This window comes from Battus philenor, unplaced genomic scaffold, assembly GCF_028537555.1.
Source record: "Battus philenor isolate CCGP_79_NKW_IND1 unplaced genomic scaffold, ilBatPhil1.0.hap1 SCAF_15, whole genome shotgun sequence".
In the NCBI taxonomy this organism is placed as follows: domain Eukaryota; kingdom Metazoa; phylum Arthropoda; class Insecta; order Lepidoptera; family Papilionidae; genus Battus; species Battus philenor.
Genome location: NW_027181677.1, coordinates 11,281,124 through 11,353,212, shown reverse-complemented (window position 1 = coordinate 11,353,212; position 72,089 = coordinate 11,281,124). Strand labels below are relative to the sequence as shown.

The window sequence follows — 72,089 nt, the reverse complement described above, 5'->3', positions numbered from 1 at the left end:
GTTTGATAATACTGAAATAATTACTTAGAAGATCACTGGTGCAGACGATAGAAATGATTGTAGATTTAAGGAAGATGTGACTTAACTTTTAACAAACTTAATTTTGGCTTGGCACGATCGAAATATTGATTCGTATTCAAAGTAGTTAAAATTGAAAGGGTGTATAAAAGAGTAGATAGTTTTGATATACCTAATGAAATGCCTGGTTTTAGTATTAAAAATTTTATCTCCACTACATTATTTTTCTTCGTTATTTAAACCAAATCATTAAATATGATTCATATTGTATTGTGTGTAAGTAAATATTTTGTAAAACAACAAAATCTGTTTATTTTAAAAGACTATAGAACACTATATGTGTCAGTAAGAAAAGCAATGTCTTGATGCATTAAGCACCGCTTGTTATTGATCGCTATGTCAAATTTTCCAGAGTACCACCATGATTTACAACAGCTGTTATTAACATAAAGATTGAAGTAAGACGCAAGTTACTTTGGCAAAGGTTTTTTTTTTATTTATTCTCCAGGATAGGATAGTTATCAAAATTAATGAAACATTTTAAGTGTTATATTTATTGCACCACCAACACTATCATTAATATACAATATCACCATTATCTGTTGGTCAGTAAATTTTATTAATTTATTCATGTCAGCCCATTAAAGTCTACTGCAAGGAACAGGTATACTCTTAAAGATCGCCACAATGACCGAGTCATGCCCTGTCTGTATCCAGCTACCTTCCGCGACCTGGACCTTGAGTGATTTCATCGGTTCACCTAGTGGAAAATCTACTCACGCTACATTTACCGGCTCGTGGTCGCTACTTTTGCAAACTTGTTTATTAAAGGTAAGTAAAGGATCAATATTTAGCCACTTCCGCACATGCAGTAGTAGTTGTGCAACAAAGTGCACCGCCCGCCAGCCCGCTGATGAATGCGTATGCGGCAAACAATGCGAATTACACAACTGCCACCGTCAAATCACTCAACACGTGTTTCACCCCTCCACGGGGCATCTTCAGGAGTTATGTTACACCGATTAGTGCCAAACACAGAGTCCGCTTATCGGCACTTATCGGTGTAATTGAGTTCAATAATATTTTTAATAAAGAATTTTCTCTTCTAGATTTAATATAGGAGATAGAGATTGATTACGCCGTTAAAAAGTTTAACTTAATTGATTACTCAAATTAGAAGTTTCAACTAAATTAAGATTATGAGATTAGACTGGAGTAGCGATTTGTGTAAAACTGAATAATTAAGTCTAGACTTTTCTAGATTCAGTTCGTCTATTATATTACAGATATTTTCCATTGTTTATTTTTAATACATTTTGACACCAAGATCACTTATTTACCCTTATAAGTATAATATAACAATTTAAAGCTGATATTGTTAAGAATTACAATGTAAGACACTCGAAGGACACCTACGAGAAGTAATACAGATTACCTGATAACATAGTGGAGATATCTTTTAGACCAGACTTATTTATATTTTCAACAACATTGAAACGTTAATATTAACTAATTAAATGGTCCCTGAGGAATCGAAATTAATATACACAAAGACCACAATTACGTTAATAAGGAAGGTAGGACACAGTAAGGGAAATAATCAGGAATATTTTAGAAAGTTAAATTTTTCGCAAAGGTGAGAGAGGTATACCAGAGAATACTTCAAGGTTAATCCATTAGGGTAAACCCTCTTTATATCTCTGCAGAAGAACTTAAGTTTGTCAGAAGAAAATCATCTTATATCTGAACGGGCATTTAGAGCAGGATTAGTATAAGCATTTAGTTAGATAGAGAGATAAATTTGGTTGTTAAAGTTAAACGTCAATATGTATAAAATCCATGAGGAAATGATGGTTATGTCTTCTAGAACGCGCCTGTTGATATACTTTAAGAAACAAATTTACTCAAAGACACAGATAATGTGAACAAGTACTATATATAACTACGAATCAATTCACAATGATTTTGTATTCGGTAGACGTAGAAGTAGGAGATATTTTTTCAATAGCCTTCTGAAGAATTTTGGCTAGTTAAGAGCTAGCATCAGTTTGTTCATCAGCTTATTTCAGAAAACGGCTTTCAAATTAACATCGGTAGAATCATTAAAATATAGTTAAGTGGATCGAGGAAGAAAAGGACCGATATTTAGCCACTTCCGCACATGCAGTGGTAGTCGTGCCACAAAGTGCACCGCCCGCCAGCCCGCTGATAAATGCGCATGCGGCAAACAATGCGAATTACACAACTGCCATCGTCAAATCACTCAACACGTGTTTCACTCCTCCACGGGGCATCTTCAGGAGTTATGTTACATCGATTAGTGCCAAACACAGAGTCAGTGGATAGAGGAGTCTGGTCAAAAATGGTGAACGCCAAGGCATTGCAAGGAGGTTTCCATAAACCCGCTACGTGAGTCGTCAGCCCTGAGCCGTTTCCGACCTCTCGTCCTAAATCGCAATGAAACCAGCATCCGAACAATTATTAATTCATGGCATGCTGAGAAGTTACGTCTCTGTTAGTTCATTAGTTTTAAACTCAATGTGCTGGAACATTGGTTAAGTATTTGGTGAAGAAAAAATAAGAATATTTAAATTTGGCCTCGTCGGTGTTTATAAAATCTATTGACCTGAGGAGTTCAATGATACACAGTAAATTGGAATAGATTGCCTTCAAGTCGTCACGTATGGGTCGTATTGAAATAGAACCTATCCACGTTCAAGGGTCGAATAAGTGTCTTACTTGTTTATAAAGACTTATTATTGAAATCTTTGGTCAAGAATCAGTTATAAAATTCCTTAGATATTAATTAAAATTAATTTAAATCATTCTGTGTTTTGTTTTTTGGAATTTTTCACTAGAATGTTGGTATTAATGCCGACGTAACAGCGAATCTCATAATTATTTGAAAATTTATTATTGTAAAGTTCTCATATTTGGTTAAATTCTTAAAAAATATATGATGAGATTGGATGTATATAAAAGAGTCCTCCTAAGAGTTATATTATAAAAGATGTATTTTATTTGTAAGAGTTATATGCTGTAGAGATGTAATAAAAAATCTCCGAAATTGTTTTGTGGAAGTGTGCTATTGGTGATCACAACCCACACATAATTTTGTGATAACACCAAAGCTGATAACGTTGGAATAATTTCTTTATTCATTTTTTAGACTTAAATATTTTTTTGTATTGACCTTTTTTATCATGGAGTGGTGGTTGCTCAATAGTTAAGGACTTCCGGTTGTAGTTCGCGGGTTCAATTCCCGGAAAGTTATATAATTTACACTTTTTGTATATATTACATACGATTGCCACTGCTCACAAATAAGTTTTCAGAGGATGGGCGGCATCGTACTCTTCATAATACCACATTGCGATCTCAACCCGCCTACCAGCCGTGGCGATTTTGGTATAGATTTAGGGGTGGTCTACGCCTTACAATTGGCGTTTGTGGGCTGAAGTGACCTTTCGTATCATACAATCCATCACTTAAATTTTACTTAAAGATCAATTTAAAAAAGTCAGAAGCATAAACAAATCTTAATACATTATTTAACTTTATTTCAAAAGAATTGTTATTCACCGCGCATTTATCATTATAATAATTATTTTGATGATATTCGCCTCCCCGACGGACTCATGGATTATTCAAGCTTCGTAAATCGGTGAATTTCTTGTATGCCGACTTCAAATAATATAATATTTGTTAAAGCATACAATTCGCTTATTCCTAAACGATTTATTTCAAATATTTATAATTATATAACTTTATAATTACATGGAAAATACTCTGTACATATATGTATTCTTTAGATATACATATATGTAGTGTTTATTTGTCTGATTATTGATTTTAAATTTGTTTAATGAAATCTAAAATTTTTAACGCCTTTCTATAGAATAGAATGCTCCTAAGCGTACGTTCGAATTTTGAAAAATTTGCGTGTAGATAAAAAGTTTTTATGTAAGTATTTTATTGATAATTTTATGTAATCTTGTTTACGATGAACAACCGTAAATCCTGATAGGACTTCTACTTTTCGTTACCGTTTTTTTTTCGATAGCAAAATATTTTACTTTTTATTTTGAAGATAGAACGTTACACAGATATCGTAAATCCTATTAAAAAAGCTTTTTTTTTAAATTATGTTAAACGTACTGATCGCGGTTTTAAAATTAAAGACCCTGTCATAATAAAATAGTGTTTGCTATGTTAGTAAAAAAATGGGATAACCAAATTCATTAAAGAATTTTAATTTATATGTGTTATCGTAGTGAACATTTGCCCAATGGTATTCCAATAGATTTGTTATAATCTTAAAATAAGAACTTTTATTAATTTTCATTTAGAAAATAAAAAGCCTGTAAAACAATTATTGTTGAATTAGTCCTTTTAACAATTTATACTTAATCTTAGATTAGGTACAACCACAAAAGTAGTACAATTCAATATTTTATATGTCAACAAGAATAACACAGTACTATTATGGGTAAAGTATTGTTAAAAGGGTAAGAAAATTTCTCTACTGGCAATCAAAGTTTCACGGAGACTGCTATATTTTGTATGGGTATAATGAAACAAGAATCTTTCTTTACGTACCTTTAAAAAAGATCAATCAAGTAAAGCGTGGATATCATGCTAGATCTCGAAAGAACGGTTAATAAAATCCTTTCAGGAATTAAAGGATTAGTGCTCGAGTCAGAACTCTGAAGCCATTTCCATTTAATACAGGTAATAGAACTGAAAAAGTACCAATTTATAATAGATTGTAGGACCTTAATATCTGACACAAATTCATTAAAATATTGACATTTATTTGATATAGGTTCACCTGTCTTGTATACAATACAATAGTATCAATTCCTATAAGTTTATTCCCTTAATAATGGATGGGTCGATACACGTGTACTGTTTTCGTAATAAATGTCTGATACATTTCAATTGAAGCTTTTTAGTCGGAAATAGCCATCAAATTGGTATCAGAAATGATTCAAATTTATTCAATCAAATGATAATTTTGTTATTGAATAGAAAGGCAACGTAATTGACAGATAAATGCTCGGTTGTAATTTGTGAGATGTCTCTCACAAATTCAATGTTGTCACATTACTTAAAAGAGATATAACAAATATAGAATATATGTAAAGCCTTAGTAGTGATTTATAAAAGGGAGATATCTGATTATCCGTCATCACTCGAATTTTATGTATTCGAGAACACTGTCATTACAACACAGTTTCGGAGAAACTTCACATGTTCAACTAACACCATAACAATGTTCATCATATAAATTGTTCACCAATGTACGAATTACAAGCATTCATGTGGCTTCGTATACAATGTGTTTACACCACAATGATCAATCTTTAACAATTACTACAACAATACAATAGAAATAATATTACTCGACGATATAAGGTATTATAAAATTTCCAAAACCCAAAGGTTGAAACTGAAACGTGTTCTTCCATTTCGAGCCTCATTCGCAAGTCTCCGGTCATTAAACGAACCATTGAAAGGGCGAGAGACCTATGCTTGGCATTTTGAAGGAGATATAATCAGGTATGAGGAGATCCGTAAATGAATGTATATAGTCAACATAGAGGATTGGCATGCTAAAGTCACAACAGGCAGATAGGCCACATAGCACATAAAAAGTCAGAAAGCTACCAACAAGTTGCAGTACCTAGCAAGGGAGCTGCTAATCAGGTCTAACCCACTCTGGATATTACAGTAGTCGAAGCAATACACACCGCCGAAGACTGGCACACATCTTCAGTAGTGACGGATATGAGGGAAGGAAGAGGATACCTTAGAAAGCCATGGATTGGAACCGTCTTATGCAAACACGGCACTGCAATAAAGTATTGATAGTAACCCGATACAAGCCTTGGGACCTTCCCAAGGTTGTCCTGAAAGTTACCTATATTTAAAACGAGGTTTGGGCTAAGTGTCATCTGCTTTCTTCAGTTTAAGTGTCATTTTCTGTCTTTTGGGTAGCAATGTTAGTTACAATAAAAAATATTACATTTTCAACATGTAACAATGTAAACACCATTTGCGACTCGACAACAAAGTCAACTAAATTAACTATTTACTGTGATGATATTTGTCAAAATCATTAAAATTGTATTTCGGTTAAAACCGTTCTGCATTTAGAAGTATAATTGCTGAGCTATCAATAAGTGCTAATCAAATCCCGAAGGATTAAACGCAAAGCAGTAAAAATATTTGAAAAATTTGAATTTTTGTGTGTAAATTACTTAAAGAGTATTGGTTCCATTTTTAAGAAATAATTACATTATTGTTTAACATATGTGTTATGTGGTTAAACTATTTGTAATAATTATTTTTATGCTCAGAAAAGTTATCGATCGTGAATTTTGCTAATATAGTACTTGTGGCTAAAGTCTCGGCAGTGCAGCCATTGTAACATGCACGAACTGGAAAACAGACTTTGAACTAAAAAAAAACTACTATTAGATTTGCGTAACGTTGGCAATCTTGATAGTGACTCAATTATTAAAGATGGCTTATTAGAGACGTCGTCGTGTACTTATCACGCGGAAATATTTAAAACGAAATATAATCATATTCGAAATAAATAATTAATATAAATAGCAATATTTAAAATAAATAGTTTTACACATTTTCTATGTATTTATTCATATCATTATAATAGTATTCATTAATCGTATATTAAATATAACTGTATTTTGCGCTCTGTATTTAGAACAAAGTTTATTTTAAGGCCTTTCAAAACTTGTTATCGTGGCGATCTTAGGTATACGTCAATGCCTTGTCGTGGACGTCTAACGGATGATGTTATTATGATAATAATGATTATTTTTTTTCCAATAAAATGTAGCACCTTAGCACAGAGCTATGCTTTCATATTCAATTGTTTTATGTTTATGTGTAAATATGATATAAATAAAATTGTAAATATAGTAAAATAAATATAGTGTGCATATAGCAAATGTTCGTATACCTGTGGAAGCTATTCGCTTCGGTTTAGTGTGTTACGAAGACTACATCCGGTTTTGTAATTATAAAACGTACATAATACATACATATAAGTGTACACAAATAAAAAGGTGCAAAGAAAAATAATAATTCAATATCAAATCCAATTTGTAAACTTGATCCATTGATACCTGACGGTAATCGTGTCGATCGGTTTTCCATTTCAATAGACATTGTTGTGATTATTAATTATTTGTTAAACAAATAGGAATTGTTTTTCATTATTTGTTCACAATATGATAATTTTTATATTTTTGCGTCATTTTTTAATTCAATGGATGATAGTTGACAAAATTCGTAAGGTTGAATTGAATACATGCAGTATGATGTAGACGATATTTTGTAGAGTGATAAAATAATTTTCAAAATATCGCTGCTCCGCTGGATTTTATAATTTAAAATTTTTCATGTCACACAATCATTTTCGCTCCTGCAATTCCTTGGAGTAAAATATATTTAGAAATGATGATGTTAAGAAAATATTACAAATAAATAGAAGTCAGATTAATGTAGTGAAATTTATGAATTGGGTTTCGCAGACTTCCATTAACCCTACTTAATTTTTAAGATTAATAAAGATTTGTCTGTTGTCATATTTAAACAAAATCTTCGCGTAAGCCTTTTAAATAAAATAATACTCAAGTCGACGAAACGTAACAGCTTTCGGCTTTGAGGTTTTTGATAAAATTTCATTCATGTTTTTTTTTATGATACTTTAAAATTTCTTAGTTGACTTAAAAGCAAATCTTCATTTAGAATTTGTATATAATAAATTTAAGTTTGGAAAATTATTGTGATAAAAATATTACAAAACAATCATCCTTACTAACTCTTTGGTCTTTAGGTAAATGACTCTATAAAAGTTTACACGAATTATATATTTTTTTCCTAAAGCTTCTTTCCATTTGTAGCTCCCAGTTGATTTTGAATATTAGGCAGAAGAGCTTATGGCGAAGAATGATTAGGTTCACTTTCATAGAGCCTCGTATTTATCGCACAGTGTTTCGGCGGCTTGAAAATTTTAATATAAATATAACGCTTAAAAAAATGAACATAACTTAATTTCTGGATCTTTATTCCGATGTGCCTAATCATATGCCGGGTCCTAAATCGAAGGTTGTCAGACAGCATTGCATATTACTTTTTGTCCGGTCAATTGTTCTGTATTAAAACAATCAAGACTTTACTTTACTTTCGTACTTTCAACGACGGATCTCTATTAAAAACATTTTTATTTTTATATTTTTCAGAAGCCAGGATTTATTATGTTCATGGACATGACACGCACGTAACTATCCGCCGTTTATATGTAGACAATTTTTCTTTAATTATCTCTTTATATTTATATAGATAAAGTATGTGATTTAAAATGTTTTATATATCTTCTTAACGCTGTCAAGTTATTAGTATATAATTGTATTAAGCCGGTAGAATTTTGTAGAATTTTTGATTCGTTCACTTAATTATCTTATAAATCTTCTTTTTATTTTTTTTTCTATTTTTTCATGTTTTTGTTTACACGTACTTACTCCAATAATTCTATGAATCCATTGTATAATAAACTATATCAATGTTAGAGATTCTTAAGTAAATAAATAAATAAAATATGTAGTCGAAATTCTATTTATATTAGTTTTCATTTTGATGTATTTCTTAACATATCTATTTTAAGTTCGATGAAAATTGATAATGATCAGAATTATTATATAAATGAGCCTTTCGAATCCATACAAACAAAATGTACCTTGTTCATTTTCTCTGAACTCATAAAATGCCTTCACCATCAATTCAGCCAAATGAAGTCCATTGAACATAGGTATAGAGTTCCAATATATTTCCTCAGCTGGTCTATCATCGGGAACTTTTTAAAAAAATCTAAATTGTACAACATCAAAAGCTCAATGAGTAGCAATCTCCATTTTCAGTTATAAAACGGAAATTGGTTTATTTTAGGAACGATGAAATATTTCGACCAATTTGAATATACGTGACTATAATATTATGTGAAAACATTTCACATTACGCCGACATATCGTATTCGTGGGTCGCACTAAGTTAAATACTACTATATGACCCAGTATATTTATATACTATAATATACTGTTATATACAGCTGTTTAACAGTATTATTTTAATAATAAAAGGATAAAATATAGTAGACAAGATTGTGTATTCATGCTTCATTCGTAATAGCCGATAAGCGCCCACTGTAAAACCAGCTCTGGATTCGACGAAGTTGTAACAGCCTTGCCACAAATTCGATATTCGGAATAAAGAGAAGGAGGAGATTGTAGTCACGGCTCGTCCCCCGACTTTAGGTCACCGCTCTAGAATCTTTTGGCCCAATTACTGTCGGCTGCACGAGCTATTTTACTAATTATTTACTCATTGCCATATTTTAACTCGGTTTTTTAATTATCTCATCATACTTATATATATTATTACACTAAACTGCCCTCTTCTTCATGTCTTTCATCTCCATCCAAAAGTTGCCTGGTAGAAATTGCTTTGGGCGATAAGACTGCCTTTTGAACCTGCAAATAAATTGTTTCTTTTTTTCTCAAGTTATTTTCTATGGTGTACAAAAAAGTGGAAATTATAAATAAATCGATAAATACAATAAAAAATAGGAAAATATTGATCATTTTTTTATTTTATACTCAATATCCTAAATACCATTAGATGTAATAATCAACGTTTGTCACCATAGCAACATGCAAGTACCTTTATCCAATCATATAATATATGGCTGTCATTTTGTCGCGGTCGTAATGATATCCAAATCGTTTGCTGTATATTGAGTTAACGGTAATTAAGTCGTAAGTAATATAGAGATAGCATTTATTAAATTTTCTTTCTATTAATTGTGTATGGATGTTTTAATATTTCCAATTAGCTCCTATAGATTTCACTCATTTAGGAAACAAAGAACTAATTTTTATCGTTCTTCACGAATAATCTTAGACCATTTACATTTATAAATTCAAAGGATGGTAGAGCGTGATTTTGAACTGTAATTTTATTGTGCATAAATGTTTACACACACATATATATATACATATAGTTCTATATATAGGTAGAGATATTTCTATTGACAAATAGAAATTAATAGAGCTGGGAAAGCGTTCATTATTTTCGCGAACAGCGGGTGGGTGACAGTCAACATATATCTGTGTCACGCTATAACTTGAGAACAACTTCACCGATTATGTATATTTTTAATAAAAATCCCTATATTATGTAATAAGCAAAAAAAATTGAAAAATGCGCAAGATCTTCAAGAGATAATGTGTATTGAAATTTTTCGGTTTAGACAGTTCGCTATGAACTTCAGGCGTGGGATAATTTGAATTGAACCTGCAAATTTATGCTACCTTTTAACAGTTGCATCGGTAAGTGTTTATCGATTACTAAATGTATTTATTTAGTTTATATTTAATTCATAAATAAAGTGATCAATCTGAGAATTGTCGCTTTATTTTTCAGATAGTTCGACCATAATCAACTTTACACGACATCAATGCTCATGCCCTGCGATGCCAAAGATAGGAACTGATAGTGCATAATGAAAATGAATATTACTTCGCTTCTAGAATACCATAACATTTAGCAATGAGGAGAATGACGCGAGGAGGAGAATTGGGTTAAGTGAAACACGATTATTTTAAACTAAGACTCGATTTCTTAAACGAAGACAAATTCACGCACAAGGTCCAATTAGCTTTCGGCTTTAGAAATGTTTTATAACGGACAATAGGTTTTTTAAGAAAGCAATTCTTTACTCATAAGTGTATTTAACATTATTGTTGTCACGATATATATGATTTTATTTATGATATGAAAATGTCATGTTATAAAAGAAATATTCTGATGTAATTTCTGTAATACAAAACATTAACTTTATTTATTATTATTAACAGTTGTTTTACTACAATGACTAGAATTTAGTTTCTCGTTCAAAAATTCTTACCTGGTTGAAAAAAAATCACATTTAAATATTTAAATTCAATATTAAAATGTGATTTTTAAATTCAATATTTCTCCCATCGTTTCGCGTTTTCCTGTTAACGTGAAAGATACAGTGAATCTTGAAAATAATGGACTCGTAAAAATTCCTTTCACATTAATTCCGGAAGTAATATATGCGCATATATGAAAATAAAGAAACCTTTATTACTTCTTTCATTACGCACATATTATCTGAACGATTTATGTTTTAAATTAAAAAATATTGCAACGCGAGGGTTTTCATTTAAGAGGATATCGTCATCATCATATCAGCCGATATATATCGTCACTCTAGCATTGCCCACGTTTAGCAACTTCCTGCATCTTCTTGACGTCATCGGTCCGTCAAAGGGAGAGGGCTACCCAAGCTGTGGTTACCGGCTAGTAGTCCATCCTCGAGAACCTCTCGGCCCAATAGCCTCATTTGTACAGATGAGTACTTCTTCGAGCTACGTCGGTGACTTTGGGTTTTGCGAATCTCCACATTTCTGACCAAGATGTCATAATTGACTACGACGATCGATCTTATGTAAAGATTTTCAATAATTAACACATAAAATATGACTTGTAAATGTATTTATTTATTCCTCTTACATTAAATTTATGTACAATAACTTAATTTTTCATAAAAATATAACGAATAGAGATAAGTAAAGACAATTATATTTACAAGTTACCATAATTCGAATTATAGTTTAAAGCCACGTTGTGCTATCTACATGTGTTTGTGTGTGCTCTTAATAATTAAATTTTATCAAAACATACAAGTATTATATTTATAACATATATTTCAATTTCAATCACATAACAAATTAGAATTATCGGAAAGAATTAATACAAGCAAATATAAAAATTATTCCATGTTTACAGACACACTGTTTAACTCAAAAAAAAAAAAATATTCGAGAGGTATGATGACAGTACATTCTTAATAATTTTGGTACAAAAGGTGGTTCAATCGCTCAAATCGGAAAGAGATTACGTGATTCGGAAAACCCGGCAAAAATACTTTCCATCGAGATTTATTTTAATTTTTTGACCGAAAAGACGATAATAAAAAAATACACAAATGCGAAAAAAAATAATCTTTCTACTTCTTAAATTGATACAATTACCTGTCTCCCTCACTCACAGTGTTGAGATTGAGAGAGATATTAAATGGAAATAATGTGAAGTATTAATTCTCTCCGAACTTAAATTATTGTCCTCGCAAATGACCGCCGTTTTGCTGACACCATTTCGCAACAAACTAGAATTGTAATTTGCGGGGATGACAATTACGTATATGACTTAAAATCTATATATTTACAATGTAACTAAACGACTAAAACAAAAATACGCCAATAAGTTGGTAATTGTACATGTTTTTACATTTAAATTTACAATAATGTTTAAAAATATTTCATATTTATTTTAAGGAATAGCATTGGCTAATTTGTTTAAATGAATAAAAAAATATTTCTTAAACTACTTAAACGAAAAAAAATTTCTCAATATCGAATTTAAATTTATGTATTTCAATGTTAAACTAAAATATATATACATCGATATAAAACATTTCTTAATAATTTCATAAAGCTAGGCATCTAGGAAGATGTAACATTTAATCAGTGGATACTTCTCGAATATCTCTGAACGTGAATAATATTTGAAATATCTTGTGAAATAATGACGAATTTTAACACAGTATACAGATTTGAAAATAACTACAAGTTATGTTATTTATCCCTAAAGATATTATAGAAATGATGATATTTAATTTTTATGTACCTCGCAGGAATGTTATGCCGGCAGAAACGAATTGTGAATTTGAAAAGTTTTTAAAGTTAAACCTGATCCTGTTCTGTTGTTATCGGAAAAGTTTACTATAATTTTTGAACTATAAGACGTACTGAAACATAAGAAGCGTCTATTAAAAGGTGACTTTCAAAAAAAAATTAATTTTCTTGTTTAATTTACTACGATTTCCTTACTCTCTTTAGTGTAGTTCCATTTCGTTGAGTTTATGGAAAAAAGTTATTTTGATGTTACTTTCAAATTCTACACCAAGACCTGATTTGATTTTTCTATGTAAAAAGGTTTGTAGTTTAGTTCACAATAATCTGACATAGAGAAGGTTGTGTGTTAAAGTGGTAATGGTAATAACATATAGCGCATACAATGAATGCCCTCAATATCTGCCAGTTCAACCTCAATGAGAATATAAATGCCCACCAGCAAAGATAATATCTCAAAAACTAAAATCGCAACCGCGTCGCTTACAAGCGTCGTATCTCTCTTTACTGATAACTGTCATCCTTTTTGGAAAGTTTTTCTTCGATGTATTGATTCGGCTACTGTTGTATTGAACACGGTACAAAAATACAGTAGAAAAAAATGGTAGTTTTGTAATTAAAACACTACTGTTTTAAAGTAATTTAGAACTGACTGCTGTAATTTGAGTTACTACTACTACTACTCCGCTAGCTCAGTGACCCAAAGTGGGTCTTAGCCTCCGAAGCGAGAGACTTCCACTTTCCTCTATCTTGCGCCATCGTCTGCCATTGGTTGACATTCAATTCGCGCAAGTCTGCCTCAACGCGATCGATCCAGCGATACCTGGGTCTACCGACTGGTCTTCGACCCCTCGGTTTTTCCAGGTACGTTACCTTCACGCTCCGATCCGATCCCATTCGCTCCAAGTGACCAAGCCAGCGGATTCGTTGAGGTTTATATTCGCCAATGATATTTGTAATGTAATTTGAGTTGGGATGCGTTAAATGGAATTTTGAATGATCATTTAACGGTAGGTGCCGTCAAGAGGCAAATAAAAACTCTCCGTACTACTGATATCTTTGCCGTCCAGCCTCGTCTCCGCGTGTTTGATGCCGCTGTCTGACTCACAGCATTTCGGGAACGGCGCCATACTATTTGCTCTGAACACTAGACACTTGCTATAGTTCTCCTTAGTGCGTTCCGTGTTATTGTTGGCCGCGTATCGCGAACCCGTGTTCCTTCCTCAGAGCTTCGACGAACCGTTGTTTAGCAGACGAATGCTGCTTTCCCGTCCCACGCTTGTTCTGATAAACATAGTAAAATAAACATATTAATATCTTAATAAAAAAGAAAAGAGATATGTCTTTGATCATTATTTTTTTTGCTATTTTTTTCTGGCACTCGTGAATATTAGAGTGAACGTGCAAGAATAAAGTAGACCATCCTACTTTATTGTTGATCATTGCTTTAGAAGAAAACACTAGATGAATAAATGACATAAATCAAGTCGCAGGGTAATACGCAAGGAATTACTTGACTTAAACTAAACAATACATTATACCATTTGAACTCTTAAAAGAGATTTACCCTGACATATGCGTACTTACAAAGGTTTAGTAATGATAATATTTATTATGTTCTGAACATTACAATTCAAATTTTAAAGGTAAATTGGGCCGCAATTGTTTATCAAAATGGAAAACTCATCGAGGAACTAAAAAGGCACAACGTATTAATTAAAAATACCCTCTTATACAAATAAAAAAAATACAAATAAATTACGATTAATATGATTTTTGTATTTTTGGTCATCAAATATTTTCTAACATATTAGTCTAGAATTGATCATTTTTACTCCATTAAATAGTAGAAAAAGTAAGAAAGAGTCAAACACCGGGAACTCTTCTTGTGAATATACTTTATGATTGAGCAGTGGTAGCCCAGTGGTGAATGACTGAGATTTGCGATAGTAGCTCACGGATTCGATTCCCGAGATACAATACACACTTTTTGCATTATTTATATGGGAATCCCCTCTGCTCGCATGTTTGCAGGGTACAGGCGTGCTCTATCATAATATCATACTGCCATCGCCAACTAGCCTACCAAGCGTGGCGATTATGGTATATCCCCTCAGATATCTTTAGAAGAAGCCTACGTCTTGTAAAGAGCGTATAGAGAAGAAAAGCAAATCTTGGTAAATGTCATATTATACCTGTTGTTGTATGCCACCTTTGGCCTATGCCTTGCAGTGGGCTTATACGGCCTAAAACGAGGACCTTATTTGGTTATATTTGGCACGAATGTACTAATTGAATTGTGCTTTGTATGGCTAATTATTGTCATCTTTAGCATGGTCAGCGTGCAATGTGGACAGATGACATTATTAAAGTCGTCGGAAGACGCTATATATAGTTGTATGAAAAGGAACAATATCTAGCCACTTCCGCACATGCAATAGCAATCGTGCAACAAAGTGCACCGCCCGCCAGCCCGCTGATAAATGCGTATGCGGCAAACAATGCGAATCACACAACCGCCACCGCCATATCACTCAACACGTGTTTCACCCCTCCACGGGGCATCTTCAGAATTGTTACACCGGTTAGTGCTAAACACAGAGTCTCTCTTAGGATGGACTTCCGCAAGATAACGCCTGATTCCATTAAATATTTAAGATAGAGTTGCTTCCAACTAGTTATATTAGAAACCAACGCGGAAAGCCTTTGTTCAGCAATCGACGTTCTGTGGGTGAAATAATGATGTTAAATTATTGCCAAATATATTAAAAAATTAAAACAAGTTACGTTTAATTTTTTTTGTAATAAAATAGTACTACGTAGAAAATTTGAAATAGGAATGAAAGTAATTTTAATAACGTTAATTTTGTTTTTAAACAGTTTTATTTAGTTCGACCCGTACGGAATTTATTTGTTTATTTGGGTCAAAATTAGAAATTGAAATTTAAGCACCTTCTCGTTGTCAGATTGATCTGAAATTTGGTACACACATTTAATTTAAATGACAATACAATATATTAAAATCAATAACATTATAAATCTGAGATGGCCGCCGATACAAAATGGCGGATTACATATTTTTCCTTAACCCCCTCAATATGGGTATGAAATGAAAGGGCTACTAATAAAACGCGATGATTATGTCAAAATTTAAAATTTAAGATGGACGCCGTTCCAATATAGCGGACTAGGTACATATTTTTCCACAACCACCACAATATGGGTATCAAATAAAACCGTTTAAAAAACTGTTTAACTTAAAAGTTTTTCACTGATTTTTATCAAAAAGTATTGATTAAAATAAAGTTTGTTATTTAGCTAATCTCGTATCTGATATATTGTAATTTACAATACTTCAAATATATCACAAATGCTTTGTGAGGAGCCATGTACTTTTATCCAAAAGACTTCATCGTAGGCGAACGAGACCGACTCCGGAAGTCATTTTACAATTTAAATGCATCTATTGTGAATGACAATACCTTTTTCTCCGTAAGTTTTCACTTTTTCTTTCTCAGGATATACGTTTTTTTACATTTGTGCCTTTGATTTTTTTTTGTCATTTAATGACGCGTGTAAATATATGTGACTGGTGTACATTTTAACGTAATGAAAGCAAAAATGTTAATTTTAACTGAGCAAACATTTGATACCAAATGATCCGAATAACATTCGAGGAAACGACAAAGGAAAAATGTTCCAATTTCAAATTACAGCACAGAGCGATATATTTTGGTTCTTTTCAGTTAAATGTTAAAAACATAACGAGGATTATTGATCTCTGTTTGAAGAGTAAATGTATGTTCATTGTTCTGTATTTGTACGTTTCAATGTGTTTTAATTTCGCTTGTTTTGGAAATAATAATTTGGAAGAGTTTCATATATTTGCGTATGAATAAGGTAAACTATGTTTATAAAAAAAACAAGGTTTATTTGTGAAATATTTCATTAAATTAATTTTCAGTGGTTTTTCGTTAAGTTTTATTATAGCTACATAACTCTAATAAATAAATGTTATTTTTTCTGATTAAAGAAATTTATTTTAGATTTATATTTGAAATTCACGTAATTAAAAAAATATTACAACCTTGTATAGGCTACTTTAAAATGTAATTTTAAAGGTCTAGAGTGGAGATCACGGACTGGTAAGCGCAGCGTATGAGTTTCACCCAGGTGGTGTCCTTCCACTTTGTAGGTGGACCACCAACTTGTAGGTAGACCTCCACCTTGTGGGTGGACCTCCACCATATTAAGGTCATCAGAAGATGCTCGTCGTAAGCCTCTTCCAACTCGTCCTATTGAAAATCAACGGGGAAGACCTTTCTCCAGCAAGTAATGTTCTAAAATGATGGTGATGATATTACTTACGTCCTTGGCACCATGCTTATATTTGTCTTCCTGCTGGAGTGTAACCTCCTTGAAGTAGAGAGAGATAAGGACCCTCTTGCCCCGTGCGCCGATCCAGAACGGCAGAGGAGATACCTGATTAAAAAAATGTTAATGATTTCTTTTAAAATTCTATATAATGTGTGTTAGTGGCGCCCAAGAACGCCAACGGTTAAGATCTGTCCGCATAGCAAAGAAGCCGTTTTCAACAATCGATATTTTCTAGTGGTAGTTGAAATCTCTGATTTATGTAGTACATAAAAATTCGCAATCAAGTAGGGAAATAGACCATATATCGGACAAAAAAATCAATTTAAAAAAATATTGTAATTTATCTAAAAAACTAAGACAGGAAGGAACTGAAAATAAGATAGTATAAGGTTTTTGTTTAGTTAGGGTATTTAGCCACTAATAATAATAAAAATAAAAACATTTATATATGTACATGTTAATCCGATCCGCTACCACTTTTATTTCCACACAATGGTTGTCTGGAAGAAATTTTCTGAACTGTCGTACGAACGCCTATTGCATATTTTTCTTAATTATTGTACAATGTGTACAATTAACAGTATTGATTTGAATAATCCTATTAAATGATTCCATGTAACAGGAAAAAGTTCTGGATTGTGAAATAGAAAATCCTTTACAATAACCAGATTTTGCTTGTTGATTTAAATAAATAATAGCCAAAATATACTTCGTACCAACAAAACCTAGTTATCTGCCTGAAGCAGTCCGATAGAAGTAATAAATAAATGGAACGAATTTTGGGGTTGGTCTAGTAATATAGAAAACTTTAATTATCAAAATTTGTCTCAATAATAATCAACGATATTTCTATCATTATTGATATAGTATAGTGTATATGGATCAATATATACATAGGTATATATAAAATTTAACATAAGATAAGAAAAATGTTTATTACGCTCTACAATAATACACAATAATACATGCAAAATAACTAAAAAAAAAAGATAAAACTAAAGACAAAAACCGACACCAATGGCAGAATACGAAAAAAAAGTTTTATTTAAAAAAAAAGAATATTTTAGTCAATATAATTGATGTGTGTTGTAGTAGTGTGAATTAGTAATGTTTCAGTAACAAGAATGATTCTATGGGTGAAACACAATTCCAATAATGAACCTGCAGAGCGTCACAGGCTAATCAATAGAAACATTTATAGGATACACTTTTATTAGGTTTTTGCCATGACTTACCTATTAAAATGTTTTCTGAAGATTCCACTGGTGCAGTAGAGTGCAATTGGGTTCACACAGCTGTTTAGGAATGACAAGCAGAATCCCACGATGCGTAACGCGTGCCACCAGCCGTTGTAGTCGTCCTGGGCGGTAGGACTGGACATTCAAGAAGATTATTGTAACCAAACCATGCATGTACATGATATGTTATGCATCTTGGTAAATATAGGTCTAAAAAAAAAAAAAAAACTATTTGCAGTGACAATTTTATGCTTTTTAAAAGGGCACGTGCCTTTAAAAAAAGCAATATGACTTGCCTACATTGCTTAGAAAACAATAATACAAAAAACAGATACCGCAATGAAGTCGCTGCAACAAAGTCGTCAATTATCGCACAAAGTTAACACATTTAAATCAATATAACAGGTTTACGACATAATACACTGCTTACTTAATAATTACATTTATTGATATTCGTTAATTTTTAAAAAATAATTCTCGAAAAATAAAATGATTGACTAATCATTTTTTAGAGTATAAATATTTGTTTGTTTATTTTGAATGAGTTTATATTTGATATGTTCTTAATTCTGTGATGTAGTCACATCTTTGGTTAATAAGATCAATTATTATCGTCATTTCATCGTCCACTGCTGGTCATAGACATCCTCAAGAGATTGTCAAAAAAAGTTGGGAAGCTTGCATCCAGTATAAATCGATTATTATCTGAGATAATGTTATACAAAAAGAAAGTGGATAAGAAATAAATAATCATCAATCGCTAAGATGACCGGTCTTGCGGTGCCATCATTCAGTGACTTTCTGCGACCTTGACTAAATCATCACGTATGCTAGGTGCATGCAGGTGGAGTGTATACCCCCGCCATTTCCGTCAGATCGTGGTCATCACGCGTGTAACTTCTGGTACAAAAATTTTTGTAGATTTTTATGTTGTTTTTAATTATACAATAGTACGTATTAATTAAATTCTACGAATTATAGTTCCTACTTACCAGTAATAAAACCACATCATAAAGACATGGGATGGTAGAAAACAAGCCGCGAAAACAAGCACAAAGGCGAGAACCGTGAGTGCCACCTTTCTCCGCGCTCGCATCTAAAAATAAGATTTAAAATTTAATAAGGAGTTTTCATATCCTTAAACTGGATTTTCGCTGAAGCGTGAATTAATATTTATTTTAAAGAACCGTATAAACTGTATAGAAATTTAGAACGTGAATTTCTGCATTTAACTTAGGTCTGAATGAATCTGAAATTGTCAGCTTGCCATATATAATCAAATCGTCCCTAATCTGTCGTAAATATGCCTTCTATTGTTTTGCAAACTAAGTAGAGGTTTGTGTTACAATTTAACACCGAAAAAATTACTTATACACCTAGTGCAACTTAATCCTATGGTTTAACGTATTTTAAATTATTTCATTTTGTGTCTTATTTATTCAGATTCTTTCTTGGCACGAACATAAACCCTTGTTAAAATTGTTAATCCTATTTAAATGATAAACGAAAAAAAACTGGTCACTGTAAACACAACTTTCTTATGAGCAATAGGCGAGTTATCTCAGCAGATGTTTACTGTAATCTTATACCGAAGGAACTGTAAATATTGAGTTAAGCTACCACCCAAGTTTAAGCAACGATCTTTGTATGAACATAGTATAAAAGCAGTTTAGTCATGCATGTTCCAAGTTTAAATTATTACTTAGACCCTAGCACTGCTGACAAAGTTATTATACATGATATCTCTACGATATGACTGGATGTCTGGGTCATGTATCATTCTATTTAAAGACAGATGTTTCGTGTTATTTTTAATATTAATATTGTTTTTACTCACACACAATTCTCGCCTTGTAGTCGTATAATGCATTTAGCAGAGTATTTGTGAAGTATCTTATTGACAGAAATGATCTTTCTAACTGACTTTGGAATCGCATTGGCTATATTTAGTTTATGAATATTACATAAATCATTACATTTATAATAAGTACACATTAATAATTTAATCAAGTTAAATTTACGACTGAAGATTGCACTTACTTTTTAGAATTTTAATCGTGGTTTATAACGACTTGTTCTACTATGTTGCTTACTATATGTCGCCATCGCCTCGGCCCATAAGAAAGACATGATACTCTAACAGTGAAACCGAAGATAAACAAATTGATTTTCTCAGCCGATATGAATATTTTATTTAAGTGGATAAATCCATTGTGATACTATATCAAATTTGTTTTCCAAACTGTTTTGATCAAACCCGCAATATCTATCTCACTTTTTTATGAAAATAACCAAACAGTATTTACAAATAACGTCAATTACAGCATTTAAATCCCTATTGCCAAGCATAGGCCTACCCCAAAGATATCTTTAGGGTGATATTCCATAATATTTTAAATAAACGTTAAGCAGTGATAGCCTAGCGGTGGAGGCCTAAGAGTTGCGATCGCGGGTCGCTGGTTCGATTTCCGTGATAAAATATTATATAATTCACACTTTGTGCATTAATAACATAGGATTGCCACTGCTTCCAAAAAAGTTTCCAGAGGATTAGCAGCAGCATTTTCTGCATACCATAATACCATAATGCGATTGCCAAACCATCTGCTAAGTGTGGCGATTATGGTATATCCCCCAGAGATATCTTTAGAGGAAGCCAATGTCTTTGTTTTGTAAAGAGTGTCTATGGGCTGAGACGACGACGACGACAATAAATAAAACTGCGTATAGAGAAGAGTAATAAATCTTTGTAAATTTTCATATTATACCTGTCGTTGTGTGCCCTGCATCTCACCGGGCATATTTTGTGTGCTCAGCACCAAATGCCGCGCCATCAGGATATAGAATAGTGCGATGACAGCCAGTGGTAAGGAGTAGTACACCAGGAAGCGGACCAAGACCATGGTTTTAGGATAATTCTCCCCCCACTCCGGCGGGTACGGGTAGCAGACCAAAAACTGTTGAAAAAGAATCACTGATTAATGTTCAAAATTTTTACATTTAACCTTAAAATTTAGTATTCATATCTCTTGAAGTCAATTTTTATAATGTTTGTGTTGTTGGATTTGTCTTCGTCTGTAATACTAAATATGTATTAATTAAAATAAAAATAAGTAACGAATTAAATGACATTGAAATCTTAATATAAAATGAGATTGGTACGAGTATAATATAAGCAAATAATAAAATTTCAATTTTTGATTAGTAGCTTATTCGAGCGGTATGATTAAACAGAATTGTGTTAACAAGGTCATGTAAACTATCTAATCAAATAGGATTTAGGATACAACTGGATTTCTCAACGGAGAAACGTAGATTAATCTCGTTGGAATTAACGAAACCTCAGTTCAATCATATGTAAATGATCATAAGTCAAGGGTTGCTTCAATTGACAGAAGTTTTAACTAAAATTTGAAATAAATACCTCGTCATCTTACTTGGATAATCATGTATTGTAATGGGTAATACCTTTAAGTAATAAACTTAACATGCAAGGTCGAGTAAAGCAAAAAGAAATGATGATGATGATATAAAAATTAAAATATCGCGACGAAAGAAAAGAGGCGATGTGTGAAAGGATTGTAACTAACGTAATGAGAATATAAGATTACCCGAAGGACGAAAGAAGATAGAAAAAGACGAGAGAAAGGAGCGAAATAAAAGTGTCTGCTATTTTAAGATAGGGGTAAACGGGAACTCCCCAAAGACGTGGGCCATAAAAAAACAAAAGTCACAATTTGTACGTACTGTTTATTCTACAATAAAGAAATCATTAATTAAACACGACAATACGTCTGAAGTTTACAAATACAGAAGAAATATCCAAAGATGCTCCCTTGTTAAATAAAACGGTAAATAGTTAAAGAAAATAACAAATGGCAATCAATCAAGCAATTCGGTAGTTGTACATTAATGTTTCACATCAATATTTAAATAATTAATTACAATTATTTGAAGTGTTGTAGGTATTGTTTGAATTTTCGAGACTATATGACGAGTTAAAGAGAGTATAAATGAGACAATTAATTATAGGAGAAATAACAATCATTTTCAAATTACCGTTGTTCTTAATAAAAGTGAAAAATTCTATGCAACCAGTAGCATTTCAACTCGGTTTACTATTTTGTATAAAACAATTATTTGTGGAAATTACTGTTTTGTCGAAGAGTCTAAATTAAAAAAAAAACAAGATTACTGAAAATCTTACAATGGCGTATAGGATTTTTTTAAGTGACAACAAAGTTATTAAGACATTTTAACTACTGTATAAAGGATATTATTATTAAGGGAAGGTAATCATAAAAAAGTCCCGATAGAGTTGGTTGCGGGTTCTTCTTAAATAACAGCGTGTTTTGTACACCAGTTGTAGATGAGTTGAGTTTGGTCTTTTATTTGGTCTATTGTTTTGATATTATCATCGTCTCAGACATCACTGACAGTCATCAACAATCATCCGATCTCTAATAGGTTCGATAAGAATTGATCATTTGGATCTCCTCTGTGCTTGCCCTCTTTGACCTCCACTTCAGAATATTAGGCTATATCGGTTACATTTACCCTTTAACCCTTACGATACTGTAGGTATATGTATGTCCCATCAAACATATGGACTGTTGGGACATAACGTCCCACTGAATTGTGATGAGAGACTGCTACGTGAAATTTATAAGCAGGTTGCAATAAAAATGTCATAAGTAAAATATATTTTTTTATTTCATTTACATTTTAAGGACTTATGGTACAGAAATTTACACTTCTACTAGATCAATGGTGCGTATAATCCCATATCGAATTTCAAGTTTTTTATAGAAAAATCTTAGTGAAATATTTAATGGATTCAGGCGTTACATTGCGGAAGTCCATCCTAAATAAGAAAGGACCAATATTTAGCCACTTCCGCACATGCAGTGGTTGTCGTGCATGAAAGTGCACCGCCCGCCAACCCGCTCGTAAATGCGCATGCGACAGACAATGCCAACTACACAACCGCCACCGTAAATTCACTCAATACGTGTTTCACCCCTCCACGGGGCATCTTCAGGAGCTGTTACACCGATTAGTGCTAACTCGGTGTTTAGCACTAATCGGTGTTGGCGTTGTCTGTCGCATGCGCATTTACGAGCGGGCTGGCGGGCGGTGCACTTTCATGCACGACAACCACTACATGTGCGGAAGTGGCTAAATATTGGTCCTTTCTTATCTTAGTGAAAATTATATGTTTATTACCAATTGGCACAAATAAGTACATTCACACGCCTGAAGTAAGAATTAAATATAATTTCAATTTTAGTCTTGACACACTATTGTACTGCAGTATCGAAAGGGTTAAATGCTTAACAATATGAATAAAGAAAAGTATTTTTATGTTACATCTTGTATAAATGTTACCTGAGTAGTGGGGTTGACGACAAAGGCTCGCAAGTATGAACCTATGTACGCAGGCGTTGCGAGCAACGCGGCCAGTATCCAAATTCCGATGGCGGTGGCTACTGTCAATCTCGTCGCACGCTTGCTTCCACCTGTGAAAACTATTTTTTAATTATTTACGTCAAGTTCATTGAACTTTTATTGTTACCACTGACACGTCTTTATTATAATTATCATATTAAAATTACTAGCCGAATTAGCAAACGTTGTTTTGTTACAAATTTAATGATTCGTTGCGTGTGTGTTGATGTAGTCTATGAATAGAAGGAAAGGAGCTCTTTTCTTATTTGTACTTTATTAAAAGTTTCATTGATCAAGTAAAGCATTGCACTTTCATTGTGTATCTATAGGCTAATGGCTGATGACTACGATGATGAAAAAATAAGTAAATCCAACTTTAAGGAAGAGGTCAATCATCGAATCCAACTCAGAAAGGCAAGGTTCAGTAAACTACGAAACATTTTCTCGTATAATAGTGGCTTACAAAAATGTACCATCAAAGTGTGTAACTAGTGTTGACTTGCATTGAAACGTGGTGATTGACTTAGGGTCTCATTTAGTTGTTACGGTCGCTCAATAAGCTACGGAGATGGCTATGTCTGAAATTTTTGAAGGAGATCGAATAGGCAATGTGCGGATTCATAGATGAAAGTTTGTAACACGACATAGTCCAGCGGATGAACAGGTCACACAAAGCGTTAATCAGATGACCGTGGGAGTCTTTAAGTTCCGAAGTGGAAACCACAGAATTCAAATCAAGTTGCGCGGAAGATGATAGTTTAGATCGTCGGAAAAGTCGCACGCTTATTAATTATAAATATTATTTAATAACGTCACCGTTGAATTAATGTATCATAATTTAAATTTAGAACTTTTATTTATACTGGTTTTCCTACTGGATTAATAATTTTAATTGGAACTTACTGTGGCGTATGCAACTTTTTAACACTTCAGTACTTTCGCTTTGAAGAAGTGAATAAAAAGTCGAAGGAAAATTAAAAAAATAAAATGTTGTTAATAACTTTAAATATATTCGTAGCTTGTTAATATTTTAGTTATATATTAGTCTGATGTAGTAATTAATTATTAATTTGTTGTTCCACGTTGTAATATTGATTGTCCTTTAATATGACAAAAGAAACATATGACCTGTAGTGACGTATTATAAGTATAAGTAATGTGATAGGCTTTCAGGATCTCGATACTTAACGCCTAGCCTTTTATTTTTGCGGGGCTTTTGTGTAGATACAAGATATTTTGCCCTCTAGTGGAAGGTCAAGGAACTCGCAGTTGCCCTCAGTACTATAACAAAGTACCTCATGGCTGAAATATACCCCCCCCCCCTGGTTTCCCCGCATTGCGACAGCAAAACGGGTCCACTTAGCATCGCTGTCCTTTGGTTTGCTTGGAGTGGATGATGAGGACCCCCAGCCTAAACGCCCTGCGAACTTCGACTGACATTCTGTCTTATTCTGCCATAATCCAATGTTCAGACTATACTGGTTTTATGTCCTTATGGGTAAAACTTGGTTAAACTGGAATTCTTTGCATATATGTGCCTATCACTAATAAACGAATCAATGGAAGAAAGTTATCTTTGATAAATATGTATCTTATATATATCTTTAAATATATATATATATATATATATATATATATATATATATATATATATATATATATATATATATCTTTAATATATCTTATACATATCTTTAATACATGGGTTTAATTTTTTTCTTTAATAATAACGTAAAACTAATTAAAGGAGGAAAACAATATGTTTTATTTTATACAATACTACTAAATAAATATTATAAAAGATATTATTAACAATACGCTAAAATAAAAGCGTTTTAACAGATATGATAAGCGACAAAAGATCATTCACCTACATTTCTTATGTATTGCCAGTATGACGTGAGTTTAACTGGTAATTGGAAATATTTTTTTAGTTATTAATTTATTAACACATACTCATATATAAGTACAACAAGAAAACTTTATAGGAACACTTACATAGTAAAGGAATTGGTTACGTTATTTTTTAAAGAACTTTTTTTTGTGCAAAAAACTAAAGTATTGTTTAAAAGTTGAAAATTCCTGAAAATAACGTTTTTCAATCAAACCTGTAGTGTATTTTTTATTATTTAAAAGGTCAATTGTAAGTTAGGTTGTCCTCTGAGAAACTTTAAAAAAAATATTAAAATTCAAGATATTTCGGCATCAAGTTACATCTGTGACAAATTACATTTTGTTTGCTATTTGAAAATGAAAGATCGTAGTAAATTTATTAAACCACGCTCGGAGTTTTTAAAGGATATATTTTTTAACATTACCAAATTGTTTTCTGCATATTATTTATGTGAGGTTATTTTTATTCAACTTTTATGAAAGTCGTGAAGGAGTTTAGTCTTAAAAAATGAACATCTTTATCGCCAAGACGCGTTTCGTATTTTGCTCCTTTTATTTTGTGGGCCGAGTGAAAATAAAATTAGCGTCAATAGTATAGTGCTTAAATGACTCAACTAGAATCAGCTGTTTGTGAGTTTTGACAGAACAGCACTAAGGGAAGAGAAGCGTGGTTTCTTACGTTGGATTATTCTTAAGTCTTTACTGGCATGCTCACAGTCGCTCTACGAGATCGAATCAAAAATGCGCATATTCGTAGACGAATGAAAGAAACCGATATCCAGCGGATTGGTAAGTTGAGGTGGGAGTGGGAAAGCCCCTCATAAAGTATGCTTAGGCTGAACTTGACACCTGTTGTCTTAAGTTTATTTTGGTCATGCACGTTTTGCAAGGGAAAGATGTCCTCGTTACTGAAGCCGTCGTTCCTTCTATATACTTCCTGTTCCATTCGTCGAGCGACTCCAATCTCAGTTGTCGCTTGACGAATAAAACGGGGCATCTCTACCTTAGGTTATAGGAGGTGAAAGGCGAGACGGCTTTCACAACGAGGAATTTCTCCCCTGACGCCGGGATGATCCGCCGTGTACTGCGCACGGTGAAGCTAGACGCGTATCTGGTCCAAATGTTCAAAGAGCACGGGGGATTTTCAGAGTACCTGTATAGGTTTAAGCTCAAAGGCAGACTCTCGTGCATCTGTGATCCCAGCGGTGGACCAAACCGTGGTGCACGCAATTACTTACTGTTCTGTATATAGAGGAGTGGCTTGTGAAATATAAATGTGTAAGACAATGACTTGCGACACCATCGTTTTCTTTTTGGAGGAGAAATACAACCACCACACTTTCTTGCGGTATAGCTGCAGGGTGGTGGGTGATAAAATGGAGTGTAACAAAACCATGTAACAAGAAATGCGGTGAGGGTTGGGAAGCGATGCGTGAATGTAGTATAAATGAATGCTGTGAGAATGATAAATGAGTGCTGATGAAAGAGGTAAAAAAAGAGAGAAATTTTGAAGGATGAGAGAGAAAGGGTGAAAACATGAAGGTATATAATATATCTGTCCCAAAAATAAGATGGCGAAAGAGTATTACATGAGAAAAAAAAATTACTGAAACTTTAGAGCACCACTTCGAGTCACAGTTGAATTTATTGCTCAGAACAACAACCGACTAACTGACATATAAGGCTGACCTATCTTTCTTCATGGACATCTATATTAGATGTTAATTTGCTATTTTAATGTTTTAAAATTATAATAAGTAACTATAGCCCGAAGAAAAGATGGCCGCTGGAGGCTTGAGAGTTTGAAGTGGAGGCCACGGACTGGTAAATGATGCTTAGAACCTCCACTTGCAAGGTAGAAAAATGGCTTAACTGAGGTAGTCAAAAAAAAAGGGACACAGTCCAGTGGTCTTACTGGAATTTCCGCGTAAGGCCTGTGTCTAGCAGTGATATCGATTAAGATGTTTTTCTTTCAAAATTTTGAACTTTAAACTCAATTCGAATAGAAGACGGTGTAGTAAAATTCGCAACCGCGTTTTACTGCTTAGCTATCGTACTACTTCCGTCGCAATGGTTTACGACGCTGTAAACATTGATAGAATAACTACGTCACTTTTAAATGAGATACGGCTTGAGTTATTACATAGGGTGCTGTTTTATTGGCTCGACACGTTGCGGTAAATTATCCGAACGGTACTTTTAATACTGGCTATTTATCTATACAGTTTATTGCACGTCCCATATACATGCGGTCAAATATTGCAATCTAGTAAATAGGGATGTTATTACTTATATTATTTATTTATTTTTATTTCATAAAATTGAGTTCACTTACTAACACAAACCCATTAATTTAGAATAAGTTGCAAGATTGATATATTATGAGCATAGACAAATGCAAACAGTATAAACACAAAATAAAAATAAGGTCATGAATTGAAATTGATACATCCAAGTTTATTGAAAAGTTGAAAAGGCGTGTGGTTAGTGGTCAGGGCAAATTTTATTATTATTTTACTTTATTGGAAATAAACGAAAACAAAAGGCAGTAAGAAATCACAAACATAAAAATATGAAATTAGTTACAAATTTTACCTTAAAATTATCTCACTAAGAACATTTAATGAATCAAAGTCAAACAATAATAAAACTAGACAAAAACTTTACTAAAGAGGGATCAATGATTGAGCTAATTCTGCAGAATAGATGGTAATAAAAATAGCGCGCAGAACTGGTCGCTGGGGGCTTTGGAGTGGCGACCACGGCCCGGCAAGCGTAGCGTAGAACATCCATCCATAATAGAAAGATAACTTCGCTAAGATCAGTCGAAAGCTGTTGGATGCAACCTCTTTCCGACCGGTCTTATTGGAAGTCTATGAAAGAGCAATTTCGAGCAGTGAACGTCTTACAGCTGAAACGATGATAATTATGATGATGAAATGGGCAATTCAAATGCGGGTATAAGTGTAACGTGGCAGAAGGAAGTCATGGTAATTTTTTCCAGAGAGATCTTAAGAATTAAGACGAAATTCAGTAGAGTAGACAATTTAGAATACAATACGGAACCAGCGAATACTTCCGTATTACTAACAAATTCGTTCGCTAATTTGCACATCTGCGATATTGAGTTAGAGCCAAACACGGATTTTCTACGAGCAGAGCTATAGATCTAAATCCATTTTGAAAACATTCCTTTAAACATGTTTGAAGGACATTTTAATAGCGTTATAACAATTAATTTCACGTAATAAATTATTGTTAAGATTCTTTAAGCTTTGTTCGCCAGTTAAAAGCAAATTTAATAATACTCCTAAAAATATTTAAATGTTTAACAAAAGTTAATCAGATTTTCCAATAGATGGCGTTGTAACTAATTTGCATAATCAATTACACCACTGTATTAAGATGCACATATCTAGAAACTCTCTAGTAGGGGTTTTACTCTTAATATTGTGAAACTTTTAAAGCACTGTTTTTTACTGTGGGTTACAATGTTACCATAATGGCATTAGCAGGTTCTAGATGGAAGCAGAGAGCGCTTAGTCTAAAATTTTCGTTAAAGTAACGATGTTCAAATTTCATCTGGTTGGATCTTATACTATGTTTTATAGTATACATGCAGGAATAAACGCTACAATATTTAAACACAAAGATAGATAAGGAAATAAAACGATACCAATTATGCTGTTGTTTGAGTTGTTTGTAAGATTATAAGAACCAAGGTCATCGAAAAGCTCGAAGAATTGCCCATTCGAAGTCGCAGTGGGCGGTGCGAATCGCTCGTTCAACTATTTGGGCTGAAAGTTCCCGAGTGGCGATCGCAGCGTGGGTAGGCTACCATTAGGTGAATCAACGACATTCAAGTTGGCGGAAAGTCGCTTAATACGGGCAGCGCAACGTTGGTCATCGTAGCGATCTTTCTGTCTTGTAGTTGGCGTGTGTCGGTTGAGTTTATTACCATGGTGATGTAAGACTTGGCCGACAATAATTAGGCCGACAAATGATGAGAAAATATGACGTGAAATTTGACCATTGTCGACAAATGTGGCTCAATAGATGGCATTATTTTTTAAAAAATAACGATGTTCTAAAGAATCGAAAAATACATATTTAAAATTTCATTCAACTGATAATTCGATGCTTATATGATATACGTCAAAACTGCACTGGTGTTGATACAAATTTACTTTACACGTCCAAAATACATCAACTTGGCACGGATTTACAATTGGCATGAATTTCTAGTGCATTATGTGGATGGATTCATAACAGAATGCGCGGAATTCTTTAACTCCATAAGTTTCAAACTTAAAGATACAAACAACTCGAAATATACGTATTGGGTGTTTAATTTAACTATGTCTCATTTATATTTATTTACTTACAAAGCACATCAAAAGTATTTAAGTATTATTAAAATTAAACATTTTGCACGTGTTTATTCAAGGCGTGTACAAAACTCACAATATTTATGACATTATAATCATATATATATAGATACATACAGCATTTTTTTTAATATTTAATGGAATTAGGCGTTACCTCGCGGAAGTTCATCCTAAGTAAGAAAAGGACCAATATTCAGCCACTTCCGCACATGCAGTGGTAGTCGTGCAATGAAATGCACCGCCCACCAGCCCGCTGATAAATGCGTATGCGGCAAACAATGCGAATCACACAACCGCCACCATCAAATTACTCAACACGTGTTTCACCCCTCCACGGGGCATCTCCAGGAGTTATGTTACACCGATTAGTGCTCTGTGTTTGGCACTGATCGGTGTGAATACATACAGCATGACTAACGAATTTTAAAATGCGGTAGGAAATATAAAAATATTAAACGAAATTATATAAAACGTTATAAATATAAACGGAAGTTGAATCGATTAATCGATTTACTTCAGGATAGAAATCATGCGTCGGTATAAATATTGATCGATTTGTGGTTACGAAAATTTTAATAAAAATTTATGCGTAACCGAAAATTCCGCTATAAAAAGTATTTAATTTCACGTCATATATTTTATTTTCATTGCGTGATGTATTTATTGCTTAGTAATAAAAAAATTGAGTTATATTATAACCTCTATCAAACCACAAAGGTTTATGTAATCAAAGTGTATGTCATTGTCGTCTTTTCAGCCCATGGACGCCCAATGCATAGGCAACCCTCAAAGATATCTATGGGGGATATACCATAATCGCCACAAATAACAGACGGGTTGGCGATCGCAGTGTTGTATTATGGTACGCAGTAAGGCTGCTGTTCTAGCTCTGGAGGCTGTTATCAGTGGCAATTCTACATAATTAATGCACATAGTGTGAATTATATAAGACTGTATTCCTGGGATTGAATCCGCGACATACGATCGCAAGTCTATTTCGTTTCGCTGGTCTACTGCTATAATATTTATGTAATTAACTGCATTTCAATATAGGCTACGAAGGTAGACTTATACTTTTAAAATATATCCAATGGAAATTTAACTTATTAATTATTATATAAAATACTTATAACACTAATTTTATTAATAACCAAGTTTAAAATAATTTATTAAAATGATTTATTTATTTAGGGTGAGCAATTAGTTAACATTTAAAAAATATATATAAAAAACGTTACATATGTTTTAAAATTTGCCTATTTACAGGAAATGTACAGTACCCGGCAATAAAAATTGCTATCGGCTAATTTCGCACAACTCACAGAACGTCACTTAGGTAGTGTGCGACAGAGATAACGCTCTACGAAGCCGAAATTAGCCAATTATCTCTTTCCAAAGATCGATGTGTAATTTTTATCGCCGGGTATTGTAATTTGTTGGAATATTTGTTTAAAATTATGTTATCTTAATTAGCACTATTTGGGTTTTGCACCGTTCTAAGCGAGAGAGAAAGTTTTAAAGATTCGTTAATAAACAGACCGCGAGACTGCCCTCATCTCTTCTTCAGTTGAGGTACTGTGTTTAGTCTATGAACATATACAAGTCTCTTTAAATATCTCTCCTGGGTGGTCATAGGATGTCGCCTCGTCTCGGAAATGATCATTTTCGGAAAAATTTTTTTGACCACCAGCAGGGATTGGATTCGGACAAGTGGCTTCTTGATAAATCCATGTGTTGTGATTATAGCCAGCAAATTTTACTAGAATCGGTGCCAAGAACTAATTCGTCATATTTGCTTGTGGTGCGAGATTTAAATTATAACGAATTCTTGTTTGACCTTATATATATTAGGGGGACTGGAAAGTAATGTCGCTCTTTTAAGTTAAATTCACATGACTAAATTTTTATTTCTAATCAACAATATATTCACCTTCGTTATCGACAACCACAACATATACTATACAAATTTTCAATGTCCGAGTGGTAAAAATTGATTTTTCTGTAAAATATGTCGACAGAAACGACATACTTTCCGGCGTTTCTAATATTTAAGGATACCCGCTACACAAAACGAGTACAATAAGGCAATATTTTAAAATCCTTACTGCATCTGTTATTCAATTTTATTTTATTATAAGAGAGCGCAAGATGAAAATACACTTGATATATGTTTACAAATTTTTAAATCTATATTTCATGTGTATATCTTATGTTTAATTGGATATATGTTTCAAAGATATATCATATTGATTTAGCGCAGCGTTATCCGTCAGCATAATCTTTATTTCTCAATCAGCGATGTTTACGGAAATAGATGTATCAATCCGGTGTAACATTGTAAAGAACATCTGCGCAACGCAAAGAGATATCGTAACTTTGATAGTCGGCCAAAGAAAACAGCGTTGTCGGTTGTATGCTGCGCATGGACAGTTTTATTTTCATTTTCACGATAGAAGACAACAATATTATCGACTCGTTGTTTGCGTTGAGTTAGTATCTGGTAGCTGCGATCCCGTGAGTGCGTTTATTTTAAGATTTATTGCAATAACATGAGGGCCATTGTTAACGCTCTGCTCTGTTCGTCTTTACTGGTATAATACGGTAAAGATTATATACATTATACGTACATACATTTCTTTATAACGGCGAACTTAAAGCCGAAGGCTTACTCTGCTAGTTAACCATTTGGGCGGTGCAGAGATAAATTGATAAAGGTAGGTGAAACTATTTGACTTCATAAGACACGAAAAATAAAGTAAAAAAGTAAAGTAAAATTGAAAAGGAAGAGAATTACAAACAAAGCCTTTATATAAGTATACTAATGGCTACTACGTAATATAATTAAATATAAAAACACAATAGAATATATATAAAATCTATTATCTTAAGATATTAGTAATAAAATTATATTGAAATTTATCTAAATGGCACTATATGTCTTATAAGTGTCTATCAATGACATTAACAAGGTCGTCTGTTTACATTACGTTGTGATTTCCGGTGTATGATATTTATTCCAGGACCATGAGTTTCCAGCGGAGAGTATGGGTATAGGCCGATTCAAATCGGGTTTTTTGGACATATGAGAAGGTTTATTTCTAGCAGTGAATGTCATACGGTAGAAGTGATTATGATGATATGCCAGAGAATTAGCCTCACTCTTTTAAAGAACGATATCTGAAAAGACAACATCCGCTTTGTTATTATCACTCTCTAATCACCTAGACGACAAGAAATGTGGATATGTATAATAGGTAGGGTTAAGGTTAGGTCAATATGTTATATATTTTATAATACGAGAACTCAAATTAATACTCAATACTGGTGATTTGCATATTAAGATTGCACGTAGGCTGCCTTTTTTTTAAAGATGTTTATGATGATTTTGATTTTGGTAATATGTGATAATCATTAATCGTGCAAATACAGATATAAATGCTAACTAATATTAACATTATAATATTAACATTCTAATATTAACATTCTAATATTAACATTCTAATATTAACATAAATTATATTAACATTTCTTATTTGTTAAAATTAAAGACTGCGACTAGATTTATTAGCTGAAGCAAAACATAGTTAGTTATTCTAAACACTAATTATGTTAAAGAGTGATGATACCAATGCCTATGTATGCAATAGATTTATATAAGTTTTATGTAGATTGAAAGTAATTTAGAAAATTGACACATTGCATATCTGAATTTATTAAAAGAAATATTTACCACAATTCACTTTTAGGAACGCTAACACACGTCTGCGGCTATAAATACAGTCTAAAAGCTTATCGTTGAAATAGTATTACAGGTGTTTCGTGGAATTTATTGACTTCAGTGAAAAAAAAATTCGTTGTTTCTTTTAACGGTTCTACATCCGAGTTTTAATTCTTTAAAAATTTATAAGTATTCGTTTTCCTGTAAGTGCACAAACTATGTGTCAAATTCAAAAATTCTGTCTACCGTCTGTTGATACCTAAATTTGTAATAATTTTATAAAAGGTTTTATTTTTCTTAATGGTAACACTACTCGACCCCGTCACTCTTTTGTGGCAGCTTCCAGTAAAAGGATTGAGAGTGGTAGGGTTGAAACAGGGTTTTGATTATTGAGTCGGGAGCTCGGTCACTCGTTCGATAACCATCGAAGTGATAAGTTGTCTAATGGAAACTATGCTAGTTGGCCTATAAGAGTATTAAAAGTGAAATAAAAGTATTTACTGTGCTGTGAATTGGAGTTTTTCTAATACATTGTCTATAGAAAGATTTATTTATTAATTTATTAGCACTTTTTTGTACACCATAGACAGTAAATAGAGCAGAAAAAATAAACAATTATTACGGTACAAGAAGCGGTCTTTTGTTCGAAGCGATCTCTACCAGACAACCTTTGAGATATGTTAACTCTATGAAACAGTCTTAGATAAACAAAATTTGTTTATGTTTCTAGCATTAATAAGGTATAAGTCACACAGTTCTTAAGAAAATCAGTAATGGTTTTGTAGATATGCTATATATTTTTATAAACTTTTAGAGACGTGGTAATCGAAAGTTTAAGTTCATAAATCAGCACTGAAACTCATATTCTCTTAAAATATTAGTATGTATCCTAGCAGTAACACTGTGGAAAGGCAGGGCAAAAATACAATCGCATATCGACATTGTACCGTTGTTTCACATAATATTGCGGTGAGCACTGCTTTTCACGCAAAAACTAATGCATTTCGTGTTTTAACTGAGGAGGTATTTAAAAGTTTATAACTGTGACACAAGAAGCTACATTAATCGTGCCCAAAATGACAGCACGTTTAGATTGTAGTCTTCATTCTTTAAACAAGCGTCTTCTTTGAAACGCGACTAGCCTTTATGAACGCTGCCGTGACGGACGACGTATTTCGAGAAACATCGTCGCAACAGTCGTCGCATTTCGAGGAACGCCGTCGCAACGGACAACGCTTTAACAAACGTTTCCACAACAAACAGCGTGTCTTTTTATATGCTTTGCGATTTAGAACCCTTTATAATATTCCTGCAGGTTTATAATTAACTATGTTAAATTATCAATACAAGCATCCCGTATAGAACTACTATATGTGTGTATACCCTACTCCGAAAAAATAAAATGCCAAATGTCTATGAAGATTTTGTAATATCTGTGGTTCAGCATTTTCAAAGCAGTAACCGCTTTACTTCCTTTGAGTTTATTTGGTTGCATCTATAGACATAACTTGTTTGATCGCTCTTCAAATGATCGAACACACTCGTTCTAAAAAGTATTTTTTTCTCATTTAAATTTAATTTAATGTTATATAACAATTTATGTTTACTTCATAACATCCGAAATTAATTTTTATTTATTCTTGAAGACTTTATTTAGAGAAATAGACGCTTAGTCGCTAGGCGTTATGGAAGATGGAAGAGAAAGAACTTTATTACAGTATTTTCTACATAAGTGTAAACCTTACTTAATATTAAAACGACATGTCTGTAGTCATTCAAAGTTAAGATACGTCAAAAAACATTCAAAAATCACCAAAAATGGCTACCATATATTACGACGCTTTCGATGTTTGCATGAAACAGTGTAATGTATCAGCTGTTAGTGTCATGATTTGTACAAACAAATAATTAATTAACTAAATATAAAATATTAATAAAGACTTTATACCTGTCGCATGAAGTTTTCTCAGTGGGTCCACTATAGCGAAATATCTATCGGCAGAGAGTGCAGTCAGAGTAAAGACAGAGACGCCAATGCTGACGTCTTTAGCAGCTTCTGACACCCGGCATACTGTAGAGCCCCAGGGCCAGGACTCGAGGGTGTAGACGATGGAGGTGAACGGGACACACGTGATGATCACCAGGAGGTCAGCCAACGCTAAAGATAAAATATACCTGTGGACAAAAGAAAATATTTTAAATATAACTTGGTTATTCTCATGAGATCATTATCATGTCAGAGGATAGATACCCACTGAAAGACTAAGGCCTGCCCCAAAGATGTCCAAACAGACCTGTCTTGCTTATATCCAACGATATCCCTCTACCTTGATTATTTCGTTAGTCTACCTAGTGGAGGGATTATTTATGCTACGTATACCGACTTTGGACCGCCATTTGAGAGCCTTTCAGCTCCAACGCCATAAACAAGCGATGTGGTCCAACCACTGGCATTTCAGACTAGCAATTCGTTGCGCTGCGACAGCGATATTGGCGCTTTTGTGGATCTCTTCACTTCTAATATGATCTCGTAGCGAAGCTTCGAGCACAGCCCTTTCCATTGCTCTTTGGGTGACCTTGAGCTTTTTTATAAGGTCTACCGTAAGCGGCCACGTCTTAAAACTAAACGTTGCCACCGGCAACAGGTACTGGTCACACAGACACTTTCGTTTTTGGATATTGCGCAATTTATCATGAGATACAATTAACTTAATGTTACATAGTTTTCCGATCGCAAAATAACACAATTAATATTATATTGCCCTAAAGATGTTATTTGATAAGTCTGGGTATATTTGGAACTTTATTACATCGAGAACATGGATGCACAGACCGCGGCCCGCCGGTCGAATACTGGTGGCTCGCCGTCAGCAAAAATAATACTCTCGTACATTCGAAAAATATTGAATTCTATTCCAGAATAAAACCCAAAAAATTTAATTACCTATACTTCTGGCGGCCGGCCCGCCATCAGTTCATGATTTGCCCGAGTGGCCCCTATTCTTAATAAGTCTGTGCAACCATGATCTAGAGTATACTGAAACGTATAGAAAAAAAATAGACGATGAAAGGAATAGAATAGAGATTTCGAAATTTGATTGAAAAATTGATGAGTTGTAGCCGTGGTCACAGTGGACATACTCGTATGTTCGATAACATTTTTAGTTTTCTATAATTGTCGAGTCCTAGATTTTCCAATATAAAAAATGAAAATCATTTTTATACAATAGATTGTATGTTTTATTGTTGACTATTAAAATAAAATTCTAATTAAAAACCACTCATTACACTACACTATAAAACCTTTGTAAATGTTTAATTTTTATTATACGCATACGGTAACAAAAAGCGATATATTAAATTTAATTTAAACTAAAGTTTTTTTTTTAATGTTTACAAAGCAAATAAAAAAGAATGAACAAAGTCGAATATAACTGCAAAATAATTCTATTGTTACTAAATACATATAGAGTAATTGTTTCTATTAAAGTTTTAAAGGGGTGAATTTAGCTGACTCCGGCTCATTTGGTGTCAATGAATTTACGTATGGTGCACCATATCACCATCACCATATTTGAACAATTGGAGGTCCTCTGCTGGACAAAGACCTCCTCCAAATATTTATAATAGGACCAGTGGAAAGCGGCCTATATGCAGTGTCTTGCAGATTCATCAGTTAGAATTGAATTTAACGGTGTTAAGAAAGTAACGAAGAAGAAGCTGGTCGGTGTCACCCTGGGAGATCCAGTGACAAAACAATTGGCAGATATCAAAGCCAGAAATAGGTGCCTGCTGCCTGCCTTAGAGTGACAAGATTGGAATTAAAATCTCTTGTTCACTTTAGTCATTTTATTATGATTGAAGGTCGTGGCTAAATATTCTTCGCAACCTTTTTCCAAAAAGTTCCAGCTTTTTAAAAGTTTTATGAATCCACGCACGCATGCACGGTAAAATTGCAGTCTTTTGCAACTGCGTCAGTCAAGCATACTGGCTGCGGCTATTCTCGTCTTTTTACCTTTTACATTGCAGACAACTATGCATGTAGCAGAAGTATTTGAGAATTCTACGCAAGAAACCTGTGGTCCTTGTGGTCCATATTTGGTCCTTATTTTGAGCTCTCTGAGTATAGGTGAATTAATGAGATGCTCTACCCACGAGATTGTCAACATTCAGTGCCAACACCACATTACGGATACGTCTATCCTTATCTTGTACAAGACTTAGGCGTCCTGGTGAAGTACGTATACAGAAATGTGCACAACACAAACACAACAAAAGGGCACACATGACTTTAAAATGGTAATAGGCCAGTCAAATTGTCAAAAAATTCCTCTTGCAAGAGCCTGCTGGAAAAAAGAATATGGGACCAAAAAAATGCTACACAAAAGTCTTTTCTCAAAGAACTTAAACGCGATGGAAGTATGAAATAATGAAGAATGATGAACAGAAGAAAATGAAAAAAAAGTGGCTTAACCTAATGTTATATTGCTGAAATAAAAAAGGGCTTACAAGGTAAGAGATTCTACAATCGCAACATTTAGTTATATTTGTAAAAATCAAACATTTGATAATGTATAAGAATGTAGATGTCGATGTGAAACAGACGCAATTTCTACTATGTATAACTTAGTGATATTCGTACCTATTGTTATACTATAAAAGCCAGCACGAAGCCGAGCAATCATTTTTCCACACGGAATCATTTTATGATCTTACGTTGCACAAGCTTTATAGATTTACGAACCTGTACATTATCAAGAACATTTTGGTAACTCGTAAACTATAGATATCATTTTTACATACGTTGCTTTTTAGGCGTTTTGAACTGGGATTGGTATATTTTTGATTTTACTGGATGAGATATTTCTTTGTTAAATAATTTAATATTAAAATAAAATGAAGATTTAAAACAGTGATTGTTCGAAGTTTAGAGGCTAAAGCAAGTTTTGATAGTAGTAGCGATACAAATGTTGCTTATAAAAGCTGTCAGGTGTGATAGAGGGACACATTGGTAGGACCTCGTTGGCTCGAAGTCTTTAATCTCGTCATAAGGTCATATCGCTCAAGTTTAAGTCTGTTCGTACGCGATCAACCGAATCGGTTTAAAACCGCTCCGCCCTTGTTGCGCTGGCGCAGTGCCACAATCATTCACGATTCAGCGTGATTCTTACCTGACTTAGATATCAATACAACTAAATTTATAAGAAGTTCGCGCCTAGCTACTTTTTATTTATAAGCTCGCGAATTCCGAATCCGCAACTCATAGTTTGTTGAAGCTGTAAAAGCTGGAAAGGGTAACAGAGTCAAAAAGTTATTGGATACATTAAAATTCAATTAAAATCTCTCGCGAAAGAAGCACCGTTCGTTTGACAAACGCTTACTATGTTTAGGCTACATGAAACTATTGTTCAAAAGTAAAATAATATTGAAATAATGTATAAGTATTTTTTTTTTGCTTCCTTACTCTGGTCCCTGAGAGTAGAATTTTTATAAATAACTGTAATACGATCATATGCTGCAGTTTCGAAATCAAGCATATTACATTTAATATATATTGGATTTAATATACACGTAACCTGCGATAACAGGCTATGTATTACATTACAACAGCCTGCACTCTGTTTGAATTATACGTCTAATACCGCTTCTGGGCACACCTGTCAAAGGCAACAATATCGCATATAAATCGCAATATACATAGGCCATAAATCCTGTTATAATTAAGAATATATGTTATATTTAAAAAAAATTATATTTCGTTTTGGAATTTATCGTTCTTATATGAATATTAACAGTATTTTCGCATTTTGACGTTGAATATTTTTATAATTGAAAGGAGTGAGATAATAGGGAGTATTGCATTAAGAAAATAAAATAAAATATATATGGAGCCAAAGGAAAATTGTGGCTCCCTGTTGTCTTGATATAAGGTTCAATGTCTAATAGATTCAGGTGTTACTTTGCCGGAAGTCCATTCTTATCTAAGAAAGGGACTAATATATAGCTACATCTGCTATGTAGCAGTAGTTGTGCAATGAAGTGCAACGCCCGCCAGCCCGCTGATAAATTCGCATTCTGCCACCCAATGTAATTGCACAACTACTGCTACATAGCTGAAGTGGCTACATATTAGTTCCTTATTTAATTAGGTTGAATATTTCTGTACTCTTATAGTAGTAGGTGTCAATGAAATATCTGGTCTTTTATTTAGTATTCTTTATTTCACCGATGATCTAAAAATTAATATTGATTAAAATTAAAATAATTTCTTAGGTTAAAGAGAGGAAGCTTGTTATTTATTGTAAAGAAAGGTCAAACGCAGAAGATTAGGTTTACGTCCATTTGCAAGAAGGCTTTTGACTCAACAGTTTGAATACTAAAAGCATATATTTTTCTTCTTTTCAGCTGATAGACGACTGCAAGGTATGCCTCCAAGTTTTCGTCCAAAGATGACCGGTTCTGCCCTGTCACTATAGTGCTTTATGACCCGGGGCTGTGTTTTACCTAATGTGCCTTTTTAATTATAGAAAATAGTGTTGTAAAGAGGTTTAACCACATTCTTTATAATTGTATCTTGTCATACTTCTGCCTAAGTTTTGACAGTTTTTCCCAAAAATTATGGCAACGACGTTATGACCGCTGTTATGGCGTATACTAATCCATAATTGGCTTATTTGGTAGATAACTCCACCTTTCTCCGGGACAGGCCTTTTGCTATTTTTTATAAAGTGTTATGTAAAATGTAAATTACAAAAGACGATAGATTATCTGATCTTCAAGTGTATGCCCTAGATATTACAGTCTCTTTTTATCTATTTACTATTTACCTATTATAGATATTATAGGTATAAAAGCCTTAAAGGGGTGAATTTATAGCTCATTAGTCAACAAAAAGCTTAAAAGTTTTTTTACCTATTACCAGTAATGACCATGTACAAAGTGATAACTTTGGAACTCCTTTGAAATGCAATGAACAGATAGTAAACAATAATTAATTATAATATGCAGTAATTTTAAAATCGCTTTTGTTTAGTATATTATCAATAAGTCATTTTTTTAAATATTGAAGCCGTTTATGTTTGTGTAGGATGTATCATACATTAGTTGACAGAAAATCGGATACATATTAACTACTATAAATCATTTACACATACAAACAATATGTCATATACTGTATATATGTACTGTATAACATATATACACTGTATATCAGTACACGTCTATGATTTCCTTAGCTTTATTTTCCAACAACACATTACCATAGCAACACTATGTTTTCATTTTGTTAATGGAATAATTTCGTTACATTATCTTGTTAGTTAAGGCTTGCAACACTTACGTATTTGGAACATTCCTCATCGCCTTGTGTCTGATGAAGACGGCGACCAAGGTCCCATTGCCGACAACGCCGATGACGAAGATGAGTGCGAATATGAGAGGAACTATGTACGTTTCCGGTCTCTCGTAGTACGGTTGATAATGCTCCGAGCTATTTGCTTCCAGTGTTTCATTGTAATCTACGTCTTCCATGGCGCATATTATCTGTAAAGATTAAAAATAAGATTTTAGAAAGTTTGAACCATGATGGCTACTATGATTAGGTTCTTTTTAAGATTTCTATTTTTGAATATTTTTAACTTTATAGTGATATTTTATGGAATTATTATTTATGTAAATTTCTGTCAAAATAAAGCTATGATGTTTAAAAATGTGTGAAGTGTGTTAGAAAAATCCACAACAAACTAAGACGAGTTTTTTGTAATGTAAAAACGTTGTTAACAGAATAATTAAAAATTTATAATAAAATTTTAAACAAAAATACTTTACACTGCACTTGAAATTCTTGTTATTATTTTTGATCCTTTTTAACATTCAAGTTGATTATTGCTTCTTTATTTACAGAATTAAATTTAAACTTCATTTTAAAAGAAGTATTTAAAATGAAGTTGTTAACGTCTTAATTAGCCGATTATTTAATACAAGACAGTAAAGGTGTTTTAAACACATTTCGCAATTTTGATATTATTGTAATACGCAATGATAAGAAGATATGTCATTTGAATTAGAAGTTTTTACTATAAATAGTCGTTACTGCCTAAAAAAGTTTTGTGAAAAAGCACAAATAAAAGTATATAAATATTTGTGATCCGGAAACTTCACGGACTGTGTTTCACTCTTATTTACCACGTAAATAATATGAATTAACCATAGCTTTTTATTGTCGCATAAAAATGGCCTCGCACTACAATAACTGTCAATATAGCGTATGTATACGGTTAGTTTTGTTTAGCCAGTCACCTGCAAATTTATAAACATAATTTACAATGAAATATATTATTTAAAAATAAAATATATCATAATGAAATAATGTCACTGTTATAAATGTTTATAAAATAAATGGTTTAAATATTGTTTTTTCATGGAATCATTAGATATTTCTTTTTTATATGTTTATTTACATTTCTTTTACGAGTATATTCTGCAATTGGCGATTTAGTCTCGTAGACGCTCTCTAATACATATAAAAAACGATATATATGTGATAGTTTATAGGTGTAAAACTTTTGAAGTCGTGAATGTTAGCACATAAGCTATCAATTTATATTTGGTACGCTTTATACTAAAATTAATGCTTTCAGAAATAATATAATAAATAACCTAATGATGCTATAGTTATAAAAAATGTTTTCTAAATTCGAATTACATTATGGTAAAAAAAATATTGCTTATAATCTGTCACTGTAAACTTTGTACTGACTGTTATTGGCTTGTCGCATTGCAATAGAAAATAACAATAATAAAAGTAACACATTTCAAATTTATCACTTACACTGCACTCACACTATAGAGGGTGATTAGAAATACATATAAAAGCTACACAGTTTATGATATATATATATATATATATATACATATATATATATATATATATATATATATATATATATATATATATATATATGTGTGTGTGTATGTGTGTGTGTATGTATATATAGTATATATTTATGTTGTAAATACTATACGTATTAATAATTTATAAATAAATGTACCTAAATCACACATACTATGGACAAGAAAAAATGAAGATAAAACTTTAATGAACGGCAGAGAATTTAGAATTATGCTTATGTGTAGCGGGTTCAATTCTCGGGATACAGTCACAACAGTCTTATATAATACACCACTCCACTACAAATAAGTTTCCAGGTGATGGGCAGCAGCGTGCTCTGCGTATTATAATACCGCACTGCAATCGCCATGCCGCCTACCAAGCGAAGCGATTAAGTGAAAATCTCCCATAGATATCTTTGGGGGAGGCCTGTGCTAAATGGGCATCAATAGTGACGTCAATGACGAATGTATTCATAGATGAATGAAACCTTTCCTTTGATACGCCTTCACTTATCCGCTATCGTTTAAAAGCAATTAGACGTCTAAGTCCTTAGTCCTTTCAGCGAGCATGGGAGTCGCTTGCCTTACCGTATATTTGCGTAAGTCAAAAAGTAATATCGATAATTTAGTCTTGTGTATATTAAGTTAATTCGGTTTTATTATGTCTAATGTCATCTGTAATAAACATATTGTCGAACCCAACAATTGTCCTTCCATGTCTGTTTCCATAGGAATTTTATTATGAAGTTTTATGATGACCCTGCGATGATGTAAGTACGTGGGAAACGCAATGAAATAAGGGATAACCTTAATCTCTTGTACGAGGGTCATGAAAAGAATGTTCGAAGGAATTGCAAGGCCATCGTGTTAATATTAGATTTGATTTGTTTTGTTTATTTCATTATCATCATCATTTCAGGACGTCCATTGCTTAATATAGGCTTTCTATAATGTTCGAAGATTAGAAAGGGGTCTTAAAAATGAAAACCGCACAGCATCATAATAAATATAATATTTATTGCAAAAAAAGAATCGACGTAAAATCCTAACTATTATTATTATTACTTTTTATATTTATTGTTATTGGTAGTTAGCTTACTTTTATTTATATATATTCTTATTACTAATTAGCGATTAAACTATGACTTAGCTATAAAGCTGTTACGAATAGACTGCCTTTGCTATTTCTCTATTGATGTTGTTGCTTCTATATCTAAGGCTTTTACACCTTCACCTGAATTGAGTTCACGGACCGGAAGGGTCCATGAACTTAAAGTGCCTTTGCTAAAGGATGGAGGTCTATTTATAATTGTTTACTTTATTAAACAAAACACCATTAGATGAATACTGTTAGCGTGAACAAACCATTGGTCTTCTGGAAAACAATCAATACTAATGTGTTAATTTTTAAATTGGATAACAATGATTACTTATATCAATTTAATAGTACATAGCGGGGGTGTTCAACCGGCGGCTCGTGAGCAACATTCGGCTCTTTGAAACATATTTGTGGCACTCGATAAATATACCCGAGTTACCTTTTCATTTTCGTGTTATTATATTAAAAATATACTTTGAAGTCAAACAGCTAACCAACATCTAAAAGAATTATTGTTAACTATTGCCACCTTATTCACAATTTTTGAAGTATTATCAAAAGAAAAATAAAATTATTTTTTACTTTTAATATTTATACCTATTTACGTATTTTATACTTTCATTTATGTATTTTCAATGTCATTTTTAAACACATTTTTGCATATTTCTTAAATGTGTATTTAATTATTCAAAGTTGTACATTCTTGGCAGAGCGATCGTGGTCACGTACCGGTCGGTCCTGATGCCCCCGATGCTCTAGCTGTGCGTCGAAATATAGCTCGGAGTTAAAGCATTCATTTACTGTGTTTAGTGCCAGTGTTTATTATGTCTGTCCAACTTGGGGAGTGTCCAAAAGACTTGACTTCTTTGCCTTACACCACCAAGCGTACCGAAGAGTCCTCAATGCGGTTGATATGTCCATAGAACTTAATTTGATAACAGCTCGCTAAATATAACAAATTATGAAAATGACTCGAACTAGAAGCTTGGCCACCCCAGGAATGTATACATCATTTAGGTACAAAAATGTCAGAATGTCATAATATATTTCCGATAGGACGGGTTGGATGCAGTCTGAATTCCAGCGTCTTATACGTACTTGTACGCACTACGCTGTGCTAACTGGTTCGTGATCTTTATTCCTGCGCTATCATCATCTGTTCTACATGCTACTGTAACTTTTTGCCATGTACCGGTTTATATTAAGTATGTCGTTATTCTTTTTTGTGCTGTTATCATGATTGCTGAAGGTCTTGAGCCCCTGGGCGTTGATTTAACATAATCTTCATCATGTTGTGTCATCTTTTTCTACCATTCACATGGTGGCACGTTGCATGTTTAGAAGATTTGGTAACTTATGAGTCAAGACTTCTGAGTTTTTCAAATTTATGTTCATCCTTTTTGGTAACGAAAAGAAACAACTTTAATACATTGGCAGATAGTAAAAAGCCTGGCGTAGGTTTTGAGATCCGAAAAATGAATGCAGATCTAAGACTTTGCAGCATCTACTTCTAACAAAATATGTCAAATCTTTACGATCTTGAACGGCTTCTTCAAAGACGCTTTCTGATCTGCATCTGAATATGGAGAAGACTAATGAATTGAACAGTTTTATATTGGTGTTTCTTTCTTGCATTTATTGAATATTTCGTGAAGCGACCACATTGCACTATTGACCTATATTATACGCCTTTCTATTTATTTTTCACACGATTCTGTGTTACTGATGGTAGACTCCAGATAATTAAAATCATCAATATTTTGTGTTTAAGGTTCCTTGTTAGTTATTTATTATAACAGTAATGACATGTTTTATGTCATGTACTTAATACGTTGACCACAGATGTGGTTTTTGGTAATGGGTTGGCGAATTAATTAACATAAAATGATCTTGATCGTCTTGCCCTTTTATATACTACAGGAGAGATCAGCGTCAATAATTAATAACACTTTGAATAGTCTTAATGCTCTAAACAAATGCTTTGCCAATATTTTTTTTTTGAATGGCTCCGGCTATTGTGAGCCTCTCGTACCCCCTATCTGATGTGGGACAGGGACTAGCTTACACTTATTTATTTTTTTCACGGACATTTTGATTTTCTTTCTCGTCGTGCGTACATCATATTTTTTTCTTTCGTTTGTTTCATTCTTACCACAATTCTTCTGTCTTTCCCTTTCACTCTGTATCGCCTTTCATTCATTCCTCATTACTTTTACATTTTCTTTTATTATATTATTATCCATATCACATTTTTTAATTTTATCACTCTATTTTGCGTTATCTTAGTTAATCGTATTTGTTTACAATTTTATAATTTTTTATTTTTATCTATCATAGTGATATTAGCTTATTATTTTTCTATATAGTAGGAGGAACTCTTCTTTTGTATCTTCTTCTCTAATCAGGGAGGCTGCTTTGCCAATATTTGATGCACTACCAGTCTAAAGATATAAAGATAATCGAAATATGAAAGAGTTCTGAATTTTATGTAGTCATATAGCAAAAAGATTCAAAGCTTGTACACCTTTTTCCAATCATCCTGTATAAAGCAATCACTCTGAAATATGTTACATTTTTTTCTATTTGAATACGAAGGGCAGATAACTTTTAGCAATCGGGTGTGTGCACCATACATTAAGTGACTAGGTTGGCTATAGATTCACGCCTTTTAAGCTATTACATCTATATTAAATCACCATGTAAATTTATAAATCTTGACAAAATATTTTTAGTGACCTGAAATGGATTCCATGGTATATAGATACAATCATTATAGTACTTATATGTATCAATGAAAATTCCAATAATTATTTGGTTAACTCACAGTAACCATAAACAGAAACATAAATGGCTTTTCAATTGTTGTTTATTTACAGATTAAAGCACCTTGCTCGATTGTTTATAAAGTGCGTCGGATCTTTCGAGAGCTTCTTTGTACTAAAATGAGATATCAACACAAGGCACAAACAAATACACATCCAGCTGAATGCTTTTATTGCTTTTAAAGCACATGTTAATCTATATTCAAATTTATTACACGACTGTACTTAAAAATTTAATCTATAAGTAATATAAGATTTGATGAAATTCTAAAATAAATTTGGAACGTAGTTTATCAGTATTCTATGGATTCGCCATGGGGATGACAGGTTTAAACCGTTGTAGAGAAAGGGGGGTACTGTGATCAGGGCTGTGGCCTTCACCTTCGCCAGCAAGACTCTTATCTCTAACCTAACCCAACCTATCGTTGAAATAACCCACCAATGTTGCTTTTGAAGACCGAACTATAAATGATAGGATGTTCGGTCCTAAAAGATGTTAATCATTTAGCAAGTTACAGAGGGAATCTAAAATCTCTTGTTCCTCCTTCTTCGTCTTCTTTTCAGACGGTAAACGCCTACTATAAGGTAAAAGACTTCCCTAAGATTACCACTATGTCCGTCTTGCTTTGTCAGCATCCAAATATTTGTCTTCCCTCGTGTTACTTCGGCGTATAAACTCTCTATGAATTTATTCCTAGTTATTACGTTTATTTTTTAAATAGAATGGATGTTCCTCAGACATTACAATCCGTGACTTTGTTTTATATTTACGTGTAGTATTTACGATTTTTATTTTTGCTCAGGTTTTGCATGGTACAGAGTTTAGGTAAAAAGTAAGTCTTTTAATCTATTTTAACAACGCCCTAACAATGTTCAGTATTTAAGATTACATTTCGTGTGGCCACTTCCTCATCCCTACTTCAAAATGCCGTCAGCTATTTGTTATTTATGTGAGCTTCGACTATAATTGTCTTCTCCTTGCGTAACCCTCACTAAACCTCACTTTTGAAAAGTTTGTCGCACACTATATTCCTTTATCTGTGCCGATCTTCGGCGCCCGATATATGGCCTGTAATAATTATTATGTATTTTTTTTTGTATTCGTTGTAATTATATTTACTTTTCTTTAAGTTATGTATTCATACGTCATATACTCTTTGTTATTGAAATAAGATTCTTACGTACTTTAATATCTAAAGCCTTGTGAATAATAAATAACTAATATCCTGATTACAATTATCACGTCATGAATGACACACTTGATGTTTATTCTCTTATTTACTAAATTAATGTTTAATGTGTTGTTTATAATAAATAACTTAAGTATGTCTTATTTATAATTCCTACGCCATAAATGACTGTTTCTTCTTTTTATTTCTAATTTATGATATTTTTACTGCTTTTTAATTATTTAAATACTCTTTATATTCTAGATTCTAATTTTAAATATAAAAACTACTTTTTAAAAAGTTAACTAAGTCATTTACCACGTAACATTTTTGAATGAAATATACTGATCGTAATAAAGTTTTACCTAATCAAAAATTACTTTATAACGTCTATAGTGTTGAATCATAGTCCACTTTGATGTTATTTATATACTTCCTGTAGAACAGCGTATCTTTTGAACATTGTAAAAACGTTCGTGTGTAACAAAGACGAAGTTAACCAGACGCACAGTAAATTCATTCAAATCAGACGTCAGGCCTTTCCCGTTTTATAAAACTTTTATTGCACAGTTCACATTCTTCCGATGCGTGAAAATAAACATTCGCGTACTGGCGCGTTGCTTTAAAAGTTCCGGAAATAGATTATAAAGCTCGATTAAATTTTATTACCTAAATATTTACATTAACATCATTATATATATATTGATCACGGGTCTCCTTACGAGACGCCTTTTGGTCTATTTCTGTCGTCAAACAATAGTGCGTAAGCAAATTACAATATTTATTTATTAATCTGTTTTATTTACTAGTGAACTTATTTAAAACTACTATGAGGCTCAAGTCCTTCTAGTAGCCTAGTCAACCTAGTGTGGTGCAGACATAACAAGCAGACAGGTGTTTAACTCTACCCACGCTACGTCTGCTGGTTCGTGATCGCTACTAGAGAAAATGACGACTACAGCGACTACCGGTTGCACAAGCACCACTTCGAGACGAGCAATTCTTCGAGTTTTCAGTTACCTTCGTTCTTATACGAATCTTTCCACTACGTTCAGTTTAATTTATAGGGTATTGTTCATTTTTTCTTCTATGGCCACCGTTTTTGACGGTCTCTCCTTCACCCTTATCTTAGAAGGGATAGGGCCCTCTTTATTCTTTTATTTAAATAATATTTTCACCGTCGTATTTTAATATTGTTTCTCTTTTTGGTCCTTTACAGTTTCATTCATTCATCGTCTATTTTTCCTCACAATATCTTACATTCCTCTGGTTTACTTGTCTCTTTCTTCTTTCTTGTCTGGTCCTTCTCTTCAGCAGAACTTCGAGCATTGCTCTCCCCATTGCTCTTTGGAAGACCTCGTGCCTTCTTATAGGGCCTGCCGCAAGTGACCACGTCTCGGATCTATAAGCTATCATCGGTAAAGCATACTAGTCAAAAACTTTCACCTTAAGGCTTTGCGGTATTTTGGACGAGAAGATGTTTCGGAGCTTTCCGAATGCAATCCCGATCAACCTGTGTGATATGAAATATATACCTATAAAATATGAAATATTTATATTTCGAATGCGACCGGCCAATTAACTTTTAATAAGACACATAGTAAACAACAAATATTTTTAATATCCATTAATCGAAATTTTGAAAACGCCTATATTATTATTACGTTATTTATTGTTTCTGATACCATTGGTTTTATATAGGTTGTAAATACAATATAGCAAATAAGCTATACATTCACTCTTTTAAAGCTTTTACATTGATTTATATTCACCCCATTTATGTAATAGTATTATGGCTCCAAATACATTTCGCAATATATTTTATTCAATTTTTAAGTAGAAATCATTCCGAAAAGGGACACATACTAGGCAAACGACAGGTGTTGACTAACATAAGCCTTCTATGTAATCACATTCTTAGCTCCTTATTACTAATTCAGAGTCAATTTTCTGGTATTAACTTTGTCTGGTAAATATAATATATAATTTATTGTACGTTTAAATATTTTAAATGCTTAGAATAGTTGTGACGATTTAATTTTAGACCAAAGTTTATACCGCAAAATAAATAGTGCTTGAGTTTATACTGAATAAATAAATATACATTCATAGAAAGATTCGGACAAATTCTCTGTGATATACTGGTCAATCTAATACTTCTCAAGAAATTGATTAAAAGTAGTGCGTAATATATTAAGTAGTACTATCGAATAGTAGATCCACGGACATAAGAAAAGATAACTTTTTTTTTAATACAGTTATATAAATTTTAAAAAGAGGTACATAGCACTTCAGATGTTCGCCCACGTATCTGATTCACTACTTGCATCTGATTCACTACTTTTATTCATTACGTTGTAATATTTACATTACTAAAAACTCGAAGTCGAATAGAGCAGTCAAAGTTTGTAGAGAAAATTATTACTTTAATTTAAACGCCTAGCTAGTGATATAAATTGTCTAATGAGCTTGATCTAATGCGACGCTTAATTTTTTTATGTGTCGTTAACTAATTTCGTTTGTTTATTAGTTGGTTGTTTATCGCTTCGAGCAGTGACAGTCCAGCGGTTGAGGACTGAGACTTGCGATCGAAGGTTGTGGGTTCGATCCATGGGAGATTTTCGGTTACCTTCGTTCTTTTACGAGTCTTCCCACCCCTCCATTGAATCTCTTATATAAATCCCGTGTGTAGCCTTTTCCATGGCTCAATGAGTGACTGTGAGTATGCCAGTCAGACCCAGAGTGAGATACCACGTTCAGTTGAATTTATAGGATATTGTTCATTTTTTCTTCTATGACCACCGTTTTTGGCGGTCTCTCCTTCACCCTTATCTTGGGAGGGACAGGGCCCCCTTTATTCTTTTATATAAATAATATTTTCACTCTCTTATTTTTATATTGTTTCTCTTTTTGACCCTTTACAGTTTCATTCATTCATCGTCTATTTTTCCTCACAATATCTTACATTCCTCTGGTTTATTTGTCTCTTTCTTCTTTCTTGTCTGGTTACTTCTTTATATGATAATACAATTTGTTGTTTTCGCTTTGGTAATTTTCCTCCTTATTGTCTACCTTATTTGATCTATTTTCTTCTTCACATTTCGTATTATTTTCTAATTCCTAATATAATGTACTGTTAGAAATTTAACGCAAGCCTTGGTTTTTATCATGTCAATATAAATTAGATGACTCTCCCTTCTTCATTTTGCGAAGTAAACGCATTGTAAGGTGTTGCAGATAATAAACCAATATTTCTATGCTCTTCTTTAAGTCGTATCCCCCACAATTGAGATTTTTTTGAAAGTTTTTCCCGGACTAAGTCACGTCATTTGTACCAGTTTCGAGTGTGGTTCAGCACTAATTGAACTATCGTATTGGACTGCGGCTTCGTGTTCACTGTCTATCCGCTTTTACGAAAAGTTTTTTTCTAACTGTGCTACCAAAAAATTTATCAATATTTGTATATCGATTCAATATCCTTTGTCTCTTTCTGATATTAAAAAATAAACACTAATAAATGTTGTTAATAATACATAATTTATGTATGCAAAATTTTATGTTTGAACTTTTGGACTTTTTGTTTACGAAGCCAGTCATTTGACGTAAAGGTGCTAATTGTGGATTTGGTAATTCAAAACAAGTTTCGATTTACAATATTTTATCTAAATAAAAATAATAAATTTGAATTGAATTTACTCTAAATCCACTATTGTCTTTAATTATATATAAATGCCGTTTTTGCTTATATTTATTCATTTAAAACCTCATGAACAAAGCATAATGGCGAACTTAATGAATAAGGTATTTTATATTTGTTGGTTTTTGCAAAAAGCATGTGTATTATACACGATGATTGGTTGTATATGTTCTTCTAAGAGGTGAATGTTGTTACTGTCAATTATTTAAGGTACATACATCCTGTCCAAAATTAAATGGTTTCAGAAATACTAGAAAAACGAACGTAACGTAATGATAATATACTAAGAAAAAGGGTTTTTAAAATATTGATATGTGTGTAATTGAAGAAATAAATTATTATAACTCATATAAGAATGAGCACTTTATATATTATGACTGGAAATTGGTGTAAACGCTTTAAATATTCTTTGCTGTTAAATGATCTTGTACTATAAAATATGCGTTAAAATAGTAAGCATGTTTTAATTAAAAGTGTTGATAAATTATTTTTAATGTTGATTGTTTTTGAATGTTGAATGTTGATTATACCGGTAGCGGAAAAGTGTCAAAGAAGTCCTCATAATCCGACGGGCATAATTAAAAATAAACTCAACTCGTGTATATGATTTATAAGAACTTTGTTTAATAACTTACTCTTTACCTTTGATATTTCATATAACAATAAAATATTTTAATTATAAATAAAACTTAAAGCATATTTCTGTACTTTCTTTTCATAGCAACGTCCGTTACTAAATTTAAATGTTTTATTAAATAGTGACAAAATGTTTATAATCATCAACATCATTTCAGCCACAGAACGCACACCACTGGATCTCCGCACACTCTCTCACACCACCACCTCTCCTGTAGATTCTCAATAAGACGAGTTGGAAGCGGCCTGCACTCAGTGTCTTTCGACGACTTTAACTGTGTCGTCTGTCCATCCGCTTACCGGTCCACAGTCTCTACTTCAGAACCGTTCTGCGGTCTCTACTTCAGAACTAGTCTGCAGTCACTACTTCAGAACCGTTCTGTGGTCTCTACTTCAGAACTACCTGCAGTTACTACTTCAGAACCGTTCAGCGGTCTCTACTTCAGAACTAGTCTGCAGTCACTACTTCAGAAACGTTCAGCGGTCTCTACTTCAGAACTAGTCTGCAGTCACTACTTCAGAACCATTCTGCGGTCTCTATTTTAGTACTAGTCTGCAGTCACTACTTCAAAACCGTTCAGCGGTCTCCACTTCAGAACTAGTCTGCAGTCACTACTTCAGAAACATTCAGCGGTCTCTACTTCAGAACTAGTCTGCAGTCACTACTTCAGAATCGTTCTGCGGTCTCAACTTAAGAACCGGTCCACGGTCTCTACTTCAGAACCGATCTGCGGGCTCTACTCCAGAACCAGCCCCAGTGTCCATCTATTCATCGAGCTATGCGGACTTAATATCATTTTAAATCATTAAAATAGCAAAATGATGTCTCATTTAGATGCCAGTGGAGAAAGTTAGGTCTAAATTATGTTTTAGCTAGTTGCGACTAACGCAGTGGCGTTCTAACGAAGTGGTCGCTCTATGGTTACAATAATTGTTAAGGATCAAATATCTTTTTTCATTTAAGCATGCTTAAATATGCTGTATATGCTTAAATGAAAAGTCGGCTCGAAAAGCTGATCTGTTGAGAAGAGCTGGCCAGAAAGTGAACAAATACACTTTTAAATGAAATTTTAGATTTTTTTTCATGTGTAAATTATAATGCCAATCATATAAATGAGTTGACAAACCAAGCTCCACACATTTCAAATAACTAAACACTCTTGATTTGTATATATATATAAATAAAAGCCCGTACTACCTGAACTAATTAGCCTGTCACATTTCAATAGAATTAGTGTTACGTTTTTCAGATTAATTACTTAAATTATAGAATAAACGTGAAATAAATATATTAATTTAGTGATCAATAAATATTTCTCTATAAGTTTCTTTGCATTGTCCAAAATTTATTATCTAATAAAATCTTTAACAAAGAATACGTTGTTAGTTAAAAGAATATTTATAAAATAACAAAGAAAAATTGACATCGGTAAAGTCTATTTCAAGTAAAGAAGAGTAAAGAAGGGATTCAATTTAGTATATAGTGTGATGTGTTATAACTGTGTAAGTTTTAAAGTTGCGAATGGTAGAAAAATCCTTTTAAGTTTTTATATACAATTACAATTATCCCTGTATAAAATGATTACTTTGAACCATAAAATGAACAATGTGACAAACCAATAATTTTGCAAATGCTCTTTCTTACTAAATAATCATTACATTGTCATTTCAGAAACCAATGATTTTTTGATTGAGTGTACTATAAATTAATTGACAGCAAATTATCTATCATTCAACCCAATAAAGCTTATTTCAAACAATCTTCGTGTGTAAAGATGTGTTTACATGTTTCTAAAATCAATATAAAAAAACTAAGAAGCATGTTGTAATTCTTATATAGTAATTGCAATGTTTAATTACAATAAATATGGTGGGAAATTTAAGAAAGAATATGAGGATAGTTAGTCGTCAGCGGTCAATCGTACGAGTTCCAATTAGTTAAAGACACAAAGAGTAATCCTCTGTGGTCTATTGTCCAATGAACAATGCTCACATTCAAAGGTACCAAGCGACCTCTTTGTGTTATTTAACCAATTTGTTTTATATAATTGTATTACTAATTCTTACATGTAATGTACAAAAAGGTTAAGATAAAATTCGTTTATTCAACATTGCAACTTATATCAGTACTCTCTATTCTGCTTCGCAGGTTGTTATAGTTGTGAAGAAGAACTAGGAAGAAACTCTTCAACGACAGATATTTTAATAAAGCTTAATACAGATTTATAAATATACACTTTACCAGATTTAGCATAAATGAAATCTATTTTGATTTCGTTACGCAACATCACTGCCTAAGATACTCATGATTTAAATATACCTTTATTGAATAAAAAGCTTTTACCGTCAATGTATTTTTAACATAAAATTGTACATAAAATAGATAGCGTAATGAGGTTTTAATCAAGTAGATATTTTAAAAGACATATATAATGATTGATTATAAATGTAAAATTTTAAGAGGATTTTTAAATCAACCTTTATAAAGTTTTCATCAAACTATAATATGTTACATTATTTTTTTAAAGAATTCGCCAGGTTAACTTTTGGCAGTATAAATTGTGCCAAAAGAGACAATAACAATAATTCATTTTAATATGTAATAATGTGAATTTTTTGAATAGCGTGCACCATATAATATTCAGTGGCGAATGATTTGTACATTCATATACAATGCGATTAAAATAAGAATAGGACCGGCCTAGCGCCATGTTGTGACGTCACAACGGGAAATTGGTATAGTGTGCAAAAAAATAATACCAGTGGCTAAAGTCACTAGCTCGGTTACCTTCGAAGCAGTTTCCAAATGCTTAATGAAACTTCCAAATACATCACGCGATATATGAATATTGCCATCTGGCCCTGGTACAATTCTTGCTTGTTTTAACTGGTCCAACAACATAATGGCACGTTTTTTCTCTTCCTCGAAGTACTTATCAACATTGCTGATAATCTCTCGAGCTCGCCGATGTAAAACACTACCTCTTTTGCTCATTGTAGAACAAATTAAACAATTAACAAAAACAATTATTATTATTTTTTTATTTTATATATTTAATGCTGACCGTACTTATATGAGTGAAGTTTGCCGAGAGCCCGTCCTATTCTTATTTTAATCGCATTGTAAACTAGACCATGCCATCCAATACCTGCTAAATGTAAAAAAAAATCTCTGTAGTATTTCGATAGGTGCGATGTAAGATTATTTACATCACCAAATAAATTTCGTAGACCACAAAACAATTTATGAGTAATAGAGGCAACTCTTCCTTATGCTACAAATTTATATTCGGAGTCTGAGCAACCAAAAATTTTAGTTTATCAGGCTGATAGGCGTCATGGACTTTATCAGCAATTGATGTAACAGGCCTTATTGTAAGTTTACAGAGTGTGACCTTATAACGGTGAAGATTAGTTTGCTTTTAATATAAAGAAAATCTTATACATCACCTTTATTTTAATTAGAACATACAATGTAATTGGTTATACGAGTAAAAGCTTCATAGAAGTAGAATATATAACTCATAAATCAGCATAAAACTATAAAGCATCAAACAAATCATCTTGTATAAATAAAAAAATGCTGTTTCTGAAAGTATGTATATAAAAAAATTCTAGACCAATTTTAATTCCAGACGCTTCACTTCTTCAATATTTGTTCTTGGACGAAAAAAAATGATAAATGTTGTTTACGCTTGTGTTTTGCGAATCGATCATAAGCTGAGAGGTTGTTTAACATGTTGTTTTATTAAATTTGATAACGCTGAGAAAAAATGTACAGAATGATTGAATGAATGCTGTAAGTTCTTTTGCTGAAGCCTTTTTTATGGACCCCGTTTTGAGGGCCTAGCCAGGGATGTTACATTTTCGGGTAATAATTTTTCAAGTATATTTTTACTTACTTCTTACTTTCCTCACAATATCTTTCGTACTTTTCTCTCCTTTTATCCATCATAAAATCTCCTTAAGCATTCCTGTCATTCTTTCAAGCATCGTCTTTGACCCTTTTCTACTCCATTATCAAAGTATCAAAGATTATTTATCACAATATTGTTTCCTTGTTGTTGAAACCTTTGTAAGAATGATCAAACGTAAAGAACAGGTATTATTGTCTTTGTTTAACGGAATCATTTTAAATCTTATCGTAAATAGTTTAAATTCGATGCTGTGTAATATTATCAAATTTTAAACCTAGAGTCGTTTAGTAGTTAGACGAACAAAAGTAGCCTACCTAGCAGTGGCAGTGGGCCACTTAGCGTATAGAACTAAGGCATTAAGGAGTGGAGACCACAGGTCAGTGAAATGTAGAAAGTCTACTCATAAGGTCGTCATAAAACTTTGTTAAGCTCCTCGAGAAACATTTTATGGCCATAGCTGGACAATATATTTCTTAATGATTTTTATTTTATTTTCATACTTATTATATATATTTTAACATTTTAAGGATCTTTCTATTATTCTTCATATTTTATATAATTTCTTTCCATACATTGTTTTCCTTTTTTACATCGTCTTTCTTACTTAACTTTCACCGCTAGAATACAACTTTTCTTCATATTTTAATTTTGTTTTATTTTTATTTATTTATTTTGTTTTAGTTTACTTTCCAATTCAAATTCTTATTCTTTTGATTACGTCACTTAGAACCTTTGTATAGTATTCCCAGAAGATTTGGTGCCTTCCTTCATTCTATAATAGCAAGGCGATGCTAACATCCTCTATCCTTTACTGTGTCGAGAGACATTGGGTACATATCGTTTAAGTACACCTAAATGTACTTCGAACGTAAATTCAAACTGAGGTCTATCCAATATATTTCCAATAGCATTACCGGTTCTTATAGAAATATGTGGATAAGACTAAATAGAGTATGATATTAGTTTGGATTTCATCATCCCGATCAAAAAATACCTAAGTGAACTTGACCCTTACAGCATGTTTGTTCTAAAGCCGTCACTTTTGAATATCCCCTGACTCACCATGCGATCACTAAGCTGATGAACTGTAATACTGTACCATACCTTAGTTTTATGGTCTTTACGTATTAATATACTTTCCAGGGACTAACTGTGAAGTGAGAGATGTCGGATTTAATAGCGATATAATATCTAAAGAGTGAATTTTATTGTATATTGATATCTCACGCCAAAATTTATCACGCAAAAGCCTCATTATATTTGAGCAATAGATATTGTAACAATAGATTAGGTTGTCCTATATTTGAAGTAAAAGTTTTCTTTAGGAAAAACACCCTAAAAGAATAGTTTGTCAATTTTTTTCTTTCGCTTTTATTTTATTCGTGAAAGACACATAAAGCCTGTTATTTGTCGGGACATTGTTCTATAATCTCTATCATTGTCAGGCTATGATCCCATTGTAATGATTCGACATATATGTTCTTTGCTTTTAAATATAAATAACAATAAAAACACGTAAAGGCGCTTTGGAAATATAAATTAAAATTAGCTTTTTTACATGCTCTAACAAATAATAAATATAATTATATCAATGAATAATATTCTGATAAATGTAAGAATTCATTAAATATTTATATTCAGTCCTAAAGTTACGATTTATTCCTTCATCACTTCTTCGTTTCAGCACATAGACGCCCACTGCACGGCATAGGTTTCCTTCAAAGGTTTCTAAAGGCTTCTATATCCTGATGGCGCGGCATTTGGTGCTGAGCACGCAAAATATTTCCGTTGAGATGCAGGGCACACATCGACAGGTATAATATGAAATTTACAAAGATTTGCTACTCTTTTCTATACGCAGTTTTTTCTTGACATAAATGTAAAACTTAACATGTTTTGACTTTATTTTGCAGGCAAATATAAAAGTTCAATGGCGTTAATTTTTCACATTTGTTATTTATCTTTAAAATAGTGTGTATCCATTAAGATAATGAAAAGCTTTATAGATAATATAACTAGTTCCCTATAATGCTTCCTACGTAATTCATGTTATATACTGTTAGATGTTATGCTAGTCATATAACTGTATGTTGGGTTCTTTCACTTAATTTTAAGAGCTTAAGATATTGAAGTATTTATTATATTGTCAATTATTTAAAAAAATTTTTTTCTATTTTATTAACCTGGAACTATCCTGTTAGTGCTTGTTATGCTAACATAAATGTACAGCATCGCCTGCTTATGTCATAGACTCTCTAATAAGGGTAAATAATTATTAGTTACTTAATAAATAAATAAAAATAATAACTAGAATAAATGAAATATTTCAAAGTAAAGGACTCAACATTTTGAGAAGTGTGTTGTGAAGTGTAATAATATATCCGTCTATTAACAACTAATATTCTGTATTTTAATAATAATTCTTCCCCTAATTGTCCTTCTTGTGATGGTGAACTTCTCGTGTTTATACCAAATAATACTAAAAATTAAAAAAAATATATTAAAACAAAAACCATACAAATTGTATTAGAACATAATCACACATCATTCAATTTACATTAACTGGTTATTTAAATGTTGTAATATTAATTTACGCCAAAATTATTAATATGGATTTTAGATGGCATTGCATTTTCATTTGGTGTACTAGAAGTTATGCTGCTAGTCGGTTTAGGCTTTGTGCAGCTTCAGTGAAATTGAGTCCGTGGAAACAGAGGTTTACGGACTAAAAATTTTACGCTGGAGATCGTACCTCAGTTACGACGAAGACGTCTACACGCGGAGAACTATAATCGTGTAGGTGTATAGTGTAGTAAGTAGGGTGTTGAGTATGTAGCACGAAGCGAGGACTACGCGGCGGTCGGGAGAGACACGGGCCTCCCCGTACCGCCCTCGCTTGAAAGCGGATTAGGCGGATGCGGCCGCCGTGTCATGTGTGAGTAGTGCATGACATGTGCATTGAGACCGCCGCGGCTCGATGTGAGGCGTGTATCCTGGCGTTGAGACGAGGAAGCGGATATTATTTGAATTCCGCTTTAAAGGCGGCGAAAAGGAAAGAAAGCGCTCCGAGGGACAGGAGGATTTTCGGATTTTCAGATGGCCAGACAAAATATTTATTTTATATTAAAGTAATTTATGATATTCAACATTTTGCTTTTCTACTTTCGACACGCTACCGCACTTTGGAGTGGGTGTAGCTTTTTCCAGAGGGCAATACTGTGAGCTTCGGTTTTCCAATAACGTGATGATAAGGAAGGCTGTAACAATAAGATTCTACGCAAGATTCTGTATTGAATAGTCGAAACAAAGTCGGCGATGTACGACAAATTGGTAGACTAGAGGTAAGGGAAAGCTATTTATAACCGTCGATAGCATTACTATTGATCTAATCTTCTCTATTATTTCCAAACGGTGTTGGAAAACGTTATAAACGAGCAAATTCTTTGACTAAAATACTAAAGATATGTAATATGCAAATACACACTAAATCCAATTCAGATTTCCTTTTAGATAAAGTTATTATATCTCAATTCTCGAAATATAACGATATGGTTATATATATTGACGAAATCATATTGTAAACTCACGTAATTATGGTAAACACATATTTTTGTAAGCCGTTTGGGGATATCAGCATTTTTTATAAGCCTTTTTTGAGGCAATAAATAACAACAACAACATCCCAGCGGCACAAAAGTCATCCAAATTCTTCGATTATATGAGCGATATTTCGAAAAAAAAAACACCTTGTTAGGATTTTCACATATCGCTCTCTTCTATAACCGGGATACACTCTTGCCATTCGATAACCAACTATTCTAGTCGGAAACGAGGTCGAATTGTATATCACAGGGTACGCCAACCCTCTATTATACTAGATAGAAGTGTTGGGGTTTCTTCCGCCAATTCTGCCCGCGCTAACACTTTCAGAAGTGATAGAAGTGATATTATCCAGACAAAAGCAATGGCCAAGCCGAGGTTCGGCTTACTGTCGTCCTTGTGTAGGAATTCTAAGCGAGTATCGTCGACGAGTGACAAGCTAAGCTGAAGTCCTATCTCGACCTAAACGTTTTAAGAGCTCAGCGGCCTATCTATCCCGTTAAATAGTCGTTCATAGCGACCCGTGCTGAGGCTCTCCCGGGAGCGCACGACCTTCGCTTCTTTAACTAGAAGTTAAGGTTTAAGCACTAAGGGCTAGGTGCACTCTGCACCCTGCCACCTTAAACCCGCGGAACCTGCAAAAGCCATTTGGGCAACAGTGACAGTACGGTAAAAAAATCGGACTTCTAATTTGACGACAATAAGACAAGATAGATATAAAACAATTCGCAACCGATCAATAACGAACCTTTCACACTTTGGGCGTAACAAATATTGGGTACGACAGTACCTAATTGATAAAGACACTGTCAGATCTGGCACAGTCTTCTGGTTTCAATATTACTTGTGGTGACGATTATGGCTCACTAGTGCTAACTTATTTAACGTAAACTTTAAACTAATGATAATGTAACTTATGATTAGATTATCTCTCTTGGATGAACTGATTTAACTCGAGATACTTAGACTTTGGCAAAGGAAAACTTCGGGTAAAACATCCAATTAAATATATGTAAATATATAAAAATGTATACATTTACACGATATTGTTAAGGCCATCGGAAGACGCTGAATGCATGTCACTTTCTGCCAGTCCTATTGGAAGTCTTTGGGGGAGGCTGTTTTTAAGGTCTCTAGTACCCCTATCATATTGTTTGGGATAGGGACATTACATTTTCGAGTATGATCATACATTCATTTCATTCATTTCTCTATTTACAGTTCAGTTGTCTCCTTTCTTCCTTCGCAGTATTTTTTAGCTTTTTTTTTCTTTCTTTTATCCGTCAAAAAATCTTGCACTCCTTTTGATATTCTTGTCTTAATTTCAAAAATAGTCTTTCATCTCTCTACTTCATTCCATAAATATTACTGTTTTTATTCTAGTATTATTATCATAGTTTTCAACACATTTACCGATTTCTCATGTTTTGGTTTTTATTTCTTAGTTTTCATTGTTTTATTTGACTAGTTCATGGCTTACCTTAAATTCAGTTCTTTATTTCAATTACTATAATCTCTCAATCCTTTACTAATTTTTGTCCCTTTCAAAATATACAACCTACTTTACAATAGTTCTGCAATACTTATAATAGAAATTGAGGGCGACACTCATCGTCGTCCAAATATGCCCAATATTGGACTCCTTGCGGCTAAAATGATGATTACGATGGTGACTTCTTTCTTGTAAAAGATGGACACCACATTATTAATAACATAGTAAACAAACAAAAATTCGTAGTACTGTTTATTATTCGACCTAGTTCAACGCTAGTTGACCAATTAAGAAAATCTGTTTGCCATAGAAACATATCAAATATACTTAAATATAAAGATATTTTAAGAGTTGACCGCTGATATTTATTGTACTCGTTTCTTTCATTTTTACACTTTGCTATTGACATGTAGGTGTTAATTGAACACAACCGAGAATTTCGCAGGTGATTAATAATTCTATAGAACTATTGAAACAACGCTATGTTCCTAAACAAACCATTAATCAATTTTCAATTTCGAATAATATTTGAATTTCAAAAAAAAAATCTTATTAACATCACGCTTGTAATGCTTTAAACCGTTACAGTAAAATGTAAAAAAAAAAAACTGAGTAAGGATTTTTAAGCTTTGTTTCAAAAAGGTTTTAAAAGAAATTAAATGTGTAAATGAAATTTACTGTGACAGATAAAACCTTTAATGCTTTAAAATATCAATGTATGTGTCTACGTAAACAAATGCAAAATGAAAATAAAAATAACTGTCTGGTTAATTTTATTTTCATTTTGCATTTGTTTTAATAAAATATTTTTTGGTACTACTAGTTATGCATATTAAAAGTGGTGGAAAAAAGGAGAATGAGGATTCTTACAGGCCAGAAAAGTTTCTACGTGTTAATATTACATGACCGGAGCATTTACTAATCAATGGCAGCCCAACGGTGGCCTCGCTGACATTTGCGATTGTAGATCGTGGGTTCCATTCTCGGAATATAGTCTTATATATCACACTATGTGCATTAATTATATATATATACATACATATATATATATATATATATGTATATATATATATATATACATATATACATACACACACACACATATATATAGAGGCTAATACTTTGCAGTGGGTGTTTATGAGTTGAGGCGATGACGTTAAATATTTTATGACAATACATTTTTAGATATTGTCGCCTTATTTTTTTTAGAAAATTGATATAGATATTATGGGTTTAATCAAATGTGATATAGTGTCACAATGGATTTATCTACTCGAATAAAATATTGGTATCTACTAACAGTATCAAATTGTTTACCTTAATAAATCAGTTTCACTGTTACAATATCATATCTCTTCGAACTGCGAATTATCAGATATTTATAGTTTATATTTATCTAACAGAGCTTGAATATATTTATAAATATTATTATTACTATTATTATTACTAAATATTATTATTACTCTTTGGTTTAAGTGAATTTTTTATAGTTTTGCCAAGTGAAAGGATTTGGGTATATACCTCGTCAAAATGTTAATCCGAAGAATGGGAGAAGTAAGCCGTGTCTTGAAGATCAGATAGACTTAGCAAGAACTTTTAACGAAGTTATAGTAACGATATCTATACATATATAATACCTGTATTTTCCATGGTCACGTTATAACTTGAGAACGGTTTTACCGAACAATTATGTTTTTATAAGTTTTTATCATACTTTATAGTAGGCTGTTTTGGATAAAAAAAAAATTAAAACTGCGCAACAACTTTATGAGTATTAAATCTGTTCATATGACAGTTCGCTGTGAGCTTTGTGCGTTTGACAATTAAAAGCTGCAAAGTAATATTTTCGATTGAGAGACATAACTCTCTGGTGAGTATTATTTTTTTGACAAAATAAGTTTATTCATTTTACGCCTAATCAGGTGATGTGATCCCGTGGAAATATATATGTTATTTTATTACTCATTGATATATGTTTTTTGTGGATTGCGATTTGCCAATTATTTACGTTTCGGCTAAATTTATTTAAATGCTAAACAAGTGAATTTAAACTTATTTTAACCACTATATGTTTAACATAAAATGTATATTTAAAGAGCCATAAATTTATTTAAAGGCGAAAAACAATAATAATTTAGGTATTGACTAACCTAATGTCCAATAAGATTATGCAAAAGTCTATAAAAATAATAAAAATATACATTCAATCCGACAAATAAATTATACGTGAGGTAGAAACAAATTCAACACCTGGATATATATCTTGATGGTGTTATGCAAAAGAGACGTAATTAATTATTTTCGATTGTGATTTGTACGCCAGTATTTCAACACAAATCTACAAAAGGTTGTTTCGACTAGGCGTTATACGTGGCCGGGAGAACTGATGCGCATTTTCGGATTCCTTTGACGTAAGCGTTTTGAACAAAGAAGTAAAGGACGTCCGAATGCGGGTTTATTTGTTTTATAGGAGACGAATAATTGCTTATTAACTTAAGATTTTAAATAGCTACATAGTACACTACGTAGCTAGTACGTATACTACTGGTGGTAGTCTTGTAGTTAAAAAATGCGAATAATGATCATAGGGGTTCGGATCCTTGAAAGAAATAAATTTTGTTAGAATTATGTAATGTGTTCGTTTTTCGTCACAGTGAAGAAACCGATTAGCATATAGTGTTCCAAATATAATGCTAGATTTGAAATTGCCGCCAATTATGCAGTAAATTGGAAAAATTGCAGCCGACTCTTTCAAGTTTTTTGTTAATTTTGTTCCAAACAACTCTACTCTCAGCCATCAAATATTTCTTATTTCAGGAATGCCGAATTTATACTGTAAAAATGATGTTAAATTAAATTATTGCGTTCACTGAGATAAAATCTGTATCAAGGATAAAAATTCCAGGGAAAATAGTTAAAAAAATTTTTAAGTCTTTTAACTTTATGCCGCTTTGAGGACAAGTTCTTACTTTCTCTAATCAGGCACGACTAGATGATCTATAATAAGATGGCAAATATTCTAGATAGATGCCATTCAGGCGATTACCACAGTAGCGTTAAAATAGCGAAGCGAAATAGCGAAGAAAGAACATAAACGAGGTGGAGCGAAAAATAAAAAAACATGGGCGCTGATGTCGTGAGTATTAGCGGCGAACTAACGGAATGGATCGCCTGATGCTCAACTCCCCCCGTCTCACCCCACGAATGTCTAAGTAGCGGTACTGCGGTTTCGGTAACACTATAATAAGTGATATCAGTCTCAAAGGGTCTAAAAGATATGTTGCGTAGGTTTTTGTATAACAAAATCCAACGGAGCCACGCATTGTGATAGCGGAACATTTTACTTTTCGTCTGTGAACAACCATAGAGGTTGTTGCATTAAATCTTTGTTAATTTATATCTGTCTGATTATTTTTCACATTGTATTATTAACAGTAACCACGGAACAGAATAACAGAATCTTCTGTAACTCTCTAAAGTGTTTTCAGAAATTAATTAAAATAACGTTTTGTTTTGAGAAGAAACAGCGACTGTTTCAACAGGAACTTGCAAGCGTGTTTTTGTAAAACTTAACCGTAGTTTCGAAGAATGTTCTCGGAGGTCTTGAGCACACTTTGACGATATAATTAACAAGAAAATATAAAATATTTCTTTTCATGTTAAATAAAAATATATTTGATGAAACAAGTAAATAATTTACAATATTATTTTTAATGGTAAACTTTATATTGGCTTATCCTTTACAGTAGTTGAGCATTTCATTCCCATGCTAGATAATCACTTAATAAACGTTTAAACTACATGAACTAGGATTTATTTGCTAGCTTAGTTTGATGAAGTTTATAAATTTACTAGTAGAACTGTAGGACGTTATTTTGTTTTACCTATGAATACATTAAAATATAATATATATAAATAAATATTACGAAAACATAATGTTAACGTAATGTTTTTTGATACACAAGGTAAATAAATGATTTTGATGATATTTGACATACAACTGGTCGTAAGAAAACGAATTTTTTAAAATTAAACCCAAAAACAATAAGCGATTGTCGTTGCATTTTAATCATTGACATTTTAAACGCTAGACGAAATGAAAATCTATATTTTTTCTATTAGAACCTTCTAGAAAATATAGGAAAATATAAAGAAAGATCGGTAGTCTTTCTCTAGTTATGGCGTTACTAGAGAAATATCAATTAACTTATTTATTGCTTAAGAATTTTCAATTAACCCTTTTAAGTTTTTTGTAAAAGCACTCACAGCTTATAAAGAACCTTCTAATTTTATAGAAGCCTCGATAGAGGTATATTTAAAAGAATTGTCTTCTAAATTTTAGATGGACGGCTTTTTACTTTGAATTACTAACAGGCGTTCAAATTATTGTATATTGCCATGAATATTATATTCCATTAAATTTTGTCAAGTATGTTCAGATTACAATTTTCTATGAGAGAGCACTTTAAGCTTTAAAGTAGATAACTGAGTTTATAACTCTCGCTTATTGGACAGCCTGAATTACTTAGAGATTAAAGTTGAAAACTAATGGAGAATTAACTTTTTTAGACGTTTACGCACTGTTAGGAAAATAGTCGTTATATATTATTAATATATAATCTGTGTAACCAATATGTGCTACTAATACATTGAATCCCTGGACTTCATAGGAAAAATCACAGTCGCTAAAAGAGTCAAGGAGAAGACTTTAAAAAAAATCAAATTTTTATCGCAAGGGTGTTTTATTTACTGTGTATTTTTTCGCATTTACTGAATGCAGACAATTGGGAGAGAGTGAGTTACGTCAGAGTTTTTATATTATTAACAATTTTCTTATGCGTTAATACAGCATATTTTTTTTATTTATTTAATATTCTTAATTTTACACGATAAGATACATAATATACAGATACAATAATATACAGAAAAGTACAATAGGCGGTCTTATCACACAAGGCAATCTCTTACAGACAACCATAGTAAGGAAAAGATAAAAAAAGTACTTATAAATGGTAGTTCACGTGTACAAAAAAATACATATTCACAAACAAATGAACATAAATATACATAAACATACATAGACATACATACAAAACATACGTATATAACATATATACTTATAGTAAATTTATTTATATATAAACAATACAATTTAGGACTTTTACTGAATTACACATTCGTTTCTATATTATTTTATCAGAAGTCGCTGCCTTAAGGTTTAACAACCATGGGCCGGATTTACTCATCAACATTTTCCGCAGTAATTTTTTTCTTGAGAAGGTCCGGTAAGTTGAAAGAAGGTATAGATTTTCATATAAGGTCACATGGTTACGTCTTTTGGATTCGAATCGGCAGCAGTGTCTAAATAAGTGTTGAAAAGTGTGTACTGTGGTGTCATCACATGGGCAAGCATCGTTGTCTATTATTTTAAAATCTTTATTTGATGAAGTTTGTTAAGATCATCAGATACGATGGATACATTTCCAACAGTTACTATTGTAAATCTACGATAACTGTTTAAATTCGGTTTAAAAACGATTAAATTTTTAATTTACATCGTTGTTATTTTTGTGGTAATTTAAGACTAATTAATGAAAACCCCTGGACAGTGATCGCTTTAGTTTATTGCTAATGTATATTATCTGTGGTCCGTTCCTAATTTAATCTAATGGCTAGATGTAGAGCGTGGTTCATATTTTGATCGCTTGCCGAACTTTTTTATTTTTCGCTAATGGACATATATTTCGTTTGTAATAAATTCATATAAATATTAATGAAACTTGTCAACTTGTTTTTTCGTTATAATGTTGCGTATTAACTTAAACAATTGTTTGGCTATTAATAAAACAACTTTCCTTTTATAAAGAAAACATTATTTCATTGAGCTCTTTTGCTTTTCAAAAAAAGGACATCGATCATATGAAAAAACAATAGAAAAGAGATATGATATAGAGATAAAATAACACACGCATAGATAAGAGACTAGAAAAAAAATTGTTATTTCACACTTACGTAATGTTTTTGTTAGACTTGATTTATGTTACTATATTTTTGTTTATTATTCAACAAAATATAACCAATTTAATATTTGTTTTGCGAAAATTCAGCATTCTATTAAATAAATCTTCTTTCTAATTGTAAATTTGAATTAAAAAAGAACTGATTTATTACGTCAATCAGAGGCCTGCAGAGAGGCTTTATCTAGACCACTTGTTTTTAAACGCAGATGGCTTATTCTTCTTTTTAGCCGCTAGACGCCCAATGCATGGCCTCCCTCAAAGATCGGCACAATAACTGGTCTGGCGCTGCCTGTATGCAGCGACTTATCGCGATCTTAACCATGCCGTTGATGCACTTAAATAACTTACTGGATATCATAAGCTGGAGATAGTGTGCATTCCCTAGACATTTTTTATACATGGTTTTCGGGGATCTCACGTTCTCTTATCATTTTTTGGGACAGGGAATCAATTAATAAAATTAATATCACTAAGATTTTCAGTTCACTTTTATTTATTTTGTCTTCTTTGGTCCGTCACACTATCTGGCATTAAACCATTCTTCCTCTGTTAACATTTTCTACCATTCCTATTGCTTTCATTTACATACCTTCTATGCATCGGCTCTCATCCCCCGCAAAATTTTTAACAAAATTACATTTGTTTTAAACTTTTTATTCGATTTTGCTTTAAAAGAATTTGTGTAAATAAACGAATCAATAATATAAGTAAAATAAATAAACCATTTCTAATTTTTGAATATGTCACCTGATTGGCAGTCGCGGGGGTAAGTCGGAGGAGTAGGAGTGCGGATGTGGCCCGAGGTAGAGATATTTGGTTTATGAAGTAAACTGTATAATAGATCGTAGTAACACCCGACGTCCTATCATATAATAACAAGTTGACAACTTGACAAAGGACGATGTTTTATGCTTACAAGAGTACTTCGTTAGACTCACACAGCTTAGACTCTAGGGGAATCGCTTTGCATAGTAACAGAGCACCCAAATCAACTCTCAATTATGAATTCTCTCAATATTATTGAATGCATTTAAATTGTAAAAGGTTTAATCTAGGTTTGACAGATATATAATCTTAAAATTCGACTACCTTGTTTACAATTTTATTTCATACGTCCAATAATATAATAAAACAAACTGAACTCTTTATCAAAGTGGGTATCCCTATCCTATGTAACTGATGTAGCGGCCTAAGCTGAGGTATTCTCGGTAATGCCCTAGTTTTGCTACTTTAAAAGGGATTTTAGGGTAAGCGCTCTCAGTCTGTCTTCGAACGCAGAATCCGCAAATGCCACTTTTGTTTCTATGTACGCCAGTTAAAAAAGAAGCGAAAATTGTTTTGTAATTTATCTAATTGTTTACGTGTTTATATTAAGAAAGATAACATTTTAAACTTATTATAACTTATTAAACAACATGTGTTGACAATTATATCAGCGAAACAGTTCTTGAGAATATTTTGTGTTGTATTTAATTGTATTATATCAATTACAATTTACATAATTTTTTTGTAATGAATTTAAAGATTTTTTTATTAGGTCTTAAATAGCAGAAAGGCTGAAATAGAAAATCGTAACGTTCCGTACTAACTTTTTGTAATAAGTTCCGTTATTTCAAACCTTACACGCTTTCTACAAGGCTTTCCCTAAAGATATCTATGGGGGATATAGCATAATCGCCACGCTTAGGCTAGTTGGCGAAAGCAGTGTGGTATTATAGTACGCAGATGACACTGCTGCACATTTACTAGTAACTTGTTTGTGAGCAGTGGTAATCCAATGTAATTAATGTACAAAGTGTTAATTATATAAGATTGTATACCGGAGATTGAACCCGCGACCTTCGACTGCAAGTCAATCCTCTACCACTGCCCTTTTACTTTTGATGATAAGTTTAGCTTTCGTCAAATCGTGAAATACATGAATACGACGATGAAAAAACTAGAATGATTTAAAATTAGTTTTAGAAATGTCAATGACTATAATTCGAAGTCTGGCTAGAATAAACTATTTAACAGATATAGAACGTTCTTCTTATCAGCATTGTCCACACCACAAAGGAACGACGGATTACTCTTTGTGCAACTTCCGTTAACTAATTGAAATTTGTTCCACTAGCGTTGCGAACAAATTGTCCGACACTCGCTGACCTGTGTGAGAAAATTAGATAAGATTATAACTTTATTATATCATCTACTTTTATTTATACTTTGTAGAATTTTTATAAATGATATTATGCAATCTTCTACTTAGTCCATCAATTAGTTAAGCTAGTAAAATTTGCTTATATCTGGTCACATATGATGACAATTAGTACTCCTAGTATTGGCAGTAAAATAACTATTAATATTAATGTATATGAATAAAAATGTTTCGAAAAATATTGTGCTAATTGCACGAAAATTCAGCAATTTTTGGCTAATAATTTATCATTTAGCACGTTGGCGAGGAGTATGTGTGCCAAGAGTGATAGAAGAAGGTGCATTCACATATATACAAAGAGTATTTACAATTTACACAAACCTAACGCAACGACAGCGACCACATCATTAATGGCGTCCGAATTCAAATCGGAATTTGAATTCGAATTTGCAAGAATGATTTGACATAAAAGTATTGTAACCGCAGTGGTCAGCAATATAGAGTGTGAACGTTACATATTCGTTAAGTATTTTAAAATGGTCCGGCAAGAACCTTAAAATTCCTTTAAAATTTGAGAAAAAAAATTGTAAACTCTGTGCGTAGCTGTCAAATGTTTGAAGTCAATCAAAAAAAGTAAATAAAATATATTTATCATTTGGAAATATTAAAAAAAAATTAAGCAATATCCTTATTCTTTTTTATGTAATTAAGCAAATAATGAATAAACAATTAAGGTTAACCATCAAACCGGGCTTTCATCTATAGGAAAACCTTAAAATAAAAGAAAAAAAATTCTTATTTTAAAACGTCTTTGAGAATTTTGCTGCTAAAACCAGATTGTCGAGCCCTTTAAGGGAAAGAAATTCGACTCATCGAGCTGTCAAAAGAAAGATGCTTTAAGCTCAAAGAATTATCTTGCCGAATTTATTTGATCCTCAGGAAGGTTTCTCATGTTTTAGTTATAAATATTGCAAAAAATTTATACCTCGTAAAATAATCAATTTGGAATATCGTAACCTAAGTGGTGAACGTGATAAATAATCTGTGATACGTTGGGAATGTAATTCATAATAAAAACAATAAAAATTTATGCCTATCACTAAGAATACAAGATATTTAATTAAGAACGAAACCAATAAAATATATTTACCAATTGTTTAATTAATTGTATTTAACAATTGTATTGTTTATCTAGGTAAATAAAAGTACATAAATAAAATATTCAACGACCATCCGTATAGATAATAAAGAGAATTTCTATCATTTAAATGCTTCTGTAAAAGTAATAGTCGTCTATTTTAGGGAATGTTTCAATGCGAATGAAGTTTTAACATGAGTAATTATCGATGGAAAATTGAATAAAAACATGACCTGCAAACGTAATGCTTTTAAGTGCTTTCATAAGAGTTACAAAAACCAATTGATTGGTTCATGCGATGTTATTTTACATTCTAATTTTAAAACGTTTGGGTCTATTCATATTACTAATTTAAATTTCAACAATTGAGAAAAATTAGTTTGAAAATACATTATTAGTTTTCATTATAATTAAAAAAAATAACAATTTTTTCGTATAAGTGTAAAATTACCTACTTGTTTTTTGTTTACTTACGAAATTAGGCTGTAAATGAAATTACCATGATAGGCTACAATGAGTTTTGATAAAGAACTCACCAATCAATTCTTCATCAAAACTCAATTCTCCAAGGAATGTGACCTTCAAAATTGCTAGCTTTTTTGCTTTGCTTAGGATTTATATATAAGAATATCAAATAAGGAATGAAATCTTAACATCTCCGTAGAAGAACGAAAGTAAACGACATAGCTCAGCGGATTGGCAAGCTGAAATGGTAAGGTCCAGGCCAAATAGGGCGCAGAACAGAAGACCTGGAGCCTTATGGTTCTGGTGTGAAGACAAGTGCAACGTACGATGTCCACCTGCAAGGCAAACAGACGATCTTGTCAAGGTCATCTGAAGACGCTGGATGTGGGCCACTTCCAAGAGTAGGAATCGGAAGTCAAATGATGTTGATGACGATTTATATAAATTTCCCTACACTAAATAAGTTTACCTAATTAAAGAATAAATTTCAAATTTAATATCTGTTAAAAAAGTGGGAAACAATGCAGAAGCTATTTTAAAAAGTCACTTTAGAAGAGTAACGATGGCGTGCGATCCAAGCTTTTAGCCAACACCCGGTGTAGTTTGGAATAAATTTAGAAACAATTTGATGGCAACTCTATACGTTTCGGTTTTATTAATTGAATGTAACAGGATCTATTCCGTTGTAGCTTGAAAGGTTTTTTTTTAATATATGTGTAAAAGTGTCACCGGTCTCAGTGATATATTTAAGTTAGGCACATATAAATATAGGAACTAATTTATTTCAAATATATTTATTTAAAACGTCATCAACGCAACTGTAGGGTATACATAGTGGAACATAGGCCTGTCACTGGAATTTCTAGTAGAACTAGTTGTATTTTGTGTGGACGTCATACTCTGCGCCTGCTGGTATGTGGTCGTCGCTCAAAAATCCATGAACTGTGTGACCTAGCTACTACCATTTTAACTTGCTCATCCGCTTGTTTTCTTGAGCGACAATGAGTGTCGCCCACCATTTCTAAAGTACTGCGAACGACAGTAAACGAGGTAATTGAAAGGAATAAAAGTAAGATCAAAATATTAGGACTTATTAATAATAAAGGGTCGGAT

General features: G+C 32.5%; 1 protein-coding gene across 1 annotated transcript; it reads right to left on the bottom strand.

Annotated features, from left to right (window-relative positions):
- Nucleotides 1–13,799: 13,799 nt before the first annotated feature.
- On the bottom strand, nt 13,800–42,723 carry LOC137918794 (neuropeptide CCHamide-1 receptor-like). The gene is made up of 9 exons (XM_068761695.1): nt 42,648–42,723; nt 41,229–41,431; nt 35,838–36,064; nt 23,831–23,961; nt 21,211–21,399; nt 19,435–19,538; nt 18,440–18,577; nt 17,196–17,309; nt 13,800–14,111 (listed from the first exon to the last, which is right to left on the bottom strand). Exons 1-9 carry the CDS (start codon nt 42,699–42,701, stop codon nt 14,051–14,053), a joined length of 1,221 nt encoding a protein of 406 aa, XP_068617796.1. The 5' UTR covers nt 42,702–42,723; the 3' UTR covers nt 13,800–14,050.
- Nucleotides 42,724–72,089: the final 29,366 nt, after the last annotated feature.

What these genes read in the sequence shown, in the direction of transcription:
- LOC137918794 (XM_068761695.1), bottom strand. Translation starts at nt 42,701, where the DNA reads ATGTGTTACTTTTATTATTGTTATTTTCTATTGCAATGCGACAAGCCA. An exon ending in ATGATGTGGTTTTATTACTG is followed by an intron (nt 18,578 to 19,434) that starts GTAAGTAGGAAC and finishes TTGAATGTCCAG; the next exon opens with TCCTACCGCCCAGGACGACT. An exon ending in TTCAGAAAACATTTTAATAG is followed by an intron (nt 17,310 to 18,439) that starts GTAAGTCATGGC and finishes TTTTTTAATCAG; the next exon opens with GTATCTCCTCTGCCGTTCTG.